Raw genomic sequence first — 72,089 nt, forward strand, 5'->3', positions numbered from 1 at the left:
TACCCTCTGAGCTGTCAGAAATGGCTGTAACCACACAGGATACTGTACTCCTTGGCCTGATCCAGATTAGGAATAGCTCTGGGCTGCCACAGCCATGGATACAACCACAGGAGGGGAGGGCTTCCTCCTTCGGCTCATTTGGAAAAGCGTTTGGTCCTTTCCTCCTCACAAGACACAAAGATTATTTCCTACCTGTTCTCGTTTCTTTCACATGGTTATTTTTTAATAGGAGATAATGTATTCACAAAGGAATTTCTACAAAATAGTTCTGCCTGGGCTTCTCTCTGTGTGGAATTATGGAGTGAACACCTTGTTTAACTTGTCACTGGAAAATGCCTCAAGGTAGTGTTGTAGGAGCACTTCCATGAAGTGTTGTGGGTGTTATCCTACATTTCCTGGGCACACCTGCACTCCACTAGAATATATCCCAAGCCATGAATTTGCACCTCTGCACCTCAGTACATATTGTTATCATGGGAGTTCTGTCTGGGCTGTAGATTAATCTTCCTGTGAATTCAGAGAGGCCACACAGAGGCCAGACTGGGCACTGGACTGAGGGCTCCCTGCCCTCCCTGGGTGGTGCTGGGGGTGAGCACAGCTGAGCAGGGGATAATGCAGCCACTGCCCAGTCTGGAGTGTCTGTCTGGGATGTCTTCAGCAGGTTACCCAAGTTTTTTGGTTTTTCAGAGTAATCTCCCCTTGCCATTACCCCTAATAATGGGTAAGTGGTTCATTTTTGTGGTTGTAATTAACATTGTTTGCCATTCTGTAGAGTTCTCTAGATGTTTTAGAAGTAGGAATAATCTTTCCATTACAAATCATGACTGCAGGTGCTGTGAAGTAGTGGCTCTTTCAGATTATAAGATATCTATTTTGTATGAGAAATGTGTATCTTTGGCAGACTGCTAAATATTAATGCTTAAGTCCATTACAAGGAAGCACAATTTTCTGTAACTTAATTTCCTAAGCCTAATGAACCCAGTAAATTTCCTCTGATGTCTTCCCAAGTTAATATATTAAATCTAATTTATTTGGCAAAAAATTGGACAAATTTCCTCTTAATTCAATTAACCTAGAAGAAAAAAATGTATTGTTATGGAAATCTGGGACTAATAATTCACAGATGCGAAAGTCTCGGGTTTGGTTCCATTCATTTAGTAGCTTACAATTGCTATTTTTGTTTCCTATAATTTAACTCAAAAAAGTCCATTGTACCATGTATGTATTTGAAAAAACTTGATAAATGATAACAAATTAATTTTTTGTCAGTTAATGTTGCAGAAGATTTTTCTGTCCTAAGTGATTATTTGCATACTTATTGAGTGTTATATTTACCAGTTGATTTCCTTGATATGTTACTGATATCTTGTGGGCACTGCTAATGAGTGGATGATACATTTTCATCAGCAACAGCGTATCCCTGGCAATTTTGCTAGAACTCAAAGTGGTACAAAAAGAGTTCTCATTGTTCATGTGTTAATGCTGCAAAAACCAAAGCTCTAAGTCCCCAGAGAAGCCAAAGCAAAGCTGTGGCTGGGAGTGGGTTCAGCAGCACCACACAAACATAAGCTCCCCTATGCTGCTACTTTGATTTTATGTGGACAGGATATGGATAAGAGGGATATAGTTGCATATACTCTGGGAAGATAATTCATATTTTTCATGCCAACAGCTATAGTCCTGCTTTCCTGCCACTTCCTTAATATATGTGAGAGGTCTAATGTAAACAATGGAGCCAAGCCTCTGACAAATAAATTACAAGGGCCACTAATGAGTGCAAATCCATGTATGACCTTTACAGCATTCGTGCAGCTGTCTCCACGCTCTGATGTGGCTTGTGCTGGAAGAAACCTACGGATACCAGGAATTCAAAATGCCTGTGTACCTCAGCATAATAGAGTTGGTTTCTTTCTGTTTGTGTGCCTCGATCAATTTCAGAATTGCTCAGGACAGGATTTGGCTTCAAATCTGTAGGGCAAAGATCTTTAACATTCCTGCATTTAAAGTGACTATTAGTGATATCCAAGATTATTTTACAAATGGTCCAGTTTTCCTGCTATAAATTTTTATCCAGACATTTACATCTTTTCCAGCACAACAGCAATCTTATGAAAAATAGTCAAGAAGCTGTAATACTAAGGTCAACATTTTTAGTATTAAAATCAGTTTACAGTATGTTTGCTTGAAGTGCACATAAATTCAAAGAGGCAAGAAGTATAAACAGAATAGCTGGTTTCTTGGATGCACTCCAATATAATTATAGCTATTCACCCTTGTGACTATTTGTGTGTGTAGCTTAAAGCTATTTGCCTGCCCTAAGGTACGGTAGCAGTATTTTTATACATCTTTGTATCTGATTGAAATGCAAAACTCAGTAAACCTGGAAAGGATGCTAACAAGCTTAAAGAAATGTATGAGTAAAATTAACCAGCAGATTCAATGTGCCTTTTGACATTAGTTAGCAGCACCACCCCATTCCTAGCACAGGTACTTCTCATTCTCTTCAGTTTTGAAACTGAGATATCCCTTAAGGATTTGCCACCAAAATAGTGTATTTCTAATAGGCAATTATGAAAAAAAAATCATCATCAATCACATTTATTGCAAACATCTCATAAAACAGTAAAACATTTATGTGGCTATGGAAGGCAAGTATGCTACCATGTAATATATTAAGATTTGCATATAAAGAACAGCAGGCAGCAAACAAGTCTCTTTCCCTTTCTTATGCCATTTATACAAATGCCTTTGATGCAATGTATCTATTTAATTTCCATCAAAATGTTATTGCTGCAACACCTGAGTGATACTGGCTGTCGTTAGGTCTCAGAAGCACTCCCTGGGATGGGAGTGGGTGATGCTGCTTCCTCCAGGTAGGGTCCATCAGCCGTGTCACACCTTGTCACAACCTATCTGTCACCCAGGAGGCAGGGTTTGCCTCAAGCTGATGTGCACCTGTCACTGACATACACACACACATTTTTAATTTCCCTCCTCCCCAATATCAGTTTTTCACCAAGATCAGTTATGTCAGTATTTAGCTTTCAGACAGATTGCAGGGGTATTGGGACTCCATGTTGTTTCAGTGTGAATAAGAATGAAAAGCAGTTGCTTGGAAAAGAGCACAGCTCTTTTTGTGAGGGACATGGCAACTGCCTGTCGATACCAACATCTGCTAATCTTCTCCATAATCATCTGTACCTTGTTCTTGGCAAACACTCAGAAATAATTCTCTTGAAACTTTTTATAATAGCTCAGAGTGCATCTACCGTGAGGCTGTAGGATATGAAATGACTAATAAAATGTAGGGTTATTTCCATGTCAGAGGTGGTAACAACTGTCTTTATCTGGGTTTTTCCATGAGCCTCGAGGTAAAATGAAGCAGGCAGCATTGCAGAGAAGAGAGAAATGAATGACAACACATTGTATAAATCTGTGGGATTTTTTGACACTTGACTTTGTACTATCATTTTAAAAAATTCTGCCTTCTATTTACTTGTCAGAACTGGATTTAATTCTTATACGCTGCAAGGAATTCACCATGTTAAGATATTGATATAACAAATTGCCAAATGTTTTAGAGATTGATTCTTGCTGACCAAAATGGGTTTTCAGATTGGAAGTCTTTTTTTCCAGAAAACACCTGCTGAGATAGAAGTCTGACAGCTGCACAAAAGAAATATTCAGTTTGTTTAGTCTGCTTCTATCTAGCAATTGGCAGATGCTATCAAAAATTGTGTTTTTAAAATGAAAATTACCTAAGGATTTGGCAAAGGACCTTGGTTAAAAGGGACTGAGTGGCCACTGTCAGGTGAGTATTACCAGACTGATTGGTTGTTACTTCTGTCAGTCTTTCTTCAAAATTATGACGGGCCACACAGCAGGGAGCAAATGATCATTAATACTTCATCCCCTGGGACACAATAAACTGCCATTCACTTGCATACAAATAAAATACATAAAGCTTGTCAGACAAGGTGACAGAAAAAGGTGCCTTTTCAAAATTATTTTCTACTACAGTGGGATGTGATCAGCTAAGACACATTTCTGTATTTTGTGGTGTATGATCTTGACAGCAGCAGCTTTGAATTCATTCCGGTTTAAAAATATATTTCAGTGGTTTTTCCTGATGCTTATTTTATTTCATTAGAAGAACATAAGATTTTGAGCAGTCCTTAGCTCTGCAGTGGAAACTTAAGAAGAGGTTTTGCAGGAAAATACTCCTCTGGAGCCAGTGCTGTTTCTGGCATCCAAGCCCGCAGCTCTCCATGTGTGCTGCTCTGTGCTGGTGCAGGTGAACACCAAGTCCTGGAGAAAGAGATGGCCCCTGCTCAAAGATTCCCAGGCTAAAATACAAGCTGTTCTGAACTTGAATAAGCCATTTTCACAATATTTTTGCAAGCAAAAAATCTAAAAAAAAAAAAAAAAAAATATAAAGCAAACAAACTGTTATGCTGTATTATACTTTTGGTAAGGTCAGAAAGAGGCTGGAATGTGAGGTATTTGCTTAGCCACTGCTTCCAGTAATGCTGTTCTGTTCTGGGAAGCGCACTGAGAAAGATAATTACTGATTTATGAGGAGACTTAACATATTCTGCCTATAGGGGTGTTTTGTTTTGGGTTGGTTTATTTGTTTTTTGACACATCTACCAATGAATTATTAGGTGGTTACTGCACTAAAAGTTTTGTGTAGGCAAGGCACATAGGGTTGCCTAACTAGTCTGTGTGGAGCTTCATAATCTCACTGTATTGACAATGAATTTCTTTGGCTTTTACTGGAAAAACAAATTTTCTGTCATGCTCTTTATGCTTCAACCCCTTTTACTCCTTTAATATTTCCCATGGAAATATATGAGATGTGCTGCATACCACTTTGTGCAAGCTTTTGTTTGGAATATTTCCATTTCAGTGAAACTACACTTTTTTTAGGAAGCAGAAGATATGTTATCAAATATTTTGTCTGCCATGTGAAACTACAGCAGTTTCTACCATAGTAACAGAGCTCATTTAAAGAACTTTAATGCCATACTTCATTGCTTATTTCATTTTCAGGGCAGGTGAAGAAACTTTCCCTTTTCCTATGCCAAAATTGATTCTGAATTACTGTTTTCACAGTTTGGTTGTGCTTGTTTTTTTCCTTCTCCTGGTCTTGATGGCAGGGAGAGAGCTGACTAATGAATGCTGTCTCATGACTGAGATAAAGAAATACTGGAAGTTTCACATGAAAGCTTGGTAGATCTGCCTGTGTTCTTTCCTTGGGTTTCTGTCCCCTCTATGTTCCAATGTCACTGTTGGTATTGTAATGTCACCTCCTTTGAAGATCTGTCAATGACAATGCTATTTAGTACCTGAGAATCAATTGATTGAAAAGTTTTGGAGAGGGATTTGTCAATATTGTGTAAGAAGTAGTTAAATGTTGGTGAATCCACAGCACCACTATCCATGTATACAACTGGGCAGAGAGGAAAGTAAAAATGCTAACAGGAAATACTTCTTACATCACTCCTGCCACAGCTCTCATTTCTCTTCTTCCTTTGTACACTGAATTACCCTGATTCTAAACAACCACTACACAATTTGAGAATGGAGCAACAAAATTAGATAGCACCCTGGAAAAAATATGAGGAGGAGACTGAAGCAATGTTATTTTCCCCTTTTATTCATTTGCAGTAAAGCAATTGTGGGTTATGTTTTTTGATCATTGAAGAAATTGAAAAACACCTGCTGATTTCCAGCCTAAACAGAAGAGTAAATAGTATCTTTAATAAATAAATTTTCTTTTGGCAGAAGTTTAATGTAAAGATGGACTTTTTAATAGATTTTCAAAATAGGCCTTTTATATTAAATTCTATATTAAGGAAATATTCTACAGAGCAAACCTGGAGACTGAGAGCAGACTGGTTAAGGTAATGACTGCCTTGAATTCAGTGTAAAATGTCATTAAATATCATGGTTCACATTGCTTGGGGATTGTGAAGTTCGGTAATGAAATCAGGATGGGATTTTTTTTGGCATAGTAATTTCACTTCACCTGCCTTAAGTCCTCCTATTCCTTCTGCTTTGTGCATGCAGAAGCATGAAAGCTAGGACTGATTAGGTGGCATTGGCATTGCAAAATCCCCAGAAAAATACTACTGTTAATGAGAATTGTATGTATAACCCCCTGCTTACTGCAGTGACAATTCACTCCTATGATTCTGTCAAACATTGCAAAAACCAAATAAACCTGGTAGCCCAATAATAAATAACTGCTTAAGATGCTCTTTTTTTGCTATAAAATGCAATAGCTAAATCCTCAGCTAGATTGAATTTGCCTCTCTCCATTAAGTTCAGTGCTGCTAAACTGATTTACAGTGGTTGAGGAATTTGGTAGTTGTGAGCCAAGCTGCAAAGTGTGCAGAAGTTTTGTCAAATCTGTTTGGGACATGGATGGAAATTAATATGGGGTTTCAAATGTTAAAAAGCAGCACTAGCTAGAAAAACTCCCAACAACTCAAATCCCTGCTTGAAAATCCTAAACTACCACTGCATATGTTGCAGTAATTTGCTCAGCCACGCAGTATGTTGTACTCACTGAATGAAGAAAACTTCTCGTGAGAATGTTTGAAATGTCACTGAGGTTCAGTCTGGATCAGGGTGCAGGTGGCTCTACAAAGGCTTTGCTGAGGGGATGTGTTTATACAGTTGCTGCTGACGGATGGTATTGATTGGCCAGGCGACTCATAAAACAAGCGACTTCACTTTCATCTTTGTGCTTTCTGTTCCTTCAGCAGATAGAAAAGTGGTTTTAATTATTCACATCATCCATTTTAATATTTTGTTTTTACTCTTATCTACCCACTCTCTTACAACCAAGTAATATTCTCATCTTCTCATTGTAGAAAACTTGCAAAGGGGGCAAGAGTGGGCAGATAAGAAATTTTTGAGACTTAAACATTGGTATTGCCTCAGTGGTAAGATTAGCAGAAGTCAAAATATGCTGAAATCTCTGTCCAAAATATGCTGAAATCTCCTATGCTGAAATCTCAGCAGCTGAGATTTGGGTATTGGCACAGTGTCTCTGGTGTTCATTCACATAGATATGTGAATCTTAAGGTACAGCACTCACCCCCTGCATCAGTCCTTGCACCCCTGGAATGGGCACCAGGAATGTTCCTCCTGCATGGGCACAGATACGTGCTCTCAACACTGCGGTGTTACAGGCTGCACTGCTTTCCACCAGAGAATATATTTTCCTCCCACGACAAATTTTCCAGCTTTCATATAGCTTGGGAGTTGTGATAAGAGCTTGAGGTCTTTTAATGCTTCTGGGTTTTGCAGTTTGTTCATCCTTGCAACAGAGAGATGTGATCAGTACTGTAATGGGAATTTTGATGATCTTAATTACAATTGTCCATTTTTAATGTATTAATGACTAATGAGGAAAAAGTGATATCACATGGCTATGTGCAAATCAGAAGACAATGCCTGAGTTGACTAAACTAGAAGGAAAATTCTTGGTTTTTGGGAACAAAATATTCTTTGGCTGATTTGCAGTTGCCAGCTTTAGTTAACGTGGGCTATTTTCTAGATGCATGCTGTCATCAGGACCTGTATGTTCTACTCATCATCTTCCCAGACAGACTAAGAAGTATTGCATGGGCTACCTGCTAATTCTGTCACACCATGGGCTTGAGTCAGGCTTTCTGATGAAAGAGACCTTGAAATTTGAGGTTTTTATACTTTGTGCATGCTTCCCTGGAACTGCTCTTTTGAAAAAAATTGCCCTTGGAGCTTTGAGTTTCTCCACAGTTGTATTTTTTAAATGCTCACTTTTTTACAAGCATATGTAAAAATTATGAAAGCTGCAAAATCTTTGTTGTTTTTTGGCTTCAGAAAACAGCAAAGAAAAATGCCTGAAGTAAAGAAATAAGTTATGCAAGAGCAAAGAGTTTCTAGGTAGACTGTTTGACAACCCCAAGGAAAAGCAGCAGGTAGAAAAAGACCATTGCTCCTGTCCCTGGAATGGCCTTACACCAAGCTCTAAAACATTAACAGTCTCAGCTACAGTAAATAAAAATACACAGGTGTGTTCTCATTCAGAAGTAGCTTCCTATATATGGCACAACAGTAAAATGAGATGGGAGAATTCCTAAGTCAACTCATGGAAGTGATTGTTCAGACAAAGCTGTAGGGAGCGTGACTTTTCTGCGGTTTTTCCTTTTTTCTTTTTGAGATGCTCCATTTTCCTTCAAGCTAATTTTAACTCTAAACCAGCTGTGATTATTTTCTTTTTAAATCAAGTTGAGCTTTAAGGAGAAGGGGGGCAGAGAAACAAGAACCAAAAGCTGCAAGGTAGGAGCCCTCCCTCCTGTGCATGGAGTCTGCTGGAAAGCACAATTGCAGAGTCCTATTGAATGTTAGGAAAATCTGCCTCACTCTCCCATGACAAATATACAAGTAAAAGGATTAGAAACCCCAAAACCAAACAAACCTTCCCACCCTGCAAACTGCCCCCCCCCCCCAAAAAAAAAAGAACAGCTTTGCAAAACTTTATTGTATGCCTCCTTCATATTTAGCAGCCAACCCTGCATGTACAGTACTGATTTAGGGTACTGTATATTCTTTTTATGCTTCTTTGGTTCCCTGTCACCTCAGACTGTCTGTCAGAAGTAATTGTGAGTGGGAGAAAAAAAGTTGAGCTGCTAACAGTGGATACATATTCCCCACCCCCAGTAAAATAACCCAGGAACCCATGTAAATGAGGCACAGGGTTTGTAATGAGTTGGGCTGATGGTGACAATGTGTTCAAGTGTATCTCTCAGACTTCATTAACTTAATGTAATGTACAGTGGCAAGAATGATACCTATGATCATTCCAATTAAAATTAAAGTTTTGTGCTTTTCTATGATGCAAGTTAGTGCTGTGAAAACATGAAACACACCTCATAAATGCCACCCAGCTGCAAAAGTGACAGAGTCTGCCAGCTTTTCCTAGTGGCAGCCAGAATAATAGGAACGGCTTCAACTGGCTTTTGTTATTGCTGGAAGCTCTGGCAGCTCACCAAGCATGGTAAGACCAAGGCAGTCAGACTGTGATAGCCTTGCTCAACAAGTGATTAAAATACACTAGGGAAAATGTGGTAAAATATACTCTTAAATGGAAATGAAAAGAAAGTAAATATCACCGTAAGTATATGGTATGTGGATACCACTAAGAGAAGGCTGTAACAAGTGAGGATAGCACACCATCCTGCTCAAAAGAAGTATAGGATTAAAGCTTTGTTCTGTTTGAGCTCACTGCTTATTAATAAAGAGTGGATGGTAACTGAGGAGATGAAGAGACTGTATTGTGAGATACCACAGAGCACGGCATGTGTGATGTTCCTTCTGAAGCCATAATAACCATTTGATTTCTGACCCTGAGGTGAATTTTGTGTACTCATATGCATGAAGGAGGTGAAAGGATATGCACTGAGATGTGCCCTTCTTTCCAAACTGTGTTTTTAGAAGTGATATAATTGAGGCATAAATAAAATAACAAAGAAGGCTTTTGTAGACATGTATTATTATTTCAAACTACCAACAGTTGTCTTTGCACTTGCTGGTATTTTAGAGTCCTGAATTTTAAATGGCACAGCTCTCTTTTACCATCTCACGTAAAAAACACTTAATAGGGAATACATCATAAGGGAAAATTCCAGAAACCAGGTCTGTATAGCCAACAGTCCTAGGAACTTTGAGTTCCTTGCTCATCTCCTCTTTGTCCCATGATGTCTCTGAAAATAAAGAATACAGCCCTAAAACTGGCACTAAGTGAGTCCATATCCTTTCCCCAAAATTAAAACTGGGGCCTAGGGCATGGTAGTTGCTTGAAGTGTCTGCCATGATATGGGATGCCAAGAGCCCCTGCTGCCCCTGCTGCTTTCCATTCAGAGGAATGGGAAACCTAAGGATAAATCTCCACCTGCAGCTGCCACAGGCTCTCTGTAATTAGGCAAGTGTTCTACAAATATTGTAAAATCAGATGGCCCCATCCCCCTTTCTGTCTCTGGACAGTGCTTCTGTAGGTGTCAGGAGCACTGAGCAACCTTGTTCAGTGAACCCTTGTTCAAGCACTGTGTGCAGCACAAGCAGCACTTTCCCAGTGCTCCTGGAGCTGGCATTCTTCCTGCACTAGAGGCTGTCTTCAGCTGTCTGTTCAGTGCTGCATTGTGAGCTACCCAAACCCATGGTGATTGCTGTCAGTACACACCCACACCTTCCTTCTATTAGAGATTTCAGGCACTGTTTGCTGTTAGACAGATGCAGCTGGCTTTGTTCTCTTCAGCAGAAGTTTTTTTGGCAGCATTTAGTGGCTGAGATGTGATGTGAGACCAAGAAGTACCAGTGCATCCTTTCTGCATCTGAGGATCTCTGCTGAAAGGAATGGGAGAGAAACTGGATGGCATGATGGAGTGCCAACTCTTTCAAAATTAAGCACAGAGTGCAGTTCTGGAAAACTACCTTAGAATCAAATTGTTAGTTTGTTCCTAGAAGTGGTTCAGAAAAATACATTTCACCACAAAATGTTCCTGCCTTTCTCATTATAATATCCTTCTTCTCTGGATCACAATCTATAATAATCAGTGAATTTATGAATACTAAAAACTTGAAATTTTCTGAAGATTCTTAATAATAGTGGCTGATATTTCATTTTTTTTCTTGCAAAACCCAAGCCTCAGTGCCATTTTACAATCTAATATTTTAGGTTTTGTCCATTACTCCTGACTTTTGTTTTGGCAAGCCTTTATTTGAACAAAGAACTGGGCAGATCTCTTGATACAAGAGGGTATCAAATCTCACCCTGAGAGGTTGGTATTTATTCTGAAGTGGTCTAAATATTGTTTGCTAAAACAATCTACAAATTCTGCCGCTTTTTTTTTCTATATTTCTTAATAAAGGGACAAGATGAGGATCTGTTCTTCAATTAACCTTTTCCTGTCAGACTAAAGTTTAAAATAAATTTAGATTCAACACAAAGCCTGCTAATTAATACCTGCCTTTTTAACCTAAATTTGGGCTAAATCCCAGTGATTTCTATGCTTTAAAGGCTTCCCACTTGCTGCCTGAAAGATAATTTCTGTAATCAAAAATTATGAGCCAGTTTTGAATTTACCTTTATTTCTGCTGTTTACAGGATCCTCAAACCTACTTACTGCAGCAAGCATGCAAAGGTTATAAATTGTGCTTTGGGAGCACCTGTAGCCATGAGAACTTTACCCTCCCTCCGTGGACACCTGGCACTGGCTGTGCGAGCTGAACTGGGGCACAGACTGGGAAAGGTTTGTGGCAGGCACTGTTTAGAGACCTGTTTGTGCAACCTGTAGTTGCATTTCCACTCAGGTAAACAGTGGGGGAATACTTTAATGTTGTGCAGAGCCCAGGAGTGTTAAATCACATTTTTCATCTCTTTTAGGAAGTTAGTCCCTTACTTTCTTTGTACATTCACCCAGTAACAGATTTATGACACTTTACAGATTAACCTGCACATTTCAGAGCATGTAAATGGATCTAAATGAAGTCACAGATAAAAACATACATATCCCCATGCTTTGAATGTCCTAAAAAGGACTTATGAAACAGCAGACTATGTAGAACATATTTTTCTGCATTTATTTCTTACTTGGTGTAAAGACAGGGATTTTGAGAGCGGGATGAATATGACAATAGCAGAACATAATTTTAAATTGATAAATGAGAAGAACAAACCATGGTAACATAATGCCCCCTATGGTTTGTAAGGCAGTATGTACAACAGCTTTAAGGACAATGCTTTCCTACATACCTTCTCTTAGTAGAATCAGGTTTATATGTTATGCTCCTGAGCTAGAGAGGAAAAAATACCTGGTTGGATTTTATTAATAAATAGGTCAGATACCTTTGATTTAGATGCTTTAAATCTCCTCCTCCGTTTTGGAGATTGAAAGCACTTGGGATCAGGAGTGTTTTTGAGTGATGTAGAAGCAGCTAAGCTCCTGCCCTCGCCCAGCAGCCAGCTCAGGGTGGGGAATCGCCCCGGGGAGAGGCGAGCCCGGAGGGGAGCGCTCTGTAATGGAGGGAGCGGCCGCTGGATGGCAACATCCTCCCGCACATGGGCCGGGACAGTGCCGGGCACCGGGGACAGTGCCGGGCACCGGGGACAGTGCCGGGCACCGGGGACAGTGCCGGGCACCGGGGACACGCACGGCCCGGCCCGGCACGGCTCCGGGACTTGTGCGCTAAGGCTCTCCTCCGCCGTGTGCGGGGGATGCGGACGGAATGTCCGCTGGGGAATTCCCTTGCTGCAGGGTTTCCTTTGGCCTCCTGGCCGTCCTTCAGGAAGCCCTTTCCAGCAGCGCCGGGCACAACAGGTTTGCAGAGTGGGGATCACCCAGCAGTCAGTTATGCAGGAGATAATGTGTAAGTAGTGACAGGACACTTTGGTGATCAATTAGTGCTCGTTTTTTACCCTGCTACCCTATGTCCCATTTAAAGGCAAACCTTTCCTCTTGTGCCATCGGTGCCTTGATGGTCTCATGGTGCCAGTGAGGGCAGGAGCAGCGCCCCAGGCCAGGAGCCGAGCAGACCTGCCCGTGGGGTGAGCGCAGTGCCCGGCCGGGCTGCCCTGTCCTGGAGGGTGATGAAGTGATCCAAGACCAAAACTGGATTAAATGAATTATGCCCACCCTTGAGCTGTGGATTGGGAAAAAAACCAAGGCTGGTTCTCTTTCAGTTCCCACAGATCTCACAAATTCACTTTTAAGCCTTCCCAGTGAAAAAAGAAACGGCTGATCCTTGTATGGTGGAGAACTCGGGGCAGACCCACAGGTGCCTATCAGTGCACGTGTAAAGTGAGGAAAAATCCCTGAGCGTTGTTGCAGGTCTCCAAGGAGTCCTGGAGCAAATGTGTTCTAGTGAAACATTTGAGCAAGTTGGCTTTGTGTCATGTGATGGAGGAGACGTCTCCCAGGCCCAGTGTTTGAAAATTGTGTCTTGGATCATTTTGTGTTTTAAGACTTAATAACCTTGATTACACATTTCTATTTCCGTAGTTACTGAAAAAGTCATGGTTATCATATATTTATGTCTTTGCAACCAGGAGGCTGGGAGACACAAAGTGGGAGTCACTCACTGGCAATAACTGTTGCACGTTGTCAGAACATAATGAAAATTGCTTTGATCTTCTGCTTTTAAGATGGACACCTGCTAGTAAACTGTAGGCAGACTGATTAAACAGTAAGTACAATTAGAACTCTGAAAAACCCCAGACATTTCGTTTTCCTGTCAGTTTATGATAATATGATGATGATAATAATAATAATATATAATTATATAATATAGTAATTATTAGGATAACAATCCTCTTGCTACCTTCCAGGTGCTGCCAAGTCCATACCTGGAGCAGGGAATGCCTCTTCCTCACTCCTTCTGCATTTATATGTTGGACTGGGACTGAAAATACATTTCACAGCTAAAACTGGCATGGCTAAGGTTGTACAAATGGTTATTTGTTATTTCAGCTACTGGTCCATGGGCATATATACAGTTAAAGTTTAAAATCCATGAAAAGACATATTCACAGGGTTTGTGAAAAATCAGACGGTTTTCCTTCCCTTAATGACAGGGATCTCAAATGAGTTGTGTTGTCAATGGGAGAGCAAGAGGTTATATAGTTTTCCATAATCTATAAAGCTTCTTCAGAATCATGTCATTAGCTTTCCTGTGGTAGAGCACAGCAGAGCTAATAATGCAATTATGGTTCATGTAGTTAAACTATGCTACTGATATTTTTTTTTCCCAGGAGGCCTTCATTTCTGGCAATTCTAATCATCTTCATTGTACAGCTGTATGGATTCCATGTTTCACTCTGAGGGAAATAAAATCGCAAATAAATACCATCCTTCCTAATGTCTCTGTAAATGCCAGATTTAGTAACCATTAACCAAATGTTGGGGTCCATAAAATGTAATGTATAGTTCTGTATATATATATATATATTTATATATATATATATATATATATATATATATATATGCCACATTCATATACTAGTCACCAGAACAAACTATTGTGCTGGAATAAACAAGAGTAGAATTTCTTCCAGTATTTCATTATTCTCATTTCTTGCTGCTATAATTAATACATTTTCTGGTTCTGACATGCTAAGTCTCTCCTTGGCTTTCTACTGTATTCAAACTGTAAGTATCAGAGTAAAATAGATAATTACTACATAAAAATGGTGTGTGTGTGTTTAGCAGGAGGGGGATTCTTCTTTTAACTTCCCATTCTTTTGAACAAATCTGAAACTTGGAGTTCTGTATCTGGTTCTGTATTTCCTGATACTCAGGAAGTATGAGAGCTGGCAAGCACAGGCTAATGAAGATGTTATTTAGTCTATTATTAAGCATTAATTTAGTACTCCTATTAATGAAAAAATTACTTTAAAAAAATCTATCTGTGCCAGTCCCCACTACAGCAAAAATATCAATCCTGAGGTATTGAAACCCAAATTAAAAAACATAAAATATGAAATAAAGATATTCCCTGCTTCTGTGGTCTCAGTCTTCCATGATTCAGATCCTTCTGAGAGGATAAAACTTTAGAGCAATGAATCTCTGAAAGCACTGCCCTGTTTTCTTGTGTAGAGGGGAAAGTTTCTCTAAACTTCTGTATTTTTCTGAGTAAACTACCAAAGACATTACAAAGCCTTTCAAAAAAAAATGCATAAGAAAGTGATGATAAGGCATGTTAATAATTCTGCTGACAATCATCCTTCTTTAACATGCCTGGGACATAAACAGTAGGAAATAAACACAGGCAATAATTGCTATTAGGTGCTTGAAGAAAAAACAAAGATATGAGTGGGACATGCTAATTAGGCTTCCTCAATGGACCACATGGAGATGAAAAGGAGATGAAAATAAAAATAAAGCAAACAAAGCTGAAGTATTTAGACAGCCTTGCAAGGAGTTGTTGTCTATGACAATGAACTGTCCACGGTTGTAAAGTCCTTAGAGACAATATCTGAGACAGTATCTGTCATTTTCCTGCCTACATCAGAGGCAGGGTAGCACCAGGGTGTCACTTTGTGATCTCGTGGGATATACAACAGAACTGATCAATCCTAAGGGAGCTGAGATGGGGAGACAGCGGGACCAATTTCCTACCAGAGCATCTTGTTATGGGAGTAGAGCAGCTCCTGCCATTCCCCTCCCTGTAAGTGCTGAGGAGAACTGTGCATCCATGGCAGATGTGTTAGAGAAGTTCACATGGCTTTTCCATTACAGCACATACTTTTAAGTTGTTCACCCATTTCTACAAACTCTATTCTTACTAATTGTCTTTCTGTTACACAGTAACTGTCTTGGCTTCTGTACTTCTGTAAAACATTGAAAATATTCAACCTGGGAGTTTGAAAGCAAAACGCTGTCAAGACATACTAATTATAAAAATTGTGCACACACAACCTCCTAGTGTTCACTTTTGCTCTCATTTGTTTTACAGATGGTGCTAGGTCAAAGAAGCAGCCTGTCTTGCAGGACAAGCAGATCTGAAGTTCTGAGCATCTACATTTTCATGTATGCACAAGTTTTCTCCTTAGCTTTTTTTGCTTACCTAATCACGTTGGTGATTTGCTAACATTTTCCTCTTCTCTTTTACTTCGTATAACAAGCAATCTGCAAAGTGATTTGCAGGAATCAGAAGTACAAATTTGTTGCTTTCGGGATCAAGAACAAATGGAAAAAATTGTTGTGATTTTGGTTGGTTTTTTATTATTTTGCCAGTAATTGACTTGTGATACAGGAAGAGAGGAATATAAAACAAACCTGGGAAAAAAGAATCAGGTTTCCAGATCTGCTTTAAGCAGACTAATGCATGAACATATCTATAAAAATGAGTGATTGGACCAGTAGTAAAGTGGCTACTTGGTGCCCACTGAATGGTCCAGGCAAACTGAGGCACAAAACACTTACTGTGTGGCTTGGTGTCCCAGATAAGTTCCTAGGATTCTATTTGACCCAGTTGGGATGCTAACAGATAACTGTTACTGTATGATTTTTTCTGGAAAATCCACAGTAGATAAGGATTGTAATGAGTTCTGTATGTTTCCCCTATTGGTTATCAATAGGAAATAATATGAAAAATAAAATTACCTGGAATCCTGCAAGGATTACTTAGTGGGCCACTACCACCCCTTCAGTAGGTAGAATGTCTTAAATGCAGTAAATGCAAACCCAAAATATTTTCAAATTAAAAAAAAACCACTAATAATTGTGCTGTACTATTGGGTAGAATTTCAACACATTGATACTAAATGTAGAAAACAAATTGGATTGAGATTCTTAATTCCTTTTGTTATTTTTAGGGGATGAAAAGCTTTATCAGAACTAAGCTCATCTAAAACTTATTATTCTTTCAGTATGCTAATTAATAGAGCAGGATCATGAATTTGTTAATTAAAATAAGATACCTCAGGGAAACTGAAATTAATTTTGCTGTCCTAATAGAGTTACCATTATGTCATTAAATCTTATGGATGTCTTATCTACTTCTCTTTTTTTCCTTCCCTCAAAAAGTAAAAAATTAGTTTTATTTAGTGTGAATTTAGAATCAGAATATTGAATGATGGTTTTCTGAAAATACGGAGAAGATCAATGAATAATCTTGTAATAGCTTGGATTTCTAAAAATCTTAGAATGTGGCCTGCATGTGAGTGTCAGGAGTGATCCCCTCATGCTCTAAATGAGCACAGAACTGTTCACCTTTGGATCACCGGGTCTGAGCTGCTCTGTGTAAGCTGTGAACAGTCACTCCAGCAGCCTGCTAGAGTCACATTGGCTTATATTTTCCAGAGATGGAACTAGAAAACTGAACCATTGGGCATTGTAATGTAATTGTAATGACTGCTAAAAATCTGTATTGCACCTTAAATGGAATGTTTCTGATGGAGGGAAGGTGGGATCTGACAGCAGATCCTGTGGTGGGCAGGGTGTGTCCATGCTGGTGATTTAGTTCACAGAGAGTGTTTTAGGGGAGTCTCCTGGTCATCCTCACTTGCTGTGCTCGAGAGTAGTTTTGGTTCAGTCCTGAGGTGTGCAGATTGATTCCTGCTGCTGGGACCAAATTGTGCTCCAGGAGCACACCAAAAGCTGCCAGTGGAGTTTGACTGCAGAGCCACCTGAGAGCCAAAGCCCAGAGCTCCTGAGCACGGGGGGTCCTGGGTGTCTCCTCTTTGTGCAGGTTTGCTGCTGCTGTGCTGTGCTCTTGGGTGGAGCTTGGGCTGGCCAGACCTCACCTGGACCTGCCTTGGCAGGAGCTCAGGCTGCTGACCTGACAGCGGGTGCCAACCTCCATTTCAAAGCTTTTTACTTTTTTTACAGAAGGAAAAGCACCTGACATATCCTCAGTGGTTTCTGATACTCTGGCTTTTCAGTACTCTTGCTTCCAATTTAGATGTTTCAGAGAAGAGAAAGGGAAAAGGAAGGGTAAGTGTGAGAGAAGCATTAGTTTTTCTTCTACAGCAGAGCACAATTCTTCTAATCTTGCTTGATGAATTTTCAAGGCCAGCAAAAAATTCTCCATCATCACCAAGAGTGTTAATTGCAATTTGTATCCAAGACTTCTGTCATTCAATGTACTAGAAGACAGAAATAATCTTACTAACATACCAGTATATATTGAGCACTTTATCCCATTTTATCATAGGCTTAAATGTGTAAAATTTAATTAGAGACAAGCACTAAATCTAATTGTTAGGGACTGCTGAGCAGTTGCACTTTGGTTGGTCCTGTGAAAGCTTCTGACTCCCCAGGAAGAATGTCTGCTGTTTGCTTTCAGCCTGTGAAGCGTTCAGAGGCACTGGCTGCATGTAAGGACAGGCAAGATTCTGTCACTCTCAGTTTGTGTTTAATCAGCAGACAGAATTTGAGATGTTTTGCGAATTTCAGCTGAATGTGGCAGCTGATTTCAGGCAAAAGTAAAAATAATAGCAGATGAAATTAATTTCAGCTTCTCAAAATAGATTAATGATAATTCACTAAAGTAAGCAGAAAAGTATCCTGAAATATCTTTGTTTCCAATGTACAGTCAAATCAAGTAAACTGTGGACCTCTAGTGTGCTCTTGCCACAGAGAAAGTTATTTCTCACACTCAAACCCACTTAATATTAAAGGATATTTATCTGGAGCAGAATAGATCTTCAGGATAGATTCACTTTCAGGATAGATGTAAAAGATTCCCTCAGAGTGTCCATTATTTAAAACAAAATCACTCAGAAGTGAGAGACTAGTTTGGAAATTTCTTCATGACCAGTGGTGAATTTTGGTACGGGTTTTGGTGCAAGACATATTCAGGTCTTTTATGCTGCTCCTTCCTGGCCTTATTTTTTGCTTAAATCATGTTCTGCTTACATAAGTCTTGATGGCCACACTTCCTCTGCTTTTTATTCTAAAACCTGCTTAATGTGATTAAAATTGAAACACTTGGTCTGGGGATGAATTCAGTTTTTTGGACTAATTGCTTTGTGCAGCTGTTTCAGAACTGGTAGGAAACCAGGACATGCATGAGCTTAGTGACAGTGCCCAGAGCCCCTTGAAGGCTGTATTTTCACAAGAACAAGATTTTAGCGATTATTAAAAAAACTTTAAAACTCAGTGCAACAGAAATATATTTCCAAAAAAAAACCAAAACCAAACCTGACAAAACCAAAAACCAAACACACCTGTTCCCCTACCACCCCTCAAAGAGACAAACCCCATGCCAAAGCCTTCTCTTTCTCCTGTGTCAAGATTTGGTATGGAAGCTGCTTTATGAATTTCCAGTGGATTGTTGTATTTTGCTGACATCTATATTTCATTTCTGATCCATATCAATACTTGCTGGGGTAGCATTAAAACCTCTGATACATATTCAGTTCCATGTGCCATCTCTAACCACAAAAGCTCAAAAGGTTTCTTCCCTTACACAACAACTTTGAGATTGCTATTTTGATCCCATTTCTCCCAGCGGAGTTGAATGCAAAATAAAGATCAGGTTGCTGGAAAGCTGCTATTTTAACGATTGCGTTTTGCTGTTAATTGGTGCACGACAGGCACCTTGTGTAGCAGCTCCCTGGCAGTGCTGCCTCAGGAGGCGGCTCCGCAGCAGCACCGGGACCTGCCTGCGGAATTCCAGCGTGATTGCAGACGGCCGTGCAGGGGAGGAGCTCCTGGAGGCACCCGCTGAAGCAAGACGCCTCACAAACAAAAGTTCAAGGTGAGAACCCTACTAGGTGCTGGCTAATTTAAGAAATTGTTTGGGTTTTATTTTTCCTCTCCAGTGCAGAAAGCAATACTGGGTGAAATAATGTAACTTGGGGCTTGTAATTGCGCAGGGTCACAGTCCGATAGTTATGATCACTCTCAGCATTTCTCCCTGTGCTAAAGGGAAGAAAGAAGGCTATAATATTTCCTATTTTAAAAAATGGCAATAACAATGAATTTTAATGCTGGTCACAATTGATATTTCGAGGAGGGGAAATCTAGAATGCAAACAGTGATTGGTGATGGCCCCTCGCAGCAGCAGGGAAGCTCAGCTCTGCCTGGTGATGCTCAGGTGCATTTCTTGATGCCTGTGTGCTGCTCTTAGCCTGCTGCTGCATGGCACAGGGCGAACCTGGCTGCCAGGGGCTCGGGAAGGGCAGCTGGGGAGGGGCTGAGCTCTCTTGCCTGAGCTTATGGAGATTGTGGGGACAAGGGGAGAGGCAGTTTTTCTTACCTGGAGGAGTCCGTAGTGGTACAGTGGGGAAAGGGGAGTGCCATCTTCTCCTGCTGGGTACAAGGACAAATACCTCACACCAGGTTCACAGAGCAGTTTTCTGAACAGCAGGGAGCAGGATGAGAAATCAAACAGCTTTTCCTAATACTTTGAAATTTGTTACTGTCTCCTGTTTTTCTTTTGTGAAGGTGTTTTTTGTGAAACCATTGCCATAGTCCTCCTGTGGTGCCTGTAGAAAATGTAAAAGTGATTAGGCTCCAGAGAAATGGCACCTATGCTGAGCCATGTGACATTTTTGCTCTCTTGATCCACCTGGTTGACTATTGCTGCATGCTTTCTGGAGGAAAATCTGTGTTCTGTTTCTGTGCTGAGGACAAGGATGTCTTAGTCCATGGATACGTTTCCTACACGCTGCAGTAATTTATGCAATAACCATTAACTGCAGTGGTGCTTGTACCTCAGCTCAGCAGGGATGGATCTCTGGGCCTTTGTGGATGTGGTAGTTATAGAAAAGATGCAATTTTTCTTTAAGAAAAAAAGGAAGGTCTTAGATACTCCTTCAGCCAAACACTGCTTGCCCTGATCTGGATAGGCTCATTGATTTTGATGGATTCATGCTAACTTGTGCCTTCTAAGGATTTGCCCATCAATTTTTATCAGCATGGGATGGAGCAAGAATATTTTAGAGGTAGCAGGAACATATATATGTAGACTCAATTTCTTCTTTTTTTTTTTTTTAATTTTTTTTCTAATAGCTGTGAATATGTTTCAGATGCCGAGCATATTCATGCAGAGGGAGGCAGTGTACTCTGTTTTAGGGCTGAGACTGACTGGTAGAGTCAATGTAGGCAGTGATACCACTCTCCTGAGCCTTCTTCAAGGGGCAGAGGCAGCCAGTTCGGTGTCTTGGTGAAATTCTCCTTTGAGTGCTGCTGCTCTGGTTCCTGAAGGCCCTAAAATATGGTTAGAAGTAGCACTACACAATTCTTTACATGTTTGTCCTCATTTCTTGAGTGTTTCTCCTGTGCATATCTAAAGGACACCAAAAAATGGCTGTCTTTGTGCCTGAATAAATATTATTAAGTCTTATGTGCCTGATGTCTTAGTGAGAATGCTTTTAAGCATGGCAGCAGCCTATTTGGACCAATATATTAGTATTTATTAAAAAAAAAAAAAAACCAAAACAACACACCAGAAATTCAGATTAAAGAAATTATATAAAATATGTGGTTTTACTTGTAAGGACTTATACTAGTGCAAGACTATTGTTTGCAAATCCTTCACAAATCTACTGATATAATCTACTAAAATTATTGCTTTGGAATAAAACAATAGGAATGGGGTAAAAGGGGACATTGTAAAAGATGTAAAAATTTGTGGAAAAAAAACCCCACAAAATGTACTGAAAGCCAAGTTGTATTTCTTTTTGTTACCTATATACTGCAATTTTGCAAATAATATCAGAAAAATTAGTTCTTTGAGGCAGAACTATTTCAGAGAAATGTTTATTTCATGAGTGGCAGGAAAATGAAACCTGGCTCCTGCAGGGAGGGGAGCCTGCCCGTGCTGCCAGGGCAGCTCTTGGGCAGAGCCTGTGCAGGGCAGCAGCAGCAGCTGCCAGAGCAGCACAGGCTGTGCCTGAGTCCTCCTCTGGGTCAGCAAATGAATCACTTGGACTTCTCAAAAAACGCTTTTTAAATGTTTGAAAAGTCTTCTTTCAGCATATTTTTTTAGTGTGTTCTGTCTGTTTGAGGCACTTTTCTTAATGTATTGTGATTGTTTTATGCATTGACAGAATTACTGGGGCTTTTTTTCCCTGTAATTTTCTGAGATGTGAAATAAGTCTTTATTAATTTTTTGAGATAAATGAGTGCCATCTCATTTGAATTCTCATCTATAATTTTAAAAGATAGGTTTACTATATTTATCCAGAGCTTTTCCTGTAATTTTTCTTTTTTTAGGCTTTGTGTCTGCTCTCTGGATTAGAGCCTCTGCTCCAAAGAAACCCATCCTTGACAGGGAGAAAGGAAGCAAAAACTTTTGGTCATTCTTAATTTTTATTTCCAGTTATGTCAGTTATTCCTCCTAATCCAGAAGGATTTGTTTAGTACATATTTTTCAGTCACCAAAATTTTTGTCTCAGTCACTTCTCTGGTTGTTTCCAGGGTGAACACATCAGGGTCTGGCTCCTGGGCTGGGTCTGGCTCCTGGGCTTGCCACTGCACCCAGGGGGTTCTCAAGCAGGCAGTGATAAACTCCTGGGAAATTTCATGTAGTCAAATCCATAAGTAGATCTGAGGCTCTTGCATTTGCTACTATACTCTATAAAAATCAGCTTCTGTATAATTTAGGTATTTTTGGGATGAGTTTTCTGTATTCTTCCTTCAGAGAATCCTCATCAGCATCTTCCCGAGCTGTAAACTCTGGAATTTAATCTGCTGAACCATACTTCAGCCAGATTCAAACCAGTGCAACTTGCTGTAGCAAAGAGGACAGAAAATGGTCCCCAGCACCTCCTTCTGCTCTGGTGGGCTCTGTGCATAGGCTCTGCCTGCAGATCACATCTGCCTGATGATTTCCACAGCAGCTTGGGCACTCAAGGCAGGAATATGAGCTGGTAAGTGAAGGTTACTCTCCCTTCTTCTCCTCATCTTTTCCTCCCAGTGCAATGGGGGTGATTATATATGTCACAATTTTGGACAGTGCTTGTCTAGGGCAAGGCACTGCCAGACTCTTTTAGTTCTTCAAATCCAGTTCAAGCGCCTCACTGGGATCAGCAGAACCCTGCATGGTGTGAGTGGTGGGGGCCATGGTGGTGGGGAATGAATGTACAGGATGACTTTATGGGACTGGGTGTAGGCGTGACATCCCTTGGAGAACATCCTCTGGCTAATGTTACATGGGTGGAATACAGTGAGAAATCCAAGACAGCTTTTCCTGCTTTGTGCATGGAAAATGTTGACTGGGGTCAGCTGTAGGGAAATCATAGAATCATAGAATGACCTGGGCTGGAAGGGACCTTTAAGATGACCTAGTTCCAAACCCCCTGACTTGGACAGGCACAGCTTTCCCTAGACCAGGGGCCTCAGAGCTCCATCCAGCCTGGTTTTAAACACTTTTAGGGATGGGCTATCCACAACTTCATTAGCTCCTCTGTCTTTACTGGATAGCCTGAAGAAGTGGAAACACAAACACTGAACCAAATTCAGAATCTTTGTATTCTCAGAATAAACACAGACGTTATAAAGCAGGATTTGAGGTCTAGCGTGTTCATTTAGGCAGCGGGTACACTGCAGCTCTGTCTCTGCGCGCTGGCTGAACTCTTTTCCCTCTTTCCCCTGCATGGATGGGTGCTGGGTCCGGCAGCCGCTCCCCCCGCGGCCCGGCTCGGGCAGCGCAGCGCTCCGCGCCGGGCGGACAGCGCCGCTCCTCCCGCGCTCTGCCAGCTGATAGCGAGGAGACAGACACCTTCTGAAGTTTTGTGCATGCTGTGCGCCTTTTTTTATTTGCTGCAACAAGAAAAGCCTTTTCTTTTAACCCGGCTTCCTTTGAAGAAGTAGCTCAGGAAGCTTCATGGCCTCTCAAGGTAAGTGCATCTGTAGTCTGTAGTTTTAGATTGTGTTTACAGAAAACTACAGTCTTGTGCTTTTCCAGCAATCAGCAGTCTGATGGAATGAGTGTTTCAGGATAAAACCACATCAGTCAAAGCACAGTTGTTCTGTCTTCCTTTAATTTTTCAGCATCCAGCATCCAAGAGGCTCCTAAGGAGACTAAAATCTATAGTAGGATGTTATTTGAATAAAATACATTATAAAATGTTAGCCTCTGCATTCAGTCAGAAAATTTAGTGTTGGTATCTTGGTGTTTAAACCTGTCGGTACAGAATGCCTGAGAAGGGTGCGGACTGAGCCAAGGGTGCCACTATTTTTGCACACTTCTTACCTATTTCACTTTGAAAATACTACATCAGCAAATGCTTTTCACGTTCAAAACTGGCCAGAGACCTGGTAACCCCATATGAAGTATAATGATAACTGAATTTAATCAGATTACTCCTACCTGGGTGTGTCTGTCACGCACTGACTATAGCAGTAGCCATTGAGTGCTCAGGGCAATGGGCAAACATGCAGCATTTGATCTAAGCAGCCTTCACAATTCATTTTCTCCAGGTTTTCAAATGCTTAAACTAAGCAGAAGGATACAAATCTCTTTTTCTCCTGAGTGCAACTCCATGGAGGTCATTCTGTTGCCATGTGCAGAGGCACGTGTTGGCCCAGGGAGTTTCAGCAACGTCTGTCTAGGTTTGCCAAAGTTTTTATCCCTCTTTCTTGCCCTTAAAACACTCAAGACATTCTGCATCAGAGCACTAAAAAGTACACAGGAGAAAGCAGGTTTTACAGCATTATTGTACTCTTGCAATATAGGGTTTTTTGTTTCGAATTTTGTTTAGCTTTAGTCATATAAGAGAAATGTGGTTTTGCATATTTTTGATGTTTATCAGTTAGGAGAAATGGTTGAATAGTAATGGTGTGGAATATGTTTTTTAGTATGAAGAAACTTGACAGATCACCTCTTTCAGGAACATGCAACTCTACAAATTATGTTTGTACAGAATACTCACTGTATCATATGGTAACTTTTCAGGTTCTCCATGCTGCTAATGAAATGGGAATCATACACAGAAATAGACAAAGTGTCAAACTAGCTCAATTTGTCATTAATATTTAATGTATTTACTGTTTATTTTTTGTATAGCTTAAAATTTGACAGGTAGAACTGCAATTTGTTGTCTTTTTTTCCTCTTTATTATTCAAGAATAACACTAACACTGGGCTACTTCATGGCATTTCATGTAACAACAAGAGTTACGGCAGTAACAGAACCCTGTGAGGTAAAATGATGCAGAAGAGCACATAAAATATTTATTACCCAGTTATACATTTTTAAAAGCCAGCAACAAATTCAAAGGGGTTAGTTCTTCCTGTGGTCTCAGACTTTGAAAGAAAGCAGTGGCTGCAAAGACAAATTAAGATCAAAATATGATTGAATGATAAATCTTTCACAGTGAGTTCAAATAATATGAAAGGATCTCATTTAAACCCACAACAGCAAAAAAGAGATTCAGACTTAGAGCCAAAATTCCTTCTGGACCTCAAACCCCATTGTGTCTAAGTATTGTCACACATGAGATAAAAATTATCAGTTTGGGGACTGCTTCCCTGCCAAATCACAGGGGCTCAGGTCAATACAAGGATTTGCCATTTAGATGGGGAGAGCTTCAGTTTGCTCCTCCTGGTTCCTGCAGAACCTGTGTTGCTGAAGGCCAAGGAACAATGTACCTGGAAAAACTAGCAGGAGTTTTTTGGCAATCCAGTGGTTAAGGTGGGAGATGGTGCCTGTGCCTATGGAGCAGTGTGGATTTACAGGTGCCTGTGGCAGTAAATGCTCTCGTTACCTTCACAGCACTGGCCAAGGTCACCATCACTGTGCCCTAAAGGACTTCTTTGTGATAGCAAACCAGAAAACACAGCATAATGATATCTGATCCATTCATTAAGATAATAATGAATAATACACTATAAGAAGCTGTGTAGACTTTGATATCAGGGTTGTAATGTCCAGCTTGGGGAATCTGAGATCCCTGGAAAGGTTATCTCTAATTAAGAGAAATTATGGGTGCCCCCAGGATGCTGGAAAGCATTTTGCTGGGAGCCAGTCCTCAGCAGCTCAGGGCACACTGGCATACAGGGCAGCTCACAGGGAACAGAGCTGGGCAACCTGTGCTGAGGGGCTTCTGGCCACCCTGTGTGTGAGTCCAGGCCAGCTCCAGCCTTGCAACACAGGCTCTGTGCTCACCAGCTGTCAGAGCAGATCAGTTGCCCTCCAAGACCACATTTCCTGATTTAACTTCATCTGCAGTGATTCCTCTTTGCAGTGATTCCCTTTTGCATATCCTAATGCAGCTTTATAATCAGTGCTCAATGTGTGGGACATCAGGAGATTCCTTTTGGGTCCTCACTCCTGCCCTGAAGTACTGATACAGTCACATGCAGAATGATGTTATTGTTCCAGCTTTGATTCAAGAAGCTACCTTGGTCCTGATGTTTCTCTTTTTTCTTTTTTTTTTTTTTTTTTTTCCCCTGCAGACTCTCAGGGACAAACCAAACTAATCTTTAAGGATTACCTCCCTGGCTCTTCTGACATTCCTCAACAGAATACGCCTGTTGAACCAACAAGTCTCTGGAAGCAAACATCACACGCTCATAATTTGCCACCTGGTCTGGAGTACCTGAACCAGGTCCTTAATCTTTCTGAATGTTAGAATTGTTATATTTTCCTTTAATGTTGCTTTGATACCCTGGAGGATGAGGTTGTTTGGGTTTTTCCTCTTGGGGGAAGGGTAGGTTGAAATGGAGAGGCTTTTTTGTTGTTTGATATTACCATGAGATAAGGAACACAGGAAAAAGAAGCTTTTTCTTCATTTCTGCCATTCATTTTATAGAAATTAGATGAGTGTAAGTCTGAGTGGCTACAAACTTGCATTAACTCTGTGTGAGGAAGAAAGTGCTAATGCCTGAGAGAGGAAAATGCTTGAAAATGGAGGCAGAGAAGTAGGTCATAGGTGGGGAAGAAAAATGAATGCTTGAGTCTTCTCCATCCTACTGCTAAACATCATTACTTGCTCTGTGAAATCTCTCAGCTCCTGAAGCTCAGAGCACTGATAGTCTGCAGATCTGCTCCAGAAGTTTCATCTTCTCCTGAACATTTTTACCAGGAGGGTCACTCCCTGCTGCTGCTTTGACACTGACTGAGGTTTGCATTTTACACGTGGCTGCATTGTGCCACTCTTCCATGCTGAGTAAGGTGTCACATGCCCTGCCTGGTATGGGCAGGGACAGGATTAGGCCCCCAGCATAGTCAGATCATTATTCTGATACATCTCTGCTGTGTTTGCATTTTGGTGATGCTGGGAAATGTTTACTGCACTCAAGATGTATATTTTAGGCACACATTTCTGCTAGTTTTGTATAGAAGTGGAAAAGGAATGTATTTTATATTTGGAGCTGAGTTACCTAGATAGCTAATGAAATGGGGAGACTCTTCAGCAGCAGTCTTTCATTTCAAGATGCCTGAACACAAAATGATATGTGTTGTCAATTACACAAGCATTTGCTTACAGACCGTGGAAGCTATGTTTTTTAGTCTAAAAGTGATTGTGATAGTCAGCACTTGGCAGGTTACATATTCAGGCTCCTGTATGAACACAAATTACACCTCAGATTTACCCAGACAATGTAGGCAAGCAAATACTATCACTCCATTTTATAGAAGCTTTGCATCTGACATTAAGACAAAAGAGCAGGTCACTCTCAGAGCTACAACTGGAACTGAAGAGCTCATTCATGTTTATTCTTGGCCTGTGCTGCAGCCCTTGCTAACAATTCTCAGTTTTCTCTGCAGTCTGAAAAGTGGGAAGGATGTGTGCAGTGCTGATGGTTGGTATGTTCCCACAGCTCGAGTTTCTGTGCGGTGCAGAACGTTCTAGTGCGTGGTGCTGAAGCCATACTGGCCGTGTGGCTCATTCAGGGTAGCTGGGAGCATAAAGGAGGTCCCACATGCCTGCAGAATGCATGTGGGATTCACAGCTGCTAGGGTAATGCCTTGGGATTTATCCTCATGGACTAAGAGATTTTCCCATAATTAAATGCTTGAATGAAGATGTTTCTAGCAAAACTTGGAAATTATTTATGCCACTGGGAAGATTTCTTAAAGACTGTGTTTCATTCTGGTGCTGTGTGTGCACTGGGGAAAGGTAGGTCCAAGCTGAAACAGGCACAGAGAGGTGCTACTGGAAGTGCACAGAGAATAGAGAACCTCCTTTAAAACAAGACTCCATCTGTTTTATCTGTAGAATAAAAACAACACTATCAGAGAGGGAACCATACTGAGTGCCTAGGAGAGTAAACAAACTGTGGGAAAGAGAAATATTTAATTTATAGAATTACATTACTGGAAGAAAGATTATATGTGGTTGTGAATAAATACAGAATAACAAATAGAAATTACGTTCTCCAGCAGGACTGGGCAAGATAACTGGCTAGATTTGAGAAAGCTGAATGTTTTTCTCAATAAGACCATGACATGTTTGACTCTGATACAAGAATCCAAATTTAGTCAGTCTCAGAGAGATCCCTACAGTCTTATTCTAAATAGCAACCCAAGGATTGGATGAGAGGAAAGGAAAATGTGTGTCCTGTAGGTAAAGACCAGCCAGCAACATTTCACTCTGCAGATCCACACCCTGCAGTGAGTTCAGGTGAAAGAATGGTTCTGATCAGCTGTCTGAGGTGTGCCAGAGAAGGGCAGAAAACTGCTGCTGCCTCAGCAAACACATCAGCTTTCTATGGCTATCACTCTTTTATAACTTCCTACAGAAAAAAAGTTACCTAAACCTCATTACTGTCTTCCAGATTACAGCCATAGCTCCAAGAGTTGTTCAGTGTCCATAACAATAATCAAATGAACCTTTTCCCACAGCAGAAATAGACAGGTAAAATCTTGGAGAAGAATTTTCTGAGTACTTCAACTGCATGTTGTGCCACCACTCAGGTTTAACTACTTTTGTAAAAAGCTTCTTTGTTTAGACTTGGTTAGACTGATCAGATGTAAATTTGATGCCCACAGAACTGAATACTAAGAATTAGCTGTGTATAAGGAATTTTAACATATCTGAGCTCAAGGGGACCAGGCCTTTGTTAAGCCAAAGGGCTTTGGGTGCTTTCAAATGCAAGTGCAGGATTCTCTCAATCCAGAAGTATCCCAATAAAAATCATCACAATAATTGTCCTGCAGAAACCAGTGAAAGGCAAAGCAAGTGGTACTGCTGTGTTGTCTCAACATTGTTTATACATTGTGCACAGTAATCTAATAAACCAAAATTACTCAAAGCTTTTAACAATTCAGGATCATTAATTTTCTTTTCCCTGTGAAAGTTACATGGGAAAAAGAAATCCATATCAAAATAAATACTAAAATATTAAAATAGCTCTACCATCTTTAACTTTTTTATTCTCTTTCCATCAGCAGAGCCCTTCCCATGAGCTCCAAGAGCTCTCTCATGAGACCCAAACAACAAGCAGCAAAGATTCTTGGGAGAATATTTTTACGTCTAAATATTTTTTATTATTTCAATTACTGGCAAGCACATTTCCGAGATTAATGAAAGGGATAAAAAAGTTCCTCTTTTTACCAGCTTGTCTTTGCAGCCTGAACTAGCTGCAGGAGCTGACTAGAAGTGACAAATGTCTGCAACAGTTTGAATATGTACCAGGCATGATTTATCAATTTTAACATATCCAGGCTCTGGAGAGCTGTGACATGGTGGTCTCGGAAGGTCGCTGTGTGCTTTGTGCCTGCAGCTGTGAGTAATGGCAAAACCCCGTGCCAAGCGTTTGCTCATCAGGAATTTACAGAAAAATTACAGAAAAGAGATTGGTAAAGCCTAAAACTGTCACATAAAACTGAAAGGTAGACTGAAATTAAGTCTTGTTGGTTTTATAATGCTAACAAGTGTTCTCCAAGAAAGAATAATTTAGAGGGACGATAAGCACATCAAAGCTAGGTATTGTGGCAAGCAGTTTTTCTCCTGCATAACCAGCTTGTGGGGAAAGACATTTTCAGCCAGCTGAATGTTTCATTGTTGTTTTGCTCATTCTGGTACCCTGGCATGACCATTTGCCAGATTCAGAGTGCAGGGCTCATGTTCCTAAGATCAGACCATTAAAGCTGGTGTGTGCCATCGTTGGCATCCCCTGACTGCCTTGCTGGGCTGCTCCAGCAAGGTCCTTTGGGATGTGGCCACTGCACATTTTGAGCTTGAGCCCAGGCTCATTCACTCCTGCACTGCCGCAGTGCCCAACACCAACCTTGGACTTGGGGTAAGGAGCTTCCCTTCTGACAAAGAGAGCAACAGGAGCAAGAGCGGATTCTGCTTTCTGTTGCTGTTGTCTTCCTTATTCCCCCAGTGAAGATTATTTTTCTCCAAGCATGTGGGTTTTCTCCAAGCGTGTGGAATTACATGGCCAAGCACCTAATGTCACATTCCTCAGCCATAATTTCAGAGAGAAATTATAGAGATGGGTATAATTTGTGATAAAATGAGATATCCTTCAGGTACCCAACCTGTGCACCTCTGTAAGGAAAGAAATCTTAATTACAGAGAGATGAGCAATAAAAATAGACACGTGACCACTGGCAGCCCCAGACCTATCCAAGACCCACCATCTTGTTTATTTTTTTAAGCAGCTGGACCAGATAATTATTCATCAGCAAGTGGAGCTTCTGGAAGGTATGGTGCAATCCTTGTCACCCTTTAACAGTGCTGATACATGGGTGTCTCCAAAAGGCATCCAAGTCTTGTCCCCAGCTCACCGAAGTCACTGTGAACCCTCCTGCTGCCCTTGTGTCAGGCTGTTATGCTGTGTTAGGGTGGGGAAGGCTCACTTTATTGTTTGCCTGTTCTGCAGCAAACCACTGAGGGGTGACTTGTCTCTACAACAGTCCTAAATTCTCTCCCTAAATTCTCTCAGTGTTATTAAAGTTTAACCATCTTTCCATGGAAAAATTTATCTAACAATCATTAACATACTATGAGAAACAAAGCAAATAGAGAAACAAAGGTCAGAAAACATAAGAAGCAAAAGATTTTCTAATTATAAAGTTTCTCAGAATTTCAAAGTAATGAACAAGTATTAGGTACTGTAAAATTTTACTACCAATAAAATACTATAGAATGTATTTGTCCCATTGAAAATGGTTTTGACCTGATTCTCAAATAACCTGCTGGGTGAAAGCTTTGTCACTGAGGTGGGGTAGTCTCGGGATGTTACTTTTCACAGATGATAAAGCCAGAAAAAGCCCAAACCAAAAACTCAGGATCTAAATTCTCTGTTGTGATGCATACTTTAATGTACAACAAATCAAAGTCTGAATTAATTCCTTCAACATACAGACCTGGCACTATTATTTCCTTACACTTGTATATTTTCTTTGTGTTGCAACTTCAAAACAGTTTTTTAAACAATCTTTGTATAGACTTCTAGAATAAATGCTCATATATATATATATACATATACATACATGCACTAACATTATACTAAAGTAACAACAAAGATTGTATTAAGTTAGCTTGTTTTGCTTTATTAGCCATACTTGGCACAGAGACCTCCAGCAAATACGAGATAAAAAACCCCTTGGGACAAAGAGTTTACTTTGCGGTGGAAGAGAACGGCTGCTTTGACCGCAAGCTGTGCTCGCCCATCAGGGCGTTCACCATCAGGATTGCGGATAACGCGGGCCGCGAGGTGATCCGAGTCATCAGACCCCTGAGGTGCAACAGCTGCTGCTTCCCCTGCTTCCTGCAGCAGGTGAGGGACCCCCAAACCCCCTTTGTCCCAGCATCTCGCTGTGCAGCTCCTCCAGGGTGGCAGGGAGGAATTCAGGAATTCACAGCCCCCCCCAGCCCAGGAACTGCAGGCAGCCCTTTGGGTAGATACAACTGTTGATAAACGAGTTCTGTTCCCGGTGTGCTTCCTCCTTTCCGTGGGACCTGGCTTTTCTGACATCCCACACGAAGCTTTGGTGGCTGCTGATGTCTCTCCAATCAGGTGACACTCCAAAACACTACTTGCACTGACACAGGTAGAGATCACCCACTGAACTCCAGGAGGGTGAAGGATGGAAACTCTGTGAAGGCCACTGGGGTCTGCGGGTGGGACTTGGAAGCAGATCTCTGAGGAGGCTGAGCCTTCACTCCATGGATCTGCCTCTTCAGGGCCATGTATCTCTGGGAAATGGCAGAACATGGAAGGAAGCTGCTTGGAGTGAAAAACGTGGATCCCGTAGAGCATCAGATCTTTCCTCCTTATTTTTTGACTTTCCTTTATTCAGACTTCTTTCTTGTGTTATGAAAACATTTTACAGGTTAGCTGATCCACTTAACTTCTTAGCACTTATGCTTGTTAGGATTTTTAAAGAAAAGGTTCTTTGTTAGTACAGCTACTTAAAATAAGCTTGTAGGATACTCCCTGAATACAACAAATTTTTTCTCCAGTTCATAGCTTTTATAAAGCCTTTTATTGTTTGTAAGATGTTGGTTTCTGGTGCAGCTTTTGAGTTTCATATTGTCCACTATATTTAACAACACCGTTAGATAGTTCTACAATATCCAGTTCCATGTTTGGTAAAATGATATGTTACTATATTCAGTGGATAAATATCTTGTCATTATATAAACAATACACTCTCATGGAAAAATATGTTAATATAAAATCAACTAAAACATTTTTTGTTGTTTTCTTTTGTTTGCTAGCTAGAAGTTCAGTCCCCACCAGGTACAGTAGCTGGGTACGTTGTACAGAACTGGGACCCTTTTCTGCCAAAGTTTACTATACAGAATGAAAGTAAAGAAGATGTGCTAAAAATAATTGGCCCATATGCAACCTGTGGCTGTTTTGAAGATGTTGACTTTGAGGTATGTTTTGTACAAGTGTTAATGATTTAAAAGTTTTACTACTTTGAATAAATTTCTGAGGTGAGAGGGAGAATGGGAGATACTTGAAGAAACCCTAAAGAGAGTTTTCTGATGTGAAAAAAGTGCTTTGACTTAGTCAAGAATCATAAAGGAATTTTTGGGCTTATCAACTTATCAACTCATTAGCCAAATTAGAAGACTCCAGTGGGTATTGTCTGAAAATTCAGTATGCTGTAAGAAACATGGCTGCATAGTTGAGAACATGCCTGTCCCCTGAGGGGACAGTGGTGCACAGCAGTGGGGCTAGGAGAATATAAAAAACATGAGAGAGGAAAAAAAAACATAACTTTGTGAAAGAAAGGCAAAACTGGAATAAACTTTCAAGATTGCTTTCTCCCACTTTTTGTCCGCTCTAAAGATGCTGATGTTTCCAAACTTGAGCCCCTTTCTTGCATGTCACTTGTAAAGGGAAACTTGACACTAATAGAACATTGCAGCAATAAGAATAAAAGGAGAACCTGACAACTATAGCATACTCAGCATGTCAGGACACAGTCATTAATTCTGTGGAGATGTCATCAGTGTGCAGTTGATTTGTTTACATATATGTCTGTTCCTGTTTTTCCTTTGTGCAGGTAAAAGCTCTCAATGAGATGACAACGATCGGCAAAATTTCCAAGTATTGGTCTGGATTTGTCAACAATGTCTTCACCAATACCGCCAACTTTGGGATCCAGGTCCCTATAGATCTCGACGTGAGGATCAAGGCAGTCATGATTGGTGCTTGTTTCCTCATTGTAAGTGTGCAAGGTGGAAAGGCAGGCCGGGGCCAAAGGGGCCCTTGCTGTCAGCTGAGAGCTGCAAAAGTGCAAACCCAATACCTAAAAGATAAATTAACTAATACATTTTAATTTTTATATCTGCTTTTTTTTAAAAAAAAAAGTTCCTAAATTTTTATTTGTTAAACTGTTTAAATAGCATTCCACATGCAGTTCAATATTTTGTATGGCAGAATCAAATCTCAACATCTCAAGTCAAACCTGCCAAACTCCTCCAAACCCCTTATTGTGTTTGAACAAGTGTATGGACCAAAAAAAAAAAAAAAGTTATGTTGTTTCTAATGGTAACTTCAAACCAATTCAACAATTCTGTTGAGTGTTGTATGTAAGACCTTCAGGTCATATGAAAATTCCTACAAAAATTCTCTCGTGAAGATAACCATAAGAACTATATGAGAAGGAGAATACTCAGTAGTAGGAGTAAAGAGAAGTGAAGATGTATGTTTTCTAGAATTAGAAATTGGTATTTGCTCTGTAGCTGTTTTGCCAACATAACTGTGTTAAAATGAAATGGTTTCAAAATCATCTGTGATACATCAGAGACTATAAACCAAAATTATAATACTATTTAAATTTTTCACTGAAAAGTGTTTGCTTTAAAATTCCAAGAACAATTCAGAAATTTTGCTTTTAGTAGGATAGAAATGACAGTTAAGATTTTCGAATTGTCCCCTCCAAAACTCCTGTTTCTCAGTGGCAGTGATAAAAAGTAATTGGCTAATATAAATACTTTATGTAACAAAAGCCTACAAGTAAGACTTTTGATTGTAATTTTTGCATTTTTGTGCCTTCCATATCTAATTCACAGTTTGTTTATTTGTAGGACTTAATGTTCTTTGAAAATTCTTTGGATGGATTATAACAAGATGACAGAAACAATGAAATATGCAGAATGTGTTTCAGTAGGTAAAAAATGAAAATAAATTGATCTTGCTTTGAAGGCTTATACATTTCTAATTCTTTTTCATTTTCTTCCAGAAATCGCTTGAGCTTTGGACATGATTTTGAACTGCAAAAATCCTTGTTCCTTATAGGAAAAGACAGGGAGCTAATGATGATGTTTATTAAAATATGTCTTATGTAAATAATAATTTCCCACTTATATTTTATATGTGCTGTAGCTAAACACATACTTTTCACACCGAGCACTGTTGCTTTGGAACAGTGCTATTCTCTTCTTTCTCTTTTGATGTTCCTGCATGGGAAATCATGAAAGATTAGATGAAGGCTTACAGCATCACTGATGAAAGTCTATGTTTAGAGAAGCCTTTGATGTTTTGCAAGTGCTGGTACCAGTTACTAACCACATGAGGGTGTGTTCTGCGGGTTTTGCTTTTTTATAATTTTAGAAGTAATTTTCTGATTTGTTATTTAATTAATAGTAGCAAACCGATTTGAAAGTAACAAATATAAAGATGTACCCGATGGGAAGTTCAAGATGTTATCTGTTTCAGTGAGTTGGAAGAATGGAAGTTATGTTTGCTAGTAAATTAATTTTGTGACAAAGATTGTTTTAATGAGTGGCAGCCAGAAATTAGGCTTCCAGCCCTAGACTTGGGAATGTAAATTCTATTCTGAAAATCTGGTCTTCCACTATTTGCAGTGAAGGCAGGCCATAGATAAAGTTTGAGCAGTGGTCCTCTGCTCAAGAGGCCCACAAATCACTTCCCTTTGTACTAGCCACTGTTAAGGATCCTTGCTGCCATCTACTCAAGGCTTTCCTGAAAAGGTTCATTCCTCTTTGTAATATCTGGTGGCTGATAATTTTTCATTCAGACTTGCCTGAGGCCATCCTAGAACAGAATTATTCTTTTCCTTTGGCAAGCTCAGGTATTTTCCATTATGACTGTGCAGAAGGAGCTTTTTGCAGTTCAGCAGTTTCACATGGTTGTTCATTCCTGCAGCCACACCTCATCATACTGCTCCCAAACATTTCCACCAACTTTTGCTAATACAAACTTCCTTTGTAGAAATGACATATATGCAAGACATAAACAGATTTTTTTGCTGTTGTTGCAAATTATTTGCTGTATGAACTTGCTTATGCCTCTGAAAAACTCCCTTCAAGAAGCAAACCAGTACCATAAAATATTGGTGACAAACCCAATTGCTTTCATAGTCACCAGTCAAGTTTCTAAGGGGAACATTTTACAAATCACTAGAAATGCTGGATTTTTTTTTTTTTTTTTTTTTTTTTTTTTTTTTTTTTTTTTTTTTTTAGTGTCAACCAGTAATTGAATTCTTGAAAACAACCAACACATCAACGGAAAGAGAGGAGATAATGAATAATTCATAAAAATGAAAAAGAGCTAAATTTATCAGGTGATTACTTCTCAACAAATATTTAGACTAATTTTAAATTAATGTTCATGGATATGAATTCAAACACAGTGAAGTCAGGAAGTTGCAACTAATGTTCCCATAGTGAAATTAACTCAGGAATGCTTATAGATTTAAACAGTATGTTTTAGATTATATACCACACTTAGGTATTTATACAGATTTACATATGTCTTGAAAATAATTGTGGTTAACAAGCTCTGACAATCATCATTATCTGTTAACCATTTCACTTCTGGCTCTTGCTGTGACTCGTAGCAGTGCAATCAGGCTGCACGAGTTGGGAGATCACAGGGAACCACTGCTGCCACCTTTCCCAGGAGGAAGCGTCCTGTGAGCTTCGTGGGCAAGAAGCTCCCTCGTGTGGAAATTCCGGAATTTGCAGAGGAATACAGAATTTGCAGAGGAGCACAGAATTTTCAGAGGAACACAGGATGCTTTTTGCTGTTCTCGCTAATCTCACACTGGTGTCGTTCTGTCAAATGCAGCTCCCGCATGCCTGACTGTAGACTGAGAAAAAGAACCAGATTATTTTTTTCTCTTTAAATCCCTTTGCCATCTTAGACAGAAGTCACTGCTCTTGTAGCCCATAATCTTGGCTCTCGTGCGCTGTTACTGAGCTGTGTGTGTCTGAACACTCGACTGTATTCAGTGCCTTAAGATCAGCAGGATCCCCTCCTATATTCCACTTTTCCCCTGCAATTTCCAGTCTTCTTGTGGCCCTCAGCATTTGTCTAAGCAAATGTGTCCAACCTCATTGAAGTCAATACAAAATAAGGTTTTATTTACCCGCAGGGCTGAGTTTGGCTGTGAGTGTCCATGTATATAACTTGTAGGTAAGCAATATGTGCATATAATTTGCAGTTAATTTCAACCAGGTGATAACACTGGATTTCTTGCACTTAGTGACTTTGTTGCTGTTTTTTGTGTTAATTCAAATGTTTTTTGCTGTTAATATGTATGTATACGAGTATGTTTGAATACTTCTGGGACATACAAGAGCAGGCTCATCCCCTGGATAAAACAAGCAGTGGGGCTGGGATAGCTCTTGGTGCTTACAGCTCCCTCAGCAGCCTGCTTGACCTCTGTGCCACCCTTCCACCAGCATCCTGGTGGAAATTCAGTGCCAATGCCAGTGCTTTTGCAGCTGGGAGGTCACTCAGCTAAACCACAGCTGCCACACAGGGCAGATATCCATCCTCAGCAGAGTTTATGGATTCTGAATGTTATTGCTAAAGAGCTGATGTGTTCTAAGATCTTAATAACCTGCAACTCTAACTATTACTCATTCTTATTAATGGCAATGTGTTTCGTGTTATGAAAGCTACATATGCTCACTTTTCACAGTTCCTCCATGGGCTAGGAGTGGCTCCCAAAGGAGAATTCAAAATCTCTCAAAGGGTCACAAGGTTTTTCTAAAGCAAATTCATGTCCTGGATATCATCTAGAAAGAAACATGCTTGCTCTAAAGAAACAGACATTTTTGTTAATCCAGCCAAGCAAATATTTCTGATCAGTAGCCAAACTGTAAATCTGTGTAGCTCACACTCCTTGTGTTCAGTAGATGGCAGCAACAGTTCATTATGACAGTATTTAGCTTTTCACACATCATAAGCTGCACCCAGGATGCTGATGGAAGTTCAACATGCCTTTAACCTCTAATTAAATTCTACTCTTAACTGAAGGATTTTATTTTCTATGTCTGATATTAAACCTTTGCCACACAATACTGGATTATCTGTATTGCCTGCAATTTACAGCTGAACTATGGATTATTTTATGAGATCTGGTCAGGGCATGGGCAGAATACAGTGTACCACAAAGTGAACTCCTCTGGTCAGTACCCAGCCTATTTTTTTGCACCTGGAGCATCTCTCCAGCTTCTGCAGGTGGACAGAGGACACTCCCCACCTTCTGCAGAAACAGAAGGTGCCATGTGTAAAGGAGAATGCTGTGTGGTGCTGTACCTAGAAAGGCAGAAGGTTTCTATGGTAAAAGGTCATGTCATGATGGTCTGTCACTGTGTGCTGGGGCAGAGAGGGGAAATCCCCTGTAGTGCCACAAACCCAGGTGGCACCAGCACATGGGGAGGAGCTGGTTTGCCTGTGGGAAGATCAGACACTTCCTGTAAGAAAGTGAAGACACAGAGTCGCTCTAAGTTCTGAGATTCTTTGGTTGCCTGATCATTTGGTGGATGCAGAAGTACTTCTCTTCATAGACTTTGCTGTCTGCATTAAAAAAAAAATATTTTTGTGTCAATTTGGTTATTTGTTGGATTAGATAAACCTGGAAATGATCCAAAATGCACCTTTTCTAATAGGGTTGTCTAAGTGAAGCTGTTTGGGAAAAAAAAAAAAAAAACACCAAAAGAAATGTCCTTCTTCTGACCCTCAGTTGTATTGGTTTCTTTTTTAGAATGGTATGTTCTATGTTAGAATCAAAAATCCTAGTTTAATTCAACTCAAGGTGAGTATTGAAGGAAAAATTACCTGCAAGTCATTTCATCAGAACTCATTAACTTAATGTGCTTTTCCACTTTAAGATACTCACTTGAAGGACTTGTTTTTCTCTGTTCCAGTCATATTAGGTAAGTGCTCTATTTACACTTCTGATGTTTTGTATTAGAAAAACCCATACTCAGCAGCAACCAAACCATGAAACATCCTGCAAACTTTTGTTACAGACATTGCTCTGTGAGAAATACCTGTTTCTATCTAGAAATGACCATGGGCATTTTCTCTTTCTGCTCCCTCCCTTGTCCCCCCAGATCATAGAATCACAGAATGGTTTGGATTGGAAGAAACCTTAAAGACCACTTAGTTCCACCTTCCTACCATGGGAAACCTCCCCTTCACTACACCACGTTGCCCAAGGCCCTAAAGGAAATATCACAATGCATGTGTTAAGGTCCAGTATTGCTTCAAAAGTCTTAGTCATCTATGAATTTCTTGGAGAATCTTGGGTGAATTTTGGACAAGGTAATGATTGTATTAGTTTTCTATCTGTGTGTCTTTTCTGGACCCTTGAAAAACTATATTTAGCCATCAGGAATCATTTTAAGCAGCTGTCACAATAATGCCCATTTATAGCAGCAAGAACTGAGAAAAGAAATGCAGCCTGGGATCAGAACAAGGGTTACTACTAGAAATACCTTGTATATTTCACACTTGCCTAGAATTCAAGAGAAAGTTTTGAGCAATTTTTTTTTTTTAATATTTCTTCTGGGCTCCCTAAAGAACCCGAAGTGTCAAAATACTGTTTTATTTAAAAAAGAAAAAAATCCTATTTACTTTGCAAATCTGGGGGAGATATTTTGGCTATTATGTATAGGATAGTGTGCTGAGTGTATAGGATAGGAGTAAGAAAAGGTTTTAAAAAATAATTTGTTAATAATTAATAATCCAGAGGACTTTCTGTTATAAGTTGAGAGAGTTGGGGTTATTCAATCTGCAGAAGAGAAGGGCCCAGTGAGACCTTATAGCACCTTTTAGTACCTAAAGTTGGTACATGAAAGTTGAAGAGGGACTTTTGACAAGACAAGTGACAAGACAAGGAGGGATGGTTTTAAATGGAAAAAGAGTAGGTTTACATTAGATACAAGGAAGAAATTCTTTATTGTGACGGTGGTAAAGCCCTGTCACAAGTGGCCCAGAGAAGCTGTGGCTGCCCCATCTGTGGAAGTGTCTAAGGCCAAGCTGAATGGCTCTGAGCAGCCTGGGATAGTGGAAGGTGTCCCTGCCCATGGCGGGGGATTGGAACAAGATGAGTCCATTCCAAACCAAATAATTGTAGAATTGTTTATTTAATTTTCTCTTCTATCTCTACTTCCACATAGTTGTCGATTAAGGCTCAGTGTATTTCATCCTCTTTGACATCCCTTGCAAAGTCAGTGCAGTCCCACAGTTTGATCACTTCCCTTTCCTAATTGAGCCTAATAGAAGATCAAAGAGATTTTTTTCCTTTTGCAGATCTGCAAGATGGGTCATTAAATGTCTTTTGTCTACTGTGGATGCTCATACAGTATGCATCATTGTGATACCAAACCAGTACTTGCACTGTTACAAACACAAGGTGTCTGGTGGTTCTGTCCTTGCTGCTGAGGAAGAAGGTTGCATTTTCTGTGCTTTGCTCAATAATGGCAAACAGTGAGGGAAGAGATGACATGGATGTTTCAGGGCAATAAAATAAAGACAAGAGACGCTAAATCTAGGCAGGGTTGTAGAGAGAAGCCCTTGTGCAAACAGGCAGGTGTGTCTTTGGTAAGTACTTTGTTCAATAAGGGCCCAGAAACAGCAATTGATATGCCAAGATCATCTGTGCCAGCAGGTGTGGCACCTATAAAGCACGTGCATGTGATCCACAAAAACTTCTGTAAGGTGAAACTGTTTGCTTTTAGCTGCAGTGATTGGAACCGGTGGGACTAGGTGTTCTGTTCAAGATCTGTGTTTTATCAACAAATGTACTCACCCCCTCCAAGTTTATGCTTTGGACTTCCATACAACCTGCTGTTGTCATGAAGAGGTGTGGTTTTATGGCTGGGGCACAAAAAAGATATATGCATGACCCACTCATTTGGAACAGCCCCATAAAATGGTTTATCTCAACTCTTGTGGTCTTTCGCAGTTCTCTCCTGCCAGTGCTGTGTTTGAGAGGTTTTAGCTCAGGTATCACCACCCTGGTAAGACCCTTGGCCCTGTCAGATGGGAAGGGTAAATGATTTTGGAGCTTGGGAAGAGGAGAAGTCTATTGGAAACAGGGTAACATGAGCTAAGGAAAGAGTATGGGAACAAAAATTAGCAGGAGGGGAGGAGGACACAAGGACAATAAGATATTTCTAAGAGTAAATTAATGTTTTCAACCAGAAATGAAATCTAATATGGTCTTTATAAATACATTTTCGGTGGAAAAGAATTACGGATCTTAGCTAAAAATAAGCTTGGTGAAGTCATAATTCTTTACTGCATTGCTGATATGTTCAAGCTAAAATGTTCTTTTACCTTGTACTTCAGGAATATAACTGATAAGAGCTGATTAAGAGAGAAAAAGTGTTTAATAAAATCTGCAGAGATGCAAAATGCTGCATGCAGCATTGATGTGCTCAGCACCATATGTATTTATTACTACAAATATGTGTTAGCTTTCTTGGTGAACTTTTTAATCTAAAACCATTACAATAAACTGAAATAGAAGCCATTCCTGAAGCAGATATATCATTGCAGAGGTATTAAAAAAAATATAAAAAATCTCAGAGTCTTCTCTTTTCCCATGATGTCCCAGAAAGTAAAATTTTTAAATACCTTTGTTCAGTGTCTAATTTATAAAGCAAAAATGTCATCTTAACTGCAGTCATGGTTGATGTAGTAGAGTTTAGAGTTCCAGCACCTCAGTGAAGCATTAAAACCACAGGGTTTTGATGAAAGCCTGATAAAACAAAAGTTAGGGTTTGGATCAGATCATAAGGCCTTCTGTCAGATGAGTCCAGTGCGACTGTAGACAGCTCCAACAGGAAGTATTTTATATTATTTGTTCAGAGAGAATAACTAGAAATGGTGTAAAACATTTGTTGTAAAGCCATAGAGAATGCTGATTAATGCTAATATAGATCTAATTGGGCAGAAATCAATGCTCTGAAATTCTGGGAAAGATCACTGAAAGAGAACCGTATAGAATAATTGCAAATACCAGTGTGAAAAAGACTTTTACTTCAATTTTGAAAACCTGCTTCAGGAGCATATTGTTTCCAGAAACTCACAGAGCTTGCCTGCATAGACTTGATAGGCCACCTTATCCCATCCAGCTGGCAGGAGCTGCAAGTGCAGGGTGTTGGACCTCTCAGAATCAGGGACTGGTCCTGGTCCTGCAGCAGTGCAGGAGCATCTGAGCAGGGCTGGCTGGTGCTGTGTCCTCTGGCAGCACACAGCACACCTGTCACAGCTGGAAGGGGGGTGCCAGCCTGGCCAGGAGTTCCCTCCCATCAGCACAGGCAGCGTGGATGCATCCTGCTGCTGCTTTGGCAGCAGAGACATGGCTAAAGGGAGAGGAGAAGAGAGGAGAGGGCATCTGTAACAACCTGATCAGTAACAACCAGAAGCTCAATTACACTAAAAAATTGAATCAGAGATTGGATGGCAAATACAATTTATAATACCGCATGATACAGCAAATAAGGAGAAAAACCTTTTGGGCTGGGAGTAACAAATCTGGCAAACTTGATTTAGAAAATAACAGGACTAAATGTGAACCTCCTGAAAGCTGTGCTCAGGATTTCTGGAAAATGGCTCTGGCCTGAGCGTGGGGCCCACTGCTTTGATGAGCAATTTCTTCATGTGTGATTATTCCACATACCAGGTAATCAGTGTGAGGAAAGAGTTTATAGTACCTGACATGGGTGACTAAGTCTTAATAGTGAACAGGATTTGTATCTGATGTAAATATTATCCATTTTCCTTTTCCTATGTTTTCTCCTCTCTAGCTTCCAAACCTCCCGAAATCCCCCAGCTCTCTGTGTAAGAAGCAGTGCCTGGTGTTGGGCTTCCTCAATTTTCATTCTTAATTGAGCTGTAAATTCACCTCATAAACTCTTGCAGATCTAGTGGTCCTACATTTACAACTTTTTAATTATCTTCTTAATTAACAGAAGCCTCAAGGTCCCAGTACATTTTTGTCAGATGAGTCTGTTATGAAACACATTAACTTGGACTTCACTGGTTTTAATAACATCCTCCCCTCAGCCTGGTTCTGTGTATCATTGCTCTATTTGTCTTCATGTTGATAAAAGTGCCAGTGTATATCACAGCACAACAAACCCACATTCTCCTTTATCAGCAGCTCCTGAACAAGCCAAGGGTGCCTAATCAAGAGCATAAGGGTAAAGGGCATTATTTTTTTCATAATGCTGAATTCAAGTGCAGTACTAGTGTCCAAAAGATTAAGATACTATAAATGAAAGCAGACGTGGGCCTGGGTGCTGCATTACATTCTTTGCAGAGAGGTGTGACTGGTGAGCAAGGGCTCCAGAGGATGGGCAAAGGGAGCAGAGGGACTCCTGCCCTCGAGCCAGAGGTACCCTGTGCACCATGGCAAAGGGCTGCTCCTTACAGGATTCCTTGTTTTATGTTGATTTTCAAAGGGGAGTGTCCTGACATAACTGCTTTATATGATTCCAGTTCCACAGTGGTGCAGCAGTGCTGGGTCTAGAGCAGCTTGGCCAGTGAATCCCACCCACACATGGTGTGTGCTTGTGAGAAAAGGCATTGGAGGGAGGCAGGGAGGGAGAGTTCAAGGACCACTAACACATCACTGCTGCTGTATGATTCAACATACAACAACAGTGCTTAAATGAAAGAACTTGGTTTACCTTCTCCCCCCCAAAACACAAAGATAACTGAGCAGCCTGGGAGTTCAGAGTGCCAGCTTTGACATACAGAGCTGGATGTCTGCCCAGGATGGGATTGTCCTGACTTGATTTTTTGGTGTATTTAGTTAATTAGGCTGGTATTACTTTTACTTTTTAGGGACAAAACCATGCCTAGGAAAATGTTCCCTGTAAGTACCTATTTGCAGTAGCAATATCCCTTTAGCAGAAAACAGGATTTACACAAGCTGCATTTTAAACTGTTGGTACCACAGTTAATCCTAAATGCTGTAAACTGTAATGGCCTATTTCTTTATGTCGAGTTGCTCTTTTCCTCCCAATATCCCATTTTCCGACTGCAAAGCAGCTTATGTTGCTTCATCTACAGCACTGACATCCAAAACCTTGCATGACTGGCAGCAGTGAAACTTTATTTAGCTCCCTTCTCAGTCTGAGAAAGAAATTGCTGTGGCACAAAAACATTGAGTAGCAAAACCAAATGTGTGGTACTGCTTCCATTGTTGTTCAGTTGTTGTTTTCTCCTTGTGTTCGAGTATCTTGAGGAAGGACTGATGGTGATGGCTGACAGCTCTCTGCGGGAATTGCTTTTCCTTTGTGAGTGATTATTACGATTGTTAGTGACAGCACAGGGGGACATGTTGCTCCTCAGGATACATAAAAATATAAGGGATGCTACTTTATGTGGTTTGGAACTCATAACTGTCCACTGATGTTATCTGGATGCTGAATTAACTAAGACATTACAACCCTAAACCCATTTTCACCCAGTTTCCCTCTCAAAGGAAAACCTAACCCTCATTTGTTAGACTGCAGGCTTGATGACTGACTTGACATTGTTAAATGAAATCAAATAAATGAACAGATCTGTTTACAATTTCACATTTACAAATCTTTAATACAGAGATGATGTGTTAGCTGCTTCTTCTGGCTTAATGAATGCATATTTTATTAAAGGCCAAACTACCAAGACAAAAGGAGAGCTACACTGAGATTCAGGGGATGTCAGATGCCTATCAAATGTTACCAGGATGGTAACATTTCCCCAGTTCCACATCAAGAAATAGTAATAGTAATACTAATACCAAGAATAGCAATTTATGTACTTTTTTAAATGCTTGGATTTAAACTGCCTTTTACTGCATATACATCATATCTGTCACACTGGTGGTGTGCCCATGCTAGACTCATCATGCTGTATTAAAATGTAGATTTCACCTATTGGAATTATTTGCCTACCTGCTTTCAAAACCACTACTAGTTTGGATGTAACATGTACTATAAATGGAAAAAAGGAAAATAACTTACTGATTCTGGAGAAGATTCCTTAAATATGAATAGTTAGGCTTTTAAATCTGAACTTTCCAAGCAAGTTCTAAATATTGTGAAAATTGTATCAGGTCATTATCATTTTGTCATCAAAAGTCAGGAATAAAACTAACACTGTAATTTCAGTATTAGAAAGTGGAATCATTTTTATTTTCAGCACAGGGCATGAGGGGGATCTCTCTTCCTAACCCCTGCACTGTAGCAGGGGAGAACAAATGAGTTGAAATCTATGTAACTGATTTGGACTTTTTACATCTCCCCAAACTCATACAGACATGCTAAATGTTCCTGCCAATTCTTCTGCATATTTAAGTCACCTTCCAGCAGCATTGCTGAGGCCCTCAGTTTCTAAGGCTAAGATAACCATTTGTACACATGAATACAGGCTTAAGCACTGTAAGAAATTATCACTGTTTGTTACAATTAAAGGTTTTCCCAAAATGTGCACAAGTGAGGGATGGCAAACAGCAGAAAAAAAATTGTACGCCATGGCTGGTGCTCCAACCAGTGCAGCTCAGGAGCTTTTCCTGGCCTGCCACTGAGAGGAACCTTCTTTTTCTTTGTTCCCTCTTTCTTTCTCAATTACTTCTTTTTATTTTGTTCTTTCTTTTAATTTATTTCCTGTTTGTGCCCCCTCAAGTTTGTGCCTCAAACCTCACATCCTATGTCCTTTCCATAAAGACAACAACCACTCTCAGCTTATCTTTCTCTTCATCTCCCACGTCTGTTGCTGTTCCAGGTTTGCTTTCCAGATTATAAACACTGGAGAAGGGACTCTTCTGTGGGATTGTGTCCACAGGCACAGAAGGCAAACCCCCTGGTAACCACTTTTATTTCCTTTAGCAGTGCAAACAATGCCATGCCTGAGGTTAAATGAGGTTAAACAGAGTTTGAGCTGCACAAAGGCTGTTTGCTCTCTTGTACAAGTTCCCTGAGTGAACTTCCTCCCGTGTCTCCTCACACAGAAAAGAAGAGAGAAGAGAGAAAAGAAGCTGGTTAGGGGATGTTAGCAAGAAAGATGAGAGCTGCTTTCATCAACCCAGTTCCAGGTTACTGTAGACCTCTTCCTGAGAAGCAGGTGGAGGAACTGGTCCCACTTCTGGTGTTGGGCAACCAAGGATCAGATGAGGAGCCAACATCAGGAGCATCAGAACTTAAAGCAGTAGAAAGCAATGTTCTGAATATCCAGACCATAAGCAACACAGAAATCCTAGAAATCGGGATCAAGAATCGACAAATAATGTTTCTTTTTAGGTAAACATGCTTAAACCTAAAAGACTAAATTACTAGGAGCATGGTCATTTTCTTATTTCTCTTGAAAGAATTGTTTTTCCTTAATGTCTTAGGCATTCCCCTGCTGATTAAATCTGTTCTCTGGACAAAATAAAAAGGTACTGACTGTTTCAACCCCCTGATCTAACAGAAAAGCACTGACTGTCAGTTACAGCAATGATCCTAGCTAGATAAGAAAAGACATTATTTGATATGGGAAAGAATGATAAATAACTTTGTATTTTGTGAATCATGGCATCTTTTTTTCTGCCACTGTAGGTGAAGAGATTTTTTTTTTTTTTTTTTTTTTTTTTTTTTTTTTTTTTTTTTTTTTTTTTTTGAAACGGAGGCCTTATTTTGGGAGGTAGAATATAAAGACTACAGAGGATGTAGAAGGTGACCTGCAGTCTTGGGTTTTATGCATGCACCAGATGCTGTGATCAGATTTATGTGGTTTACATGAAATACAGTTTTCTTTGAAGAAACTTTCCTTCAGCACACGTAGACACCGGCAGCTCCAATCTGATGTACTTGAATGTATAAAAGAGGATGCAGAAGATCTGTTCATCAGAGCTGGTAATCATGGCATGAGCCAACTTTCTCCGAGTCCTTTGTTTCCCAAACAATTCAGTATTGTACATTCTTCTGCCTGTAACTATGAAATCCTGTAACTATGAACTATAGTCCTGTAACTATTTTATTTGTTCTCTTTCCAGGGTGGACATAGAACTTGGTGTTATCACCTGTATGCAACCTGGTGTCCTCTGACTAAAAGGCAGAAATTAAGTTAATTAATTAATTTAAAAAGGACTGAATCGGCATTGTTGCTGATAGAAATGGAAAAAGTAAATGTCACGAATAGCGAAGCTGTTCAAATACCGGAGTTTCTCATCAGGGCTGGCGGCAATTTCCTGCCCCGAGCCCAGCCCTGCCTTCGCTTCCCCCCTCGCAGCGGTGGGAGTTCCCCAGCGGCGCAGGACGGACACAGGGACGGCGGGACATAGGGACGGCGGGACTCAGGGACGGCGGGACATAGGGACGGCGGGACTCAGGGACGGCGGGACATAGGGACGGCGGGACTCAGGGACGGCGGGACTCAGGCGCAGCGGAGCGTCCTTACCGAGCGAGGTTCCTTGTCAGGTATCCCGGGGTTTTCCTCACAGGGATGCGCAGTGATCCGCAGGGCTGGGGCAGGGGCCTGACGAGGAGAAGCCCCGCGTTCGTCCGGCTGGGCAGTGCGGGTTAGGTTGGAATTTATCCCTTTAGAGGAGGATCTCGCTTGCAAGGACTGCGCTAAGGTCCCGGCAGCCGCGGTCCCTGCCCGGCGATGCGCGCTCGTCTCGGCGGGGCTGAGCCCCGGGCCGTGACCTGCCTGGCGCTCCCAGCTCTCAGGAGAAAAGTCACTGTAAGAGGAGAGGGTACCCAACTGCATCAGAGCCAAAAAAAGAGTAACTCCTTCTCTGAATAATATTTTGTTGACATTGGACAAAACCAACTCATTTAATTAGATCGCCGAGATGATTTTAAAGCATACTGTTTCTCCAGCGGTCAGGGTTCAAATCCCGGGGCTGAACAGTCTAATATAATGCAACAACTACAACAAAAAAAGCCTCAAGGGACATGTAGCTGTGTTATGTAGTTCTGAAAATGAGAAAGTGACCGAAAAGAAACACAGGCATTCATAAAAAAGGATCCAGGGATGAAATGAGGGCTGAGGTTTGTAAAATCTTTATTGCTTCCTACTACAGAGCATATAAACCTTTTCTAAATCCTAGATTGTACAGTGGCTTGTGTGTGTGGTTGTAGGGACAATGAAAGATTCTGGACAACTACAGAGCCTTTCTTTTAAAAAAGTCATGTGATTCTGTCTCTATTCTCACTTTACCAAAGGATTTAGTTGTAATTCTCATTGTAATTCTTAGTTGTAATTCTCAGTATTTCACTGAAGTTCATGTAGTTGGAATATCTCACAGCATAAACTGACCTTTTGCTATTTTTTTTCTATAATTTGTGATATTCCTACATTGATACAGTGACTACCTTCCAATCTGCCCTATGACCAGAACCCAATTAAAGTATGTGTAAGAGGACGGTGGTTTTGTTACTAAAGAAGAGTAAGTGAAGTAGAAGAAAAAGTATATTAAAAAGGAATGTTTTAAGAGCAACTGAATCTGCATTAGACATCACCTTGTGAGATCTGCATTAAAAGTGGAATGAAAAACAGGAAGGAATTGCTTTCAGTTTCACTTCCCAGCTTTGAACAACCATCTACATTGAAATGAAGTAGTTAGAAAAATCATAACAGACAAATTCTATTCATGGTTTCACTTGTACTGGATTATTTTTAGAGACCTAGACTGATTTTTTTTATTTTAAAACTTTCAATCCTATTAAAAGTGAGTGCCTTGTATAATTCTTTTTTACAGTTTTATGTTTGGACCTCCTGACTGTTTTGGATCTGTCTGTAATAGCAGTTGCTGCTGTTCAGTTGCTGCTGTTTTGCTTCACTCATTACCCCAGAGAAAGAGATAACTCTCAAGGTTTAAGCCAGCATCAGTAAGTCAGTAAGTGGGGTTTTTTTTGTGTGTGGTTTTGTTTTGTTTAGTTTTGTTTTGGGTTAGGTGTTTGGTGGTTTTTTTTTTTTTTTTTTCCCCTGTGGGCTGTGGTTGTTTTTTTTTTTTTTTTTAATTCCTTTTGGCAACCACACTTTATTATCCTGTGAAGGCAAATACTGGATATGTGTTATTTAGTAGTACCACTAGAGAAATGGAATAGCTTAAAGAACTGAGTAGGTGGTAGCATGGCTGCTGCAGGGTTTACCTGAGCAGGTTTTGTGGTCAACATCAATACACTGAGCCAGGTGCCTTAAATTACTGCAGTAAATTGTTAATATGAATTACAGAATATTTCTGAATGGCTGCACAGTGGAGTCTTGCGCATCCCAATGCTTTTCTGAGTTGAGGATAATTTCAGGATACTCAAAGCATGACTGTAGGCATAGAAAACTCAGACTTGAGTAGTAGCTGAGACATAGCTTAGAAGGAAGCTGAAATATTGAAGTTTATTTTTTGCTTGTATTTGTAATTTTGCTTTCCCATACAGTTTAGAGAGGCAAATATATTTTATCAATAATAGAGAACTCTGAATAGCTCTTGTGTGAAATTATATATTTAAAAAATCATGAGACAAAAATGTTCTTTTGCAGAGCTACAAGCAGATCTATGACAATGCAAGGTGAGTAAAATATAACCAACTTTTGCTAACATCAAAGACAGCACATTCAAGCAATATTTGCTTAGCTATTAGCTTACCTTCTAATTATATGAAATATGTATGAATGTTTTAACCTGAAATTATTTACATTTTAAAATGGAATATTTTGCAAAATGTAGAGCTTATATTTCAGATCTTGATTTCTGAAGTTAAGTAAAAACAATAAATAATTTAGTCATCTTGAAATTCAAGTTATTTCTGCTTACAAACTAAAACTGGTAAATGTTTTTAAATCCATAAAACTCTCCATCTGCTGGTGAGGCATTAGTGTATTCTGAACTTGAAGAAGTTGGGAGAAAAGGTTTTTCCCAGAGGGGAATGGCTCACTGCCATTCTACTGGAGGGCTGCCTGTCAGTTCCTGGTAATGCTTTGAATTCAAGCCTCTTTCTAAATATCAATGAACAAAGGCATCTTTGCTCCAGGCAGAGTGAACTGACCCTGCTTGAGCAGGGCTTGGACTAGATGATCTCAGGAGGTCCCTTCCAAGCTGAACGATTCTGTGACACCTTCATGACATCCTGTGCAGAACTCCATTAAATTTTGCTGATGCATGCATTGTTCATAAATACAATCTTGATGTATATTTTTGCTACACAGGAAACAGCTGCCTAGATTTTCTTCTATGTTTACTCTGCAAAAGGAGTCGGTGCTGGGGATCTTTCACCCAGGGTAGAAGGAAATGATCCATACTCAGAGCATATTTTCATTCTTCCAGGACCTCAACCTGCCACAGCCCCTGGAATGCCCTATGGCTCCCCTCAGCAGGTCCCTGGGACTTACCAAGGTGGGTGGCTTGGTTACAAATCTGTGAGACCATTAGGAAATAAGCATGGGGAATATGGGGTTGTAAAAGGGTGATCATCTCCAATTTACTTTCCTGCTATTAATTCTACAAAGTTTCTTTTAATTTCTGTTTTGCTGAAAAGATATTTCTTTCCTTTGTGGCTCACATGCTCTGGTCCGTGTGTTGTAATGTAATGTGAAATTTGGTGCTGAGCTGAAGGTCTACAAGTCATCTGGTTTGAAAACTGTAGATGAACTTTGCTAAATGGACATTTCCTTTCACAAAAGTAGAAGATATAGTTCCAGGAAAACTTTGTCTTAAAATTCCTCATTTGCTCAACTGACAGCATATAAAGGCCAATGCTTTTCATGTAATTTAAAGTATTCTTTCTTCTCTACTTAGAAATAGCCTTAATTTATTTATTTCTCTTTTTTGAATTGACTGTCTCTGTGTTAATTAAATTTCTTCTGTATTCAAGAATGATGCATTTTTAAAATGTGTTTGGTTTGGTTTTGTGTGAGGCATCAGAACCTCCCACAGCAGTGTAACTCTCTTCATGAGCGCCACATAACTAAAATAAATAAGGTGTAAGGATCTCCATGGTTCCAAACAGTGAATAAATTACTCCTTTGAAGATGGACAGGGTAATTATTTTCCAACATTTAACTTTCATAACCGTATCTCTCCTACCATGCCAAATGTCACAGGTGCAGGGAACTATGGATTCCAGGCACAGCCCATGGGGTTCCCAGGTGGATTTGTCCCTCCACCTGTGCAGAACCAGCCCACCACAGATGGGACAATCTGGATGCCTCTCCCTCCTTCTATTCCCAACTGCCCTCCTGGACTGGAGTACCTCACACAGGTACCTGCACCCTTCCTCCTTCCCCAGAGAGGAGGCATTCTGCTCTGGGAAGCAGCCTGCATCCACGAAATAGCTAAATAAAGCACCTGGCTGTGTTGCAGCTGCATGGGTTGCTGCTTGTGGGCTGCTAAGTGAAGCCTTTTGTAATGTCTGAATGCAGAGCCACCTGTTAGAGATGTAGCACTTGTTCCTGGAGTACCTTCCTTCCAAGTAGGGTGCTAAAGGATGAGGGACAGAGGGCTGGCAATACATCCTTCCCTTTTCTGAAGTTACTCTTTGGGAGATGTAATGTCCTTTGTCCTTTGGAAAGGTGTATACAATAAATACCTATAATATGGGCAACTCTAGCACATTAGAAGCACTTAATTTTCTATATGATGCTTTCTTCACACCTCTTAATAGTGTTGGTAGAGCTGCCAGTCAGATTTCACAGCAGAGAATGCTAATAGCAAAATAAGAATTGTTTCCACATTATTGAATATGTCTTTGTACTGTAAAATACAGTTCATCTCAGCACTGAAAAGATTAATATTGATGCATTGTTTCCAGTTCTGCAAAGTGCTTAAAAAAAAGGCAAAAAAAAAAAAAAAAAACACCAAAAATAAACCACTGGTGAGGAGAGGCTGATTTTCCCCTGAATTTTCCTTAGAACTGAGCAGTAGCTGAGCTTCTACTCTAAAATACCCCCATTTCCTGCTTTTGTCTGTATGGAGTCTCTGGGACATGATGTCAGAGCCCTCTCAGGCTCTGAGTCCTGAAAGGATCACAGGTGTGTTAGCCCTGTGTGCTTGTCACCAGACCAGTTTGGGTTCAGCTCCCCCCCATCAGCTCCACTCTTCTGCTGAACTGGCAGAGGACAGGCCAAGGAGGGGAGTGAGCTATTCCCATGGTTTAACTGGGAGATAATCTGCCTCTACAAAGTGTATTGATCAACACACTTTTATTCTAAAATGAAACAGCAGCAGTTCTTAAAATTACAGTTTTTCTTAGTTGCAACTTGTTAATTGTTTATTCTGTTTAATTTTTCAACCATGAGCAGATTGACCAGATATTAATTCATCAACAACTTGAACTTCTTGAGAGTAAGTACAAAGAATTTAAATCTAATAATCCCAAGAACAGTGAAGTTTAGGCTTTCTTGCTATAGTCGATATATAGCTAGTTATAGATGAAGTCACACATTTCCAATGTTACTTGTTAACAATGATTTCTACTCTTCTCTCTTCCTTACTTATAGATCTTGATTTCTGTCTTGTCGTATCCCACCTAATTCCATGGACTGGCATGTGGCTTTGATCCCTTTTACAGGCAGTCTTGCTGTTTTAGCAAACTGAATGGCTTTCCTTCTGCTCCCCTGATCCTGTGCTTTAAGAATATCCAAGTTGTATCATCAATGTCTTTCAAGTAGAAGGAATAAAGTGGACCATACATCCCAGCTGACCCCTAACACTGCTGCTGCATTTTTCTTTCTAGTACTTTCTAAAACTTTTAAGAGTGCTCTCATTTGTTATAGAAATTAATTAAAATTTCTCTCCTGGCTCTTGTTGCTTTTGATGTGTGATTCTGTAAATCTTGACTGAGAGGGTTTTTGTGGCTTTCTTATTGTATTTATGCTCTTTTCTGGGTTCACCCCCAAATTCACAGCTCTCTTTAACTCTTAGCCATTGAGTTCTCCCCTGAGAGCTTTCCCTGCTGTTATTGGTAATGGTGGTGCTTATTCAGGCAGCAGGTGCCTGTGGCCAGGGGGGACACTGGGGACAGATGGGAATCTCAGTTTCTTTCCACATCTCCTTGCTCATGGTGGCTTCTTCCCTTGAACTTCTCTGTCAGGCTTCGCTGCTTGAGGGTCCTTTCCTATCATTTCCCTTTGCCAGGAGGTGCCTCTGACAGACTTTGAGTGAGGCTTTGCCTTCCCAAAGAGCAGCTGCAGAGTGAGCGGGGAGTGTCTGACTAGACTCTCCTAGGAATTAAGCAGGTTTTTTCCCATTTTCCAGTTGTGACTGGCTTTGAAGAAAACAACAAATACGAACTGAAGAACGCACTGGGACAAAGGGTGTACTTTGCAGCAGAGGACACTGACTGCCTGACCAGGAACTGCTGTGGGCCATCACGGCCCTTCACCATCAAGATTATTGACAATCTGGGCCGTGAGGTGATAGCACTGCACAGACCTCTCCGATGTGGCTCCTGCTGCTGCCCCTGCTGTTTGCAGGAGGTGAGTTCTGCCTCTCACTGCCTTCCTTCTCCTGGCACAGGCACCTCCTGTGCAGCTTTAAGGTGGCGCTGTCTTGAATCAGGAGGTGAGGTGCAATGAGTCAGTAAGGTGTGGGAAGAGAGATCTGTGGGATTTGTGCATGGAATTCTTGGTCTGGGAGGAAGCAAGTGTGCTGCAGCACTTAGGCTCACTGGGCAGTTCTGATTGTGGTAATGAAGAACCTGATTGAGCAGCATGTTGGGGAGCTTGTGGCTGGTGCTGAAATCTGCACTGGGGATGGACTTGGAATGGAAGAGTAAGGCAACAGCTTTCATAAAATAACAGCTAAAGTTTTCATTTTACAGCTCTGAAAGCTATAGTGGCATTCAACATAGGAGATCATGAGGTTTTTAAAATTTTAACATAATTCTGGAATGATGCAACTTCTGAAACTCTAAATCTAAGCCTACTCAGAGCTCCTGCTGAGGCATTTGTAGTAGCTGTACCCTACAATGCCTTCACTGAATGCCATTGGGATATTCGCTGCCTTTCTTGCACTGGACTTTGATCTTTATATTGTAGATGCATAGTTTGTGTGCTCCAGAGACTGAGGAGTCTCTTACTGTTTTCTTGAAGGCAAAAACTGAATAAACCTCTTACTCTGCAGTCTGAGTGGTCTTCTGAAAACACTCACAGCAAAATGCTTTGTAAGGCCAGATTGTTGTGGGAAAATAGGTTGTTTTTCATTTGTTTGCTGGTGTGGGTTTTGTCTTGCTAGCATATGAAAGCATGATCATTCACTTGGATGTTTTCTCTTCCCTGTGAAGCTGGAAGTCCAGGCGCCTCCAGGAACAACAGTTGGTTATGTTGTCCAGAACTGGCATGTCTGCCTGCCAAAGTTTACCATTCAAGATGAGAAAAGAAAGGATATTCTGAAAATTACTGGCCCATGTGTTGTGTGCCGGTGTTGTGAGGACATTCATTTTGAGGTATGCAATGTAAAAATTGTTTGCATGTATCTGTTTTCAGATAGTAGTTTGGTATCAGTTTGTTGCTTGACTTACTACCTATCAACTGAACTGTGGTATCTATTAAGTAATTTCTACATCATCTTTTAATGCTGGTATAATCAAATTACTTCTCTAGATACCTAAATTACTCTAGATAAACCAGACAAACTTCCAGAAACGACATGTTAAAGCCACTCATCAGTGATCACTGAAAATTACCTGTGGCTGCACACAATCACTTAATTGATATATTTAGCAGCAAAATCTTTTTGAATCTGTTATGTCAGGCTCTAAGAAAAATATAGTCAGCTGTATCAGGTGCTTATTAAAATGATTTCCTTCAACCACTTATTTAATAATCTAGTAATCATTCAATGAACTAGTAAGTTAAGATAATTTAGACATGAAATATAGAGTTAAATGACTGAAGAGTTTTAACTTTCCTTTTAAAAGAATATTGATTAATGCAACATTGGTTTTGTGGACATTAAGTAAAAGATATGCAAGGCTACAATTTAATGTTTGAAATGATATTGCAAATAGTTACTACAGCAAATTTATATAATTTTATTTTGGAAACTAATCTTTCACATGACCCAGAAGACTGGCTCTAACTTTAGAAAACGTAATGCTGCCAGAGGGCTAATCTCTGCCTTTGAACAGAAGAATGTAATTTGTTTAATTTTCACTTGAGCGGTTCCTGATGCATGGCAGGAGAAACTGATTCACTGTCTTGGCTAAAAGACACCACTTCAGGAGAGTGTGTATCCCAGCACCATCAAGGAATTGAACTTCCCAGTCAGATTCAGAATCGAGTTCATGCCTCTAATGCTTTAGACCAACTTTCTGATAGTCTGATTGCCTTTTGGTACAAACCCTTGCACTCAGTAACTGTACTAATTAAAATAACAGTCTGAAGCTTTTCAATGGATCTATTCCAAAATGGATTTGGGAATATTATGAATGACAGGTTTGATGATGCTTTTTAAAATTTTATATTAAACTATAGGTGAAGTCTCTGGATGAGACTTGTCCTGTTGGGAAGATTTCTAAGCAGTGGACTGGTCTTGTGCGGGAATTGTTTACGGATACAGATAACTTTGGAATCTCATTCCCAATGGACCTTGATGTGAAAATGAAAGCTGTCATGATTGGTGCTTGCTTCCTTATCGTAAGTTATTCACTAATACATGACCATAAACTAACTTTTTCATCTCCATGTTTAAATTGTGACGGTAAAGAAGTCAATTTTGAGCTCCTTCAACTGGGCTACAGCTTGTCAACTTTTGTGTGTAAAACTGACCACAAAAGGCAACACAGAATTGGACAATCAGCTTATTATAGAGTACATGCAGAGCTAATTGTATTTAAGAAGAGTTTCATATTTGGTGGGACTGAAGAAAGGAAAAGGGAAGACTTCTTACAGACTCGTTAGCAGAGGAAAGCAAGTTTATGGGTGGTGAAACCAGAAAAATACAGATTAGCAATAGCCAAGAGACCCATCCAAAGCCTGAGCAGCCTGCTGGGCTGCTGGACAGCTGAATGCTGCAGCCACTGCCTCTCAACTCTCTTTGGAAGCACGTGAAGCACTGAATTGAGCAGGATTAATATTCTCAGAGCAGTAATTTCCAAATGGAGGGACTACTGTGGAGAATAAGCTCGTTGAACTTGTCAGAGCACTTCTCAGGTGCACTGCCAATAGTGCAGTGCAGCTCACTGTCCTCTTTGAAAACAGTGTGGAACACACTCCTGTTCCCACCCAACAGTACAATTCTGCATCAAGGTTCCACTTCAGAACATGCACTGCTTCTGTGCTGGCTGAGCTGCTGAGGGGCAGGAGAGGGGCATGTGAAGTACCTTGAGTTTGGAAAGGTCTCTCCAACCTCTGACAGCCCTGTGCATGAACAGGGTTTTGTTTAGCTGTGTGTGTTCTGTGCCACCAAGTGCATCAAGGGCAGCATTAACAAGTGGGAACAACCTGGGCTTTCAGGCACAGAAATGGGGCTCCCACCAGTAAACTAAAGATAGCCATTATTGTGAAGGACTCCAGTCTGAGGCAAAATGAGAGGGAATAAATCAGGTTGAACAAATTCAGGGCAGAAATCTCAAGTAAAGGAAGCATAGCTTTGGCTAGTGATAAATTAAAAGTCCCCATGTTGGTCTTTCACCACCTTTCTGTGTCTGTGGATGTCCCGTTCTGAGACACCCAGGTGGTGAGGGCATGGCAAATGTGCCTCCATCTTCTTCTCACCCTTTCAGGTTTCTTAGAGGAAGGTGTACATCAGGTGCAATGCAGCCAGGGGATTTCGGAATGAAGAAACACATTTAAGAACTATAATTATTTGTTTTCTTTGCTTTGTCCTTAGGACTTCATGTTTTTTGAGCATACTAATTAAGCATCAGCGAGCAGGAGTTTGGTAATGAAATCTAGATATTCTCTATGGAAGAAGAACATGGATCTCCCAACTTTCCAATGAATTGCAGACCTCCAGTAAGAATATGAGAAATGTAAATGTTATAGTTACATTTCTGTAAGCTAAAAGCTTTATGGTCTTTTCTATTATTTGATTAATCTGGTGAAATAATTTGTAGTATTCAAATAAGTACTATTTATCTGTTCAATAATATAATTTCAATCAATAATATCATTTTGAGAAATTTATAGTAACCTTTTTTTTTCCAAGAACTCTGTAATTTTGAAGTAACTAGTTATAGTAGTTATAAATAACTACAATAATAATACTTTGATTCCTAAAAAAGAGGACTACTTCTATATTCAATATTAATAATAACCTAAGCCTAATAAGGAGACACTGATGTTTTACTGGGTATTCTTTGTTAGTTTTGCCTTATTGTTCACATTCTGTTGTTTCCATCTTCCTATCAAATACATCAAATACATACATTCAGAGCAAACTAATGCATTTGAACAGAACAATCTGAAATGAGTGTAAAATGTTGTTACTCTGGTGTGCTGGGTCTGTGTGAGCTGGAGTTCATTTCCCCCAGCAGCCCTCACAGAGCTGTGCTTTGCACTGGGAGCAGAAGGTGCTGCTAACCCAGCTGTGTTTTGGTGCAGCTGAGCAGTGCTGGCCCAGCAGCAGCGCTGTCTCTCCAGCATCCCACCTGCTTGATTTGGCTGGGGGGGCAAGGTCCTGGCAGGGGACACAACCAGGCCAGCTGACCCAAAGGGACATTCCATACCATGTGACATCAGCTCGGATATCTAGATAAGCAAAGGAGGAGGAAGGTGTTGCATTCAGTTTTACAGTGTTTACCTTCCCAAACAATCACTTCCATGCCGAAGCCCTGCTTCCCAAGAAGTGGCTGGGCATTGCCTGCTGATGGGAAGTGCAGAATAAAATTTCTCTTTTTTTTTTACTTTGTGCACACACAAACTTTTGCTTTTTGTTTTAGTAAACTGCTTTTTCTTAACCTACAAGTTGTCTTGTGTCTTACTGTATTTCCCCTGTCCCTCTAGGAAGGGGAGGCACAGAGTGGTTTGGTGGGCACCTGGCACCCAGCTAAGGTCAACCCACCACATCTAGTGATGAATATGTTCTCAAATATGACTCCTCCTGAGCATGACCTAATTTCCTTATTTGGGCTGTTCTGAAACTTAAGGCTTGTATGTTTGTCAACAGAAGTGTAGAGGTGACAGGAAATAAAACTGCCTGTGCCTGCTTCTGTTTAATAATCCTGTAGCAATTGCTTTGTGCATGAGTGTGACCTGAGGCAAGGAAAAAACTGTTAGTTACTTCTCAGTTTCTCCAGTCCTCTTTGCTCCTCATCCAGTCCGTGGTTCTCACAGATTGTGAGTCTGTCTGTTGTTTGGAGGGCACAGAGTAAACAGAACAAGTGTTCTGCATAAACAGAACAGTTTCACTTCAAAAGCAGACACATGAAATGGCAGGTCAACTTCTTAGCATTTATAGCTTTATTTAAATTATTTAAGTATTTTATTTAAATGTCCAAGCAATGGATAAGTTGCAATTTCTTACCCCAGCACACAAGCACATGCACAGAATGGTTCTTGGGATCCAGCTATGGGGAGAAGTCCTTGCCAGTATTTTCAGTTGCATTCTTGTCCTGCTGAAGAGTCCTTTTGTTCAGTATTTTCAGTTTATTGGTTGCTTCTGGTCAGTCAAAAAGCAAAAGAAAAGAGAAATGCCACTGCTGCTGTGTACCTGGATTCTTTTTGATGTTGGAATAATTGTTCAAATTTGGGACAACAGTCCAGATTGTTCTGAAAGTCTTTAAATTGTATATTATTCCTTGTTAAATTAGCTTCTGCTGCTAAATTTCCTTGTATATGGACTTGCTGGAGGGGTATTTTTGATTAATCAGCACTATTCTTAGGGAATTAACTTAATAGTATAACTTTAAAAAATATTTTGTGTTTTATTGACCATCTATTAATGAAATACCAGAAATCCAATCTTGCTAAAATCTGCTAAAAGTTTCTGGTTACTTGAGTTAGGAGCAGAAGCTGCATGTATTAGAAACCAGACCTGTCTTCTGGGGATTCACGTGACTAAATCTGTCATTTTTATTTTTCCTGCAAGGGGTGGCACACAGCTTCATTTCTGTCTCTAGCTCTGAAGTCCCAGCCTCAAGCATATTTGATCCCTGCACTTCAGCAGTTATTCAAATATTTAATAAACATTCTTTGAGAGGTATTTGAAATTACCTATTTACTTCCATGGAAGGTGCTGCATAGAATTTAAATTTACAATTTGCATTCGACTGAGGTCCATGGCTGTTTGAGGAATGGACGGAATCATATTTTGCAAGTAGACAAAACAGGGATACCTTTGCCTTTGGTGAAAAGGATCTTGTATCATAAATTCATCTGTTGACAATAAATTAGTAAATAAGGTGAAAATGTAGATTTACGTTTATTATTCACTGATAGAATAAGTGAATCCAGCTAAGGAGTAAGAAGTGGCAGCTAAGCATCTTAGATTTGCCAGAATTGTGGTAAGAACTGGAAAGAAGTTCTACAACCTCAGATCATAAAACAACAGAGAGAACTTTGGACTTGGAGGAACTTTCCATCAGCTGGGGAACTGGATAGCTCTGACACTGGTCACACACCTCATAAACTTTTGTCTTGTGAAACAGTTCACACTCTCTCATGAAGGTAAAAATATTGCATAGGAAGTCCTAACTAAAGCTGTCCAGGGCTAACTCTCTAGTTACCCGAACAATATCTTATTGCCTTTGTCATCTCACTTTTTTTTTCTGTTGCTGTTTAATTGAAAAATGGCTAGTCCTTAAGTTTTTCAAGAACTTCTAGAGATTTGCTCATTTCTGAAACTGTGTTAAGTGAAGAATAAACCATTCTTTAAGCTGTCTTTTTTTTTTTCATTTTGAAAGAATCATAACAGCATCCATAGAACTCTCCACTCTTCATCCTTCAGACAATAAGCAATACAACAATTTAACCCCCTGTCCATAAATTCAGGCTGTGTAAAGCATTAGAAGATTTCCAGCATGCCTCCTGTTATTCAATAGCATCTCAGTGAGATTGAGCTGTTACATAAAACCCTTTACAGAGTGAGATTTGCAGATGGATTTCTCTACTTCTGGTAATGACCTTTCCATCTGTCCTGTCCTGCTAAGTTTTTCATCTCCAGTTGCACAGGAGATACAGTCACTTATTAAAACCCTGGGGTCCATATAGCACACAAAAATGTAATTTATATGATGTTTCTCAATAGAAAAGTGTAATTAATTCCACTTTCCAGAAAACAAAGTCATAAGTGTTAAAAAAAAGTGATTTACTACTTTAGTCATAAGCAAGATGGGGTTTTGCTAATAACCTTGCTAATTGGAAAAGAGAGCATTGTTTTAAAGGATTAAAGTATAAGAGTTTGCCTTTTAAAAACATTTCAGATCATATTTGCAAAGTTCATTAATAGGTCTCCTTGGGTCTTTTTGTTGACCCAAGGACATCCTTTACATCCCTCATGTACCTTGTGCTGGCTTTACTAACAAGAATAACTTTGATGAAAAGCTGAGTGGGAGCAGGACTGCACAGCAAAAGGTGAGTTAGGGAAGGAGAGAGCAGCTGGTTTCCTGAGCTAAATTAACTCCCTCTAATGTAGGTGCAGGGGTAACTCTTGGGAAATGCAAGAGATAATAAAGAAATTCAAATCTTTGTGCAAGGGAATTTATGGTAAAATTGCATGGTTCCAAGTGTTTCACTGCTGATAGCCATTGTATGATATGGATGTTAATAATTTGTGAGAGGAAATGGTAAAAGCATGATTCAGGGAAGAAGTTGTGAAATCAGAGACACTTGAAGGTGAGGGAACCTCCCACAATCAGGGCAAGGAAATTATGGCTTGCATCGATCTTAAGATTAGTGAGGCAGGAGATAAAAAAGGTATAAGAACGTCAGAGAAAATGGCAAGAGGTCAGAGGGAGATTCTCCCTCTAGCAAGGGAAAAGTGCAGCGCTCCCAGGGTGGAGAGAAGAGCCCAGCTGGTGGAATTCTGTTGGATCAGGGCTCTACATGTACCTTTATGATGTATGTGTTTATACATGCTATGTTTTTATGCTGGGGGTTTAGTCCCTGTCACCATTCACAGGGAGATTTCCATATGTTACTGATTTTGTTCTGGAGAGAATTTATCGTCTGGTTTATAGCTATATTTGACTTCCCACTTATGTTTAGTTTATTTACAATTTTTACCTGATAACATTACATTATTAAAGACAGCAATGAGGAGAAAATATCCATGAAAACACTGCAGCATACCAAAGGGGGAAGCAGGGACATACAATGACTGTGCCTCTTATTTTTCGATGGGTGGCAGTGTTAGCACAGAAATTATCTTTCCACTGCTTAAACCTGGCTCTGAGATCTCCAGGCAGTTTCCTTAGATGTCATTCTGCTTTTCTCAGTGGAGGAATTTCACATTACATTATCTCCGAAGTATGTCCCTACATGAGTGTGGAAAGCTAGAGGTGTCTTTCCCACCAAAGCAGCAAAATCCTACGCTTCAAATGCAATTACATACCACCAGGAAAAATTAAAAAATGTGCATGTGCATGTTAAACCATGATTGATTTAAAATACTTAGACAAAATACTGTGTAATGTCCTTAAAGTTGCATTAGGCTTGGTAAATGGTATAATTTGGAATTGGACTATGATCTCTGACAGAATTTACTACAGAAAGCAAAAAGTTATTAATATATCACAGCAGGGTACATGAAGCAAGCAGGCTGATTTCATTGCTGGTTTAATGTCATTGATTTATGTCTCAGGTGCATGTAGAAATGAGATGGCTCAGTGGGAATGGCTGTGACATGGACTGCTGTCCCCACCCCCCTGGCTTTGTTTTTTTTCTCTCTCTCTCTTTTTATTTGGGTGGTTTGTTTTTTCTTTTTTTTTTTTTTTTGTTTTTGTTAAATTTAAACTTGCTGCTTGTGCCTCAGCTGGTTTAACCTTTAGCTGACCTAGTTATTGAACCAGGGCAGTCGATATTTCTCCTTTGTTGCTTGCCTTTTCCAAGGAGCAGGCAGACAGTGGTGGGAGGCTGAGCAGCAAGCACAGAGCTGTGTGTGTGCCAGGACCTCGCAGCTCCCGTGCCGCTCATGCACAAGCACCGTTAGTCCCTGAGGGCAAATGCATGCCAAGAAAACCATGGGGTAGCGGGCCAGTGCAGCGCAGGCACCACTGGCCAGGAGCCTCCAGTCCCTTGATGCATGTGCTGCAGAGAGGGAGTGCTGTGGAGATGTTCAGCTACAGGAACATTCCCATGCAGCTGCACATCCCCACATGGACAAAGGTGCAGCTCAAAGGTAAGTGTGCAGCCACTGCAGCGCTGCCGTGGCACTGCCTGTGAGGCTGGGAGGCAGGGCTGGCACCCTGGTGCTTCACCGAGCTGGCAGGAGCCCCAGGAATGAGCTGTGGGCAGCAAATGCTGCGCAGAAACTCCCAGGCTAACTGAGGCTTGTGCTGAAGGCTATAATTAAAGCTATTCATAAGAAGAGAAATATAAACAACAGGTAACTTGCTAATTTAAATGACCCAGTGATATGTTTTGACCCTGAAGACACTCAAGACTTTGGAGCTGCCTTGACCTTGGGGTTTACAGCAGCATTTTCCTGGTATTGTGTATGACCAACACATCAGCAGAGTAGTGTTTTCCAATTGAGGTCCTGGCTGCACGTTCCTGCTCTGAAGTGTAGTCCTGCTCTGGTGAAAGTGTACTGTTTCTTCTGAATGTGGGGATTGTTTTTTGGCACAATTTGAACAGCACAATCTCCCAGGGTACCTGGCCTTGCACAAGCATTTCTTTGTGCTGGTCTGCTTTCTGTTTAGTTACACCTTGCTGTACAACTGAGCTGTCATGTACATCATTGAGGAGCTCCCTCCAGCAGTCTTTACATGCTGCAAGTTGTTCCTTCGGTTCTTTATGATCTTTCCCAAGCTCAGGCAATATTTCAGCTCTAGTTCAGTCTCCTGGTCTTACTGTGGCTCTCTCCAGCCACACATAACCACGAGGAGCAACACTTGCTCTGGGGAATTTGAACAAAATGAATCCTAATACTGCAAGAGTGTGTATGTTTGGCAAAGACCTACACATTAACACCTAAATCCTGCCTTCCTTTGCTCCTGCAGCCAATCTTGCTTTTTAACTGGTATAAAACTTCTTTTTTTTTTTTATCCCCTTGCATATGACTGTATGAAGGGACCAAGGTACACTGTTTTATTATCTAGTTTTTCTGAGAACAGAATTTGTGGCTCGTGGAAAATATAGGTCTTTCAGCAGACTGAGGCTGAGCTTGCCGACACTGTTTATGCCTGTATTCTGCTTGGTGCCAGACTGGGACAGAAAAGAAATACAAGCAAAGTTGTTCAACACAGACAAGGGCTCACTGTGCCCTGCCCTTTCCACTGAACAAACTTTGGAAGGGCTATTAGAGGTGGTAAGCTAATATTAAATTGAACCAAGAATTAAAGGCAGCCATTGAAATGAACAAGAACTTACCTATGTGTTGCAGAACATAAAAAAAAAGGAGAAAAAAAAAGGAAAAGAGAATTAGTTGATGTGGTAGTGGTAGAGAAGAGAGCAAGAAAGAGGAAAGCAAAATCTGTTGAATAAATCAACTGAATTTTTGTACATTGTTTGTGCTCCATTTAAGCTTTTTAAGCAATGTGCCTGGCTGAAGGAAATATTTATGCAAAATTGCATATTAATGAAAAGGAATGTAAAATAAATTTCAAGAAATAAATGGTTATGCATGCTCTAAGGAGGATACTACGATATGATGCCAAAGTAAAACACCAACTAATCAGCATCTCTTAAGCTGCAAATATGAAATCTTATCAGTAAATTGTTTTTCCTAGGGATTTGCACTTCAGTAATTATGTGGCGAAATTTAGCAAAAGCTCTCACTATCGGAAGAACTCAAACCAAATATGCAGAGAGAAGTGTGCACAAGTGAAGTTTTTATCTTTTCAGAACGAAGTAATGAGGTGTAAACATCTACAAAACACATTTGACTTCAAAATCCTTTGAACCAAGATGGGCAGAGTCAAAGGCAAAGAGTTCCCTGGTCCAGAGGGCATCTAACACCACTGATAAATTTCTGCATCCCAGCTCAGATCCAGCCAGGGCAGTATTTATATATATATGGATTGGGGGATTTTTCAGTAATCTACATTTATTATTAGAATTTGACTATTTAAAAATGCAAATATACCTGCTGACAAAGGCAAAAAGCAAGAGAATGATGCTAAAAATATCAGGGCTTGAAATCTCAGCTGAATAATCAAGCTGCAGTCTGGAGTGACTGGATAAAAGAGCATGATGAGACCTTTCTTTGGAGGTGTGCTGCCTGATTACAGGTAAAAATTGGAAAACTATTGCAATTCCTGAAGCTTCATTCCTTCCCTAGCTTCTAGCTTCTACCCCAGACAGCTCCTGAGCTGTCTCCCTGCAATTCATTTTGATTCAGGTGCTTTTTCTTTGGCTAGGAGGAAGAATGAGGCATTTTCCACTGCTGCAACAAGTGATGCTGTCTGTCCTTTTGCTGCCGAGGTAAATCTGTATTGATAAAGCATTTGCAAATGCCTTCCTACAAACTCCCACAGCAATTCTAGTAATAGCTGATGGCTGTTAACAGGCTGTCAGCATGGCATCAACAGTTTACTCTGCTGAGGACCAAAATGTTTTAATCTAACACGTGTTCTTTTTTGGCTGTAATATGAGTGTGTGAAAGAGAAATGCAGTGAGTGTGACATTCTGGTCAGAACACCTGATCAAGTGTCTCTTCTTATGTCAAAATATAAGAACTATTTTTTTTTTTCTCCCAAAAAAAAAGAAAAAAAGCGGCCAGGTAGAACAGTGAAGGTGCTCCTGTTAATCTAGCAATTTTGTGTTTAAAGGTTTTGTATATGATGAAATTCTCTAAATAATGATCCTTGAATTAATTATATTAGATTTAGTTAGACAGTGCCCTGTTTGTTGGAGATTTTTGTGACAGTGGAGCAGTAACTGAGTTTCTTCCAAGTCCCATCAGTTCCATGCTAATAATGGAGTAGATCACAAGTTCAAAGGATTACTTTGGTTTAGAAGTTTACATATGCAACTCCCAAAGGAGTTTTGGTGCAAGATTAAGAATTTATTCAATAAATTTAAAATCTGTAGAAGCATTCACATCGTTAAGAGTAGCATTCTTTTCCTCATCACCTCTGGATGGCACAGGGCCCCCTAGAGCACTGCTGTAGGGCAGTGCAGGAGGACCCAGGTGCTGTGCTGGAAGGTTGGGGTCCCATTGCCAGTGACACCTGCTGTCCCCCAGGGACCTGCCATGAACAGGCACCTCAGGCACAGCACACATGGAGAAACAAAGCATATTTGCTAGTACCTGCTTTCTGCATCTTTGCTTACTGCTAAATATTTTCCAGTGGGTTGTGGGGAGACCACGTCACAGAGAAGTGTTGCTTCCTTGCTCTCATCCACCCACCATCTAAATTAGGTGTTTTATAAATATTTAATCACCAAAGTATCCAAGTCTTTGCCCAGTCATGTTCTCTGGTTATGGAGCCCCAAAATGATGGGAATCACAGGCTGAAGTTTATGTGGAGTTAGAAGTGAATAGAGAAATTCAGAATGAAGCCTCCACCATAATGACAGACTGATAAATCACGTCTGTTTTCCTCTACAATACAAAGAGGGAAAAAGCAAAAGAATGACCTAATTTAATCATGGAGATGAATGGTGTGACAGGAGAGTGTTCCTAAAAACACACATAAAATGTAAATCCTCCTTTCCTGTGAGTGCCTGGGCAGCAGTTGACTTCTGTGACTCACTTAACAGAAATTCCATGGGAAAAGGTTAGGCTTCCTCTGGGATGAAAAGAACAAGAGTAAATGATATAAACGGTGATTGTAAAGAAAATTCCTGCCTAATATCCCCTGTCTGCACTATATGAAAAACAAACACAGCCAGTGAAGTTTTGATTGCTGCAGTAAGTTCGTTGTCTTTGGAGAGGTGAAGAGGACAGGCTCCACAAAGCTGCAAGGCTTTGAAGGTTGCCTGGAGAGTGCAGATCCCTTTCAGAAGAGAAAAGGAGTGCATCTCACATGAGATTCTTGGTGTGCTGACTGAGAACTGTGGACATTTAACCAGTAGCTTCTTCCTCACTCCAGTTGGTCATTGGTGTGACGTGGAATAAGCCACAGGGGAGTCACAGCCAAAACATCTTCCCCAGGTGGATGCAGGGAGAAAGAGTCAGAGTGGAAAAAGTGTGTGGATGGCCTACGTGCAGCTGAGTTCCAACTCACAGTGTCTGTTTATGGAAGTTCATATTCAGCTACATACATCATCAGCTGTCTCAATTACAGCCCTACAGCATAGAGGGAATAAAAAGCTAGAATTATGCTTGAGAACTGGAGAATTATTTGTAATAACTCAACAGAACAAATGCATATTGATAAACAGCAATCTGGGCTGCTCATGAACAGCAGAAGGAAGAGATGAAGAGCAGGATTAAATGGCCTGGTCTTACTGAAACAACAAGAATCTTCATTCTCTCTGATACTCATTTGGAAAAAGACACATGAGGTATCAGGAACAGAAAGAGGCTGCCACTGAGACTTTGTAGAAGCCTGACTTTGGCAGTGCATAAATTTTCTTGAATATCTGTGATTTAGAGGGGATTTTTTTTCTGCTTTTATATTGTCTTTGAAGGTGTTGGAAATTGTGTCATAGTGCTCTCTCTGGCATTGGTAGCTATTTGAGCAGGGTCCAATTTAAAGATTATATTTTTTTTTGGAAGCAAGTGATTTCTATTCTTTAGACTGGAATGCTGGGGAGGTTATCACTATTACCTCCTGGGGGGTGAACCTTTAAATTGGGTAATATGAGTAGCCTGTGGCAATAATAATAGCTCACAATATCTTTAGACAGTGATTTGAGGAGTCCCGATGGCTCAGTAAATATTTAGTAACAGTTTCAACATCATCACTCAAACTGCTAGCCCCCTGCTAGCCCAGGTGGTGCTCAGTAGGCTTTTCAGGCTGTCACTACAATACTGTGCACAATGTGTCTGACCCCTCTCTGGAGTCAAACAATACCATATTTACCAAACTGATACCCACAGTAAAATCTAATTAATAATAATCTGCTAAGACTACTTAATGTTCCTGCTGAGGAAAGATGTTTACTAAAAACTTTTTATCTTCAAAAAAACTTCTGTCAAGAAGCATCTTGAAAACGAGGATGAAAGGGAAATAATATGACAATAACTGATATAAAGGTAATTTTTTTGTTTATAATTTATATCACATATCTCTGGTTAGAAAGAATTTAGTAGGTTAACACAAATGTTTATGTAGCTTTTCCAAGCAGAGTAACCAAAGTAGTATTGCTGACCTCAGTATTTCCTGAATCACATATACAAATCCCACTCCATGAATGCAAGTAATAATTAGTATCCTCACTACACGTGGGGAGCATTATAGCTGAGCCACAGTGAGTTCTGCAGTCATATTTTCACCTAAATGCTCGATTGTAGCAGGCAGAATGTGAGCACAATGGGACAGCCACATTAATAAGACTTTCCTGTATGTAAGGGTTTTGCAGAGGTGATAATTTGCTAGATAGCTGCCTGCCAGAGTTAGATATAGGGGCTAGGGGTTCTTCCTTATTTCATTCTGGCTATATCAAAGAACATTGTTAATGTGTAAATGTCTCAAAGGCAAATATAGCCTTACATTGGTACAGGGATACAAGGAAAAGGAACTTGTGTCAACCCCTTTTCTTTGCCATAACAACAATTTGGCTTTTTCCTGGCCATTTAGTAGGAGCCTCCTGGGGATGTGCACTCTGTGCCTACCAAGTGTCTCTCCTCCTTGAGGTACCCTGGAACAGAGGCTGCCTGCTCAGTTTGTCTGAGGGTACTATTAGGCTGAGTACTGTAATTTTCAATCTTCTAAACTCTACAAAAGTTATTTTGGCTACAGAATTTTATACTACACATATTCTCTTGATGGAGTGAAAAAAGACTGAGGAAGAGGGAAAAGCAGAAGAAGATAAAGACCCAAGTTCATCAACACCTGATACTCAGTTTATGTGCCATTTTGACCACTTTCTTAATTCTGCCTGGAACTTTATGAGCAGCCATTCAAAGTGCTGGGGTACTGCAGGCCTACCTGGGACTTCTGCTGTTTATCCATCACAATTTTCTCCCCACTCTGGAGGATATTGCTGCCTTCCAATACACAAACTTTGTTTAGTTTTCTTTAAATAGAAAGGAATTTCTTTCCATCATTTTCCCTAATGCAGAATCAATCTGTATGTTGCCTTGAACACCAGAGGCTTAGGATTGTCTGGATGTGAAGAGCCAGATCACCCCTGAAACTACCCTCCTAAAGCCAGAACCAAATGTACTCCCAATGTTAGGTTTTGCCAACTTTGACAAGTCATCAGAATTATTTTAGTTAGAGACTTCATCTTCTTGAGCATCCAAACTAAATAAGCACAAATTGCAGTCTCTGAATTCAAAGCAGCCATCCTCCTGGCTTCTGTTGAATGATGTGCAAAAAAATAATTAAATTTCAAAATCTTTTGAAAAGAGTTCTCTTGAGGTTCTGTTGGAAGTTCTCCATTTATTTCAGTCTCCCTATGAACAGTAGACAGGTGAGTTGTCTTGAACACAGAGTGGATAACATTCATCAAAACTGTGCTGCTATTCAAAGTTTGCCTCCTCTGTGCCCCTTTCTGTGTAAGCTGAGAACAGTCAAGCTCCCAGCCTTAAAAAAAAAAGGATGTGTGCTTTTGCTCAGTGGCCTAAAAAATACAATTTAGAAGAACCATTCAGAGTGGATGCATTTCCCTTTCACAGTACACAGCCTGTAACCTAACACTTTTTTTCATCCCTTCAGTAACTCCTGGCCATTTCAGCGTTAAAGCTCTGAATCTGTTTTGCTCTCACACTTGCCCTAGCAGCCACTGAGTGAAGTGATTGAGTACACAAGTGTGAGCTGACAGTTGTGCTGCTTGCTTTGCAGAGAGAGTTTTCTAGTAGTGATCTGAACCTAACATCCCTTCATAATCCCCTGTTATCAAATAAAGTTGTGTACACACACAATGCAAGATGGGAGAAGAGGATGAGGAAAAAACCCTCAAAGGTATAAAGCTCCTAAATGTGTCTAAGTTTGAAAGCACACTCCCCTGCTGATTGAGTCATGAGATTTTCTTGCTTCCTTGCTTGTGCCAGGGACACTGCTCACAACCTCAGCCTTCCTGGTAACTGTATTTAACTGTTCATTTGAATATGCTATTTTTACTCTCCTTGTTTTTATTGGCCACCACCTTTTTTTCCTTGTAAAAGGTTTTTTGTCAAGAGGCAAAATAGTTGGATGTTGAAAAACCATATAATATTTTGACCAGCCACTAAATTTAAAAAAAAATCTCTGGCTCTTAGCTTTCCTTCACCTTTCCTGAGGCTGCTCTTTCAGACACTGCCTGCTGAAAAGTTGAAGCTGAAAGGCTCTGTGGAAAGGGACTTTGCAGCAGCAAAATAATGTCCAGTCCATCTCCTTTCTTTTCTCTCTTGAATCTAATGCTCCAGAAATGCTGCCAGAAGTTGTTTTCAGGCCATCTGGGATTCCTCATTTGCATCATACAGGAAGTAGGAATAAGACTAATTTTGTTATAAATCAAACTAAATTACTTAAAAAAAAAAAAAAAACTACCTGTCAAAATTAGGACAGCAGTTTCTATTTACCTCAAACAAGTCAGCTGGAGAGAATGAGATCATTGTGGATAGACAGAACAGATATAAAACTCCCAGAGCAGGGGAAGGAGGAACAGAAATTTTGACCAAAACCATTTCAGTAACAGAGCGTATGAAACCTGATGTCTTCCCATAGGAGAATACTTGTGGGGCATGGTTCTCTGCTCCAGTGGTTTTCCCAAACTGCCACTCTAGAACTCTCCTCTGGTCTTCTGAAATCACAAAAATAGTCAGCTTTAGGGGAACTATTGTAAAACACGTTGTGAGCTCCCCTCCCCTATCGATCACACGTGTGACACCCTTCAGCCTGCTCAATACCACAGGCTCACTTCAGTGGAACACTTCTACAGTGATGGGGTTTTGACAGACACAAAACTCCAGTCGATTCCCAGCTCCAGAAAATTTCTTAAAGGCATTTTTTCTACTAGTTTCTATTAATTCCACACAGCCAATGTTTAAAATTATTTTTCTTTTTGCCAGTTTTCTTGGATGTGGCTTCCTTTTATATTCTTTTCTGCATCCCCAAACTATAACAAAAGCAACACTTTAGTCATGTTGATTAATTGTGCATTTCAACACCTCTCATTTGAGGCTCTGGGAAGCATTTTATGGTTTATTGGGTGATGGGAGTGAAATCTTTACAAGATCAACTACGATCAGCAGGGATTACTCTGCAGGATTTAATTCTCAGTTTCTTTCACATAAAAATGAATGTGATGGAAGTGAAAAATGTGGATCAGAGCTTTGTGTCCACCAGAAGCAGTACCAGAGGTCTAATGCATCTGGCCTAAGGCCAGATCAGCAGGATTAATACCCTTATGGTGCTCACTGACTTCTGTACCACAGGATAGGCCTTGAGGCTGGAGCAACCGTGTCCTAAATGCTAAAGGATGGACCACAGACAAAAACTTAGCAGGGCTTTTCATGGGTATTCATGTCTTGCTGCTCCCATCTCAGTAAAAGAATGCAACTCTCCTTGTAATTTCAAAGCCACTCGTTCAATCTCTTTGAGTAATTATGGGATGACAGCCGATTATACCCTGGAAATGCTTGCTAGCCCTATTAATCTTTTGCTCATATGGGCTGTTTATAGCTAAAATTATAAACGAGTGAATGAAATGGAGTCATTTCTGATTAGGTGGTTTGGGAAAGAAGCCCTGACTCCAGCCCAAAAGGTTCCCCCAGTGTTCCATAGTGAAAGGTGCTGAGCATCCATAGAAATCAGCAGGGGCTCAGCATCCCTGAGGAGCACTTGGCAGCTCTTGGCCATGGTTGGATCACACCCATAATCACACCACTGGGGCAGCAACTCAGAGAAATATTCTGGTTGAAACTCAGGATAAATTAAAGGGAGGCAACCAAAGAGAAACTATTTTCAGAGAACGAGACTAGAATTTCAGTGCCATTTAGCCTGATTCTTTGGAAATAATTTGTCTGCGGAAGAGTTCCTATTAGGGTTGAAGCACTTAAGAGGCCTTATTACAGGCTTGCACACACATACTAAGTCAGTGTGATGCACAGTTTAATGCCGTGTTACTGCCAGATGGACTTTCATGTCCCTATTGATATTTTTTTTTGAAAAAGAAGAAAAATTAATTACAATGTAATGCTAGTGTTTCATTGGCTTGTGGTCAAATTTAAACAGCTTCAGGCATCTAAACTAAATATATATGAAGAAGGTTTTTTCTTAGACTGACAAGGGATTTTTATTTTTTTTTAATTAATTTGGAATGTCAATTCCTATTAGTATTATTCTATATTTATAAATATAAAACATATATTTTTAGCTACCCCCGTACTCATGTAAAATACTGATATGTGTTGAATTTATAATTCAAAACTAGTATTTCTTTTTAGAAATTATACTAGGAAAATAATGTAACTGGAAAAATTTGTATGACTTACTATCTCAAAGGTCTTTTACTAATCTAGTCTCAAAAATAAACTCATGTAACTACTTTGATAAATAAATTAGATCCATGATATAAGCAAAAAGCCAAAATCTTTTATTTAATTTTATTGCTTATATCTACTTTACCCAGGCAGTGAAATTGCTGCTATGGAATTACTTCTGTAACACAGAAAGAGGACAAAATTTATGCAACAAAAAAGACATTTGAGAGGAAGATCTGGAATAGGAGATGAATCAATTTGTTCTTTATAACAAATAATTAATGACTGCTGCTATTGAAAATACATGGGGAATATCTAATTTTGCCCAGACAAAACTTTATTATCTGTTAGAAAACTATGATCTTTATTGAGGTTAGGGACTTGGGATCCTTGCATGATGATTTTATTTTATTCTTGGAATGCTGCCGCTGGGGAATGGTTGAAAATTCTTCTGTCTGTGGCTTTCCACTCATCAATCTTGTTATTTTTCTTTTGTTTTAATTAATGTATAATGAATCATTTCAGTGTTACAAGGTTAGGGAAAGAAATTCATGTCATGTGAGCAACGCTTCTCCATTTTAGCATTTGTGGAAAAGGTAATCTAGTGGGGCTCCAGAATAAAAGAATGGCTTTTGAGGCCTAGATGAAAAGTGCGGTAAATTCAAGGAGAGGAAAAGCACTGCAACTGCAGAGACTGGTTTTTGTTTTAAGGACAGTAAGATGAAGAGTAATTAGAGGATGTGAAAAAGGTCTCATAAGAAGTTCCTGTGGTTTAGAAGTCTTTCTGCAACAGGACCTCTCTCCCTCTGACTGCAGTGGTGGGCTGGTACTGCAGTGAACTCTTTGTTTCCATTCCATGTGGCATTGGCTACATGCATTTTGAAATATAAAATTGGTGGTGGTTTGGGTAAGATGGATTTCTAACCTCATGATGATTTCCTACAAACAATTAGGAGACAGGGAAAAGGAGGTACAGATGGGCAGATACAGACAGGGAGTTACTGAGACTGTAAAAGAACTCTCTAAATATTGAGGAAGAGCTACCAAAGGAATTAGGGTTAGAAACAATTCAGGAAGCTGTTGTCTTCTGCAGAGTTCCTCTAGAATTTTGCCCAAATACTTGCCAGCTGAATTTCTTACTATTCATTCAAATATTATTGCTGAGCTGTTGAAAATGCACAGGGTCTAAAAAATAAATAAATTTGGTAACTGGTTATGAGGTTAGAAAATAACTTTACACAGTTACTTTTGGAAGTGAGGACTGCTTGCAGTTGGTCTCATTCTTGTTTTCCCCACTACTGCTGTAGTTTTAGGACAAAAAAACTCCTTGGGCTCCCACGTTCAAGGCCTCACAACTAAAACTCTGC

The 72,089-nt window shown here is 40.2% G+C and overlaps 2 protein-coding genes across 2 annotated transcripts; both read left to right on the plus strand.

Annotated features, from left to right (window-relative positions):
• Window positions 1-23,259: 23,259 nt before the first annotated feature.
• PLSCR5 (phospholipid scramblase family member 5) lies at window positions 23,260-36,423 on the plus strand. The gene is made up of 8 exons (XM_053986246.1): window positions 23,260-23,341; window positions 25,902-26,053; window positions 30,061-30,103; window positions 30,961-31,181; window positions 32,126-32,287; window positions 32,923-33,084; window positions 33,950-34,032; window positions 35,725-36,423. The coding sequence occupies exons 1-7, from the start codon at window positions 23,329-23,331 to the stop codon at window positions 33,986-33,988; spliced, it is 792 nt and encodes a 263-aa protein (XP_053842221.1). The 5' UTR covers window positions 23,260-23,328; the 3' UTR covers window positions 33,989-34,032; window positions 35,725-36,423.
• Window positions 36,424-47,872: 11,449 nt separating this feature from the next.
• PLSCR1 (phospholipid scramblase 1) lies at window positions 47,873-56,312 on the plus strand. Its single transcript, XM_053986165.1, is given in 10 exon segments — window positions 47,873-47,995; window positions 48,645-48,673; window positions 49,429-49,497; window positions 50,205-50,362; window positions 51,402-51,444; window positions 52,357-52,577; window positions 53,384-53,545; window positions 54,576-54,737; window positions 55,933-55,958; window positions 55,960-56,312. Coding segments are annotated over 9 exon segments (882 nt in total). The 5' UTR covers window positions 47,873-47,995; window positions 48,645-48,660; the 3' UTR covers window positions 55,988-56,312.
• Window positions 56,313-72,089: the final 15,777 nt, after the last annotated feature.

Source organism: Vidua macroura, chromosome 10 (assembly GCF_024509145.1).
Source record: "Vidua macroura isolate BioBank_ID:100142 chromosome 10, ASM2450914v1, whole genome shotgun sequence".
In the NCBI taxonomy this organism is placed as follows: Eukaryota; Metazoa; Chordata; class Aves; order Passeriformes; family Viduidae; genus Vidua; species Vidua macroura.

Bases quoted from the DNA above. Each gene is read 5' to 3' on its own strand.
- PLSCR5 (XM_053986246.1), top strand. The intron at 26,054-30,060 runs GTCCTTAATCTT...TTTTTTAAGCAG, and splicing joins GTCTGGAGTACCTGAACCAG to CTGGACCAGATAATTATTCA. The intron at 31,182-32,125 runs GTGAGGGACCCC...TTTGTTTGCTAG, and splicing joins TCCCCTGCTTCCTGCAGCAG to CTAGAAGTTCAGTCCCCACC.